Source organism: Ovis canadensis, chromosome 26, assembly GCF_042477335.2.
Source record: "Ovis canadensis isolate MfBH-ARS-UI-01 breed Bighorn chromosome 26, ARS-UI_OviCan_v2, whole genome shotgun sequence".
In the NCBI taxonomy this organism is placed as follows: domain Eukaryota; kingdom Metazoa; phylum Chordata; class Mammalia; order Artiodactyla; family Bovidae; genus Ovis; species Ovis canadensis.
The window spans coordinates 47,983,578-48,055,666 of NC_091270.1; the positions used below are offsets into that span (position 1 = coordinate 47,983,578).

Sequence of the window (72,089 nt, forward strand, 5' to 3'; positions counted from 1 at the left end):
ACCTGCTCTCTTGTTGAGACTCTGCCCAAGACAGACACCACCACAATGACATTGAACCTCCCTTCCCCCAAATCAAAATGTGTATGAATCCTGATGTCAACACTTCTTTCTTAAGCCATCAAACTGAATTCGTGCTGGTGTGGATTAGATAAATACTCCCACTAAATCACAATAGTTCAGTCCCTCTACCCATATTCCCACCTGTATTGCTAATGATTTGCTTATAGGATAATGTGAAATTTTTATTTGCAGCCAAGCAAGATAATAGCATCAATTACAGATCATGTTTGAGCTGCACATAGGTTTGCTGTATCAAGCAAATAAGTTAATATATGTAAAGAGCCAAAAAGAATGTCTGGCACATAGTAAGGGCTCAATAAATATTAGCAGTTATTTCTGTTGGCTATAATGCAATGCCGGATACTAAAAGTGATAAAAATCAGTCAACAATTTTTTGTACACAACCATAAGAGAAATAATAAGTCTAATAAAGAAAATGAAACCAATATAATGTAACTTTTCAGTAACTTTCTGCATGGTGAACAATGTACTATGGGGGTATATTCTACGTATATGTATCAACGATATGATATAATAGATAATTTATATGAGAGGGTATATTTGATCAATCACATCATCCTTGCCTCCTTTTTTTTTAAAGAATATTTTATCTATTTATTTGGCTGCACTCGGTCTTAGTTGCAGCATGTGGGATCTAGTTCCCTGACCAGGGATTCAACCGGGGTCTCCTGAATTGGGAGTGCACAGTCCTAGCCACTGGACCACCTGAGCAGTCCCTCCTCCCTGCCTCTGACAGTGGCAGAATGTCAGGAATAGATCTTCAGTGTGGCATACTGCAATGCAGGAGACCCTAGTTTGATTCCTGGGTTGGGAAGATCTCCTGGAAAAGGGCTAGGCTACCCACTCCAGTATTCTTGGGCTTCCCTGGTGGCTCAGATGGTAAAGAATCCGTCAGCAATGAGGGAGACCTAGGTTGGAAAAATCCCCTGCAGGAGGGCATGGCAACCCACTCCAGTATTCTTGCCTGGAGAATTCCATGGACAGAGGAGCCTGGTTGGTTAGTCCATGGAGCTGCAAAAAGTTGAACACAACTGAACGACTAACACTTTCACTTTTCATAAATACACACACACACACACACACACACACACACACACGCGTGCATGCTCAGTTGCTTCAGTTCTGTCTGACTCTTTGTGACCCTATGGACTGTAGCCCACTAGGCTCCTCTGTCCATGGGATTCTCCAGGCAAGAATACTGGAGTGGGTTGCCCTGCCCTCCTGCAGGGGATCTTCCTGAACCTGCCTTTCCTGCGTCTCCTGCATTGCCAGTGGATTCTTTACCACTGAGCCAGCAAGGAAGCCTATACTCACAAACCAGTGGTCATGTATGGATGTGGGAGTTGCACTGTGAAGAAGGCTGAGCACCGAAGAATTGATGCTTTTGAAGTGTGGTGTTGGAGAAGACTCTTGAGAGTCCCTTGGACTGCAAGGAGATCCAACCAGTCCATTCTGAAGGAGATCAGCCCTGGGATTTCATTGGAAGGAATGATGCTAAAGCTGAAACTCCAGTCCTTTGGCCACCTCATGCGAAGAGTTGACTCACTGGAAAAGACTTTGATGCTGGGAGGGATTGGGGGCAGGAGGAGAAGGGGACAACCGAGGATGAGATGGCTGGATGGCATCACTGACTTGATGGACTCGAGTCTGAGTGAATTCCGGGAGTTGGTGATGGACAGGGAGGCCTGGCGTGCTGTGATTCATGGGGTCGCAAAGAGTCGGACACGACTGAGCGACTGAACTGAACTGAACACACACAGTGGACTATTACTCAGCCATAAAACAGAATAAAATATTGCCATTTGCAGCAACACAGATGGACCTAGAGATGGTCATAGCAAGTGAAGTAAGCCCAACAGAGTAAGACGAACATTGTGTGATCCCAGGTTCAGTCCCCAGTCAGGGAACTAAGATCCCACGTGCCAGGGAGCAACTGGGCCCACACACTGTAACTGCTGAGCCCAAGTGCCAAAATTAGAGGCCGGGCACCTCAACAGAAGACGCTGAGTGACACAGCTAAGACCTGACGTAGCGAATGAGTAAATGTTGCTGTTGTTGTTTAGTCGATTAATTGTGTTCGAATTTTTTTGCGAGACCATGGACTGGAGCCTGCTCCTCAGTTCATGGGATTTCCCAGGCAAGAATACTGGAGTGGATTGCCATTTGCTCATCCAGGGTATCTTCCCAACACAAGAATCGAACCGACACTTTCCTGCTTGGGCAGGCAAGTTCTTTACCACTAAGCCACCAGGGAAGCCCAAATAAATAAATTTAATTAAATAGATAAACAATAAGGACCTACTGTACAGCACAGGGAACTGTATTTAATATCATGTAATAAGCTATAATAGAAAATACTCTGAGAAGAATATATATATATATAAACACACACACATATATATGTATAACTAAATCACTTTACTATATACCTGAAACTAATACAATATTGTAAATCAACTATATTTCAACTTTAATTATTATTTTTTTTAAAAGAAAACAAGATTTAGTCCATGAGCAAGAACCACTTGTCTCCACCAAGACGCCAAAAACCTGCCACAGTTTGTCTCTGATTCTTTTCATTCCTTTGCTCTGAGTTCAGTTCCTTTCAACATCCAGGGGTTAGGAAGTGCTAAGCAGTGGAAATGCAAAGAAAGAAGGATAGCATTTGTGCCTTGAAGCAGCTGGCAGATCAGGGCAGACAGTCACGTAAAGAGCTAAACGTAATACAATGTGCTAAGTGCTACGTCCTCAAGATCGGGAATGAAGGATGGAAGGGAAGGGGAGGGAGGGGGAACAAGCCCAGCAGAGGAGCAATTGCTTTCAACCAGCAAGAGGAGAACCCTTCCCGAGGAGTAATATATGACCTGAACCTAGAACTAGTACCTAGAACCTAGTACCGATACATGGACTAAACCTTCGTTTAAGCAACAAGCAAAGCAGAAATATAGAAGGAGAGAGGGAGGGAGCAGGCAAAGAAGGGGTCAGGAAAGAGAACAGTTCAGCCTTGGTGAACTTACTGCAAAGTTTAATTAGAAATCAAGAGGGGCATTCATTTCAGCATGCATGTATTTAATGTCATATTAAAGTTTTCTTCGACTTCTATGAACCTGTAAGGGGAGGGCTGGGTAGTTAGTACTTAGGACCTAGAAAGGAATTCGCGTGGCCCTTGCTGGGTCTTCAAGAACTGAGGTGGGAGTTTTCACGGCACAGAAGAAGATGAGTTAACTGAGGAAACTCCATGGGAACATGTGGAATATTAGGGCCTGAAAAGGTGTAGAGATGGCTATTCCCCTGCTTTGGTCAAAAGGATGACCAGCTCATGCCTTAACTCCCAAGAGTCTCCCCAATATTTAGGGAAGGACTCTCATCTCATCTGGAAGCACTTTATAACTGAGAGTCCTTCCAAAAAAAAAAGGGGGGGGGGGAATTCCAGAAGCTGAGCTCAGGCAACCATCGAGTTTGTCGCTAGAAGAGAACAGTGGTTTCTTCCCGTCACTCCTTTCCTTTGCTGGCTCCCGAAATTTCACAGAGCTGCTACCCAGCCTTGCTATCTGTGGGTCTCCCAGGAGGGCCGTCACCTCCATGGGGCAATTTCCCTTCCATTTACAGAGTTGTTTTTTTCCTTGGTGGGGAAGGGGTTCTTTGGGAAGGGGTGAAGGAGGAGTTGTATCAAGTGAGACAATTGCATTATTACCTTTCTATTGATTCTTCTTTAATTTCTAAATTTTGATTGTCCTTATTTTTCTTCTCTGTTTTTCTAGCTCTGTTGGTTCCTCTAGTCCTGTCCACAGCCAGTGGCGACAGGGACCCGTGTTGTTTTTTTCTTTCCCAAGCCAGCAGCTGGATTCATATTGTCAGTCACTCACAATGGGGTGGGGATGTCGCTTGCATCGGGGTGTATATTCTGCATGACAAGGGTGACCCCACAAGCAGCCTCAGATCTTCTCTGATGTTCCTCTGTTCTCAGCTCTTTCCCCTGAGTCATCTGGTTAAAGAAGGTGGGGGTCAGAGGTCAGAACACAATTCCCATCCAGCCAGTTTGACAGGTACATAGCATGGAGCGAGACTAAAAGCCCTGATTCCACTCCTTAATTAAAAACATTTTTCATTCCAAACCTATAAAAGGCAGCTGTGCCACTCCCCCACCCCTGCCCCCACCGGAGATGGTGGTTCTGCACTGAGCTGCAGCTCAACCCCTCTTTCTCGGGCCTCGAAAGCACAAGGCCATCAAAGCCCAGTGCAGTCATCTTCCTCCTCCTTGCCCCTCCAATTCTCCTTTTGCTCAGAAACCATCATCTCCGCCTTGGCAGCGGCTTTGCACTAGAAATTTCTCGTGACACCCCCATGCTGTGGGCAGGGAGCCCATCTTCCAGGATAGACAGGAGGCAGCGCTTAGATTTTATTATTCTCAAACACCTTTTCACCTGGATTTTTAAAAAGAAGCCCAGGCAGCACACCCTGGCTTCATCAGTCATCCTGAGGTTGTGAATTCACTTGCATCCCCCTCCGCTCAGACATCTAGAAGACTTTGGTCGGGGCTGAGGCGGGAGGTGGGGGTGTGGAATGAGTGAACCGCTTGCCAAGAGGTGATTGGGAAAAATGAAATAAATGTTTGCTTATCCCAGGTGGCATTCATGGTAAAGAACCCACCTGCCAATGCAGGAGACATGAGATGAGGGTTTGATCCCTGGGTCGGGAAGATTCTCTGGAGGAGGGCGTGGCAACCCACTCCAGTATTCTTGCCTGGAGAATCCCATGGACAGAGGAGCCTGGTGGCATACAGTCCACGGGATCGCAAAGAGTCGGACACGTGACTGAGCGAGCACTCGTAGCACGCACGGTGGTTTTTTACCTTCAGCGGCTCCTTTACACCTGAATTATGTGCCATCAAGTCACTTAGCTGGATTACCTGGTACAGAAAGTTACAAGTACGATGTAACCTGCTTGGGGAAGAGAAGAGAAGATCCTTATGTTCATTTTCTTTTGCGCATCTGTCTCCTTACAAGGTCCTTAAACCTTTATTCATTTATAATTTTTTGGCCTGAAGTATTTATTTTTGGCTTCATCTCCAAGGACATTCTACATACCCACAGGCAGGAACACCCAGCCTTCATTCAGACCTGGTCCCAGTCAAGACCCTGATCAAAGACAACCCGAGGAAGGCTGTGGATACAATGAAGTGAGCTTTCCCACTTGTGAGCTGAGCCAGCTGCTGTAGTTTAGATGCTTTCCCACTTGGTGGACTTGCTCTTCTTTGGATTCCAACCAAACCATCTTATTAAATGTTTTAAAAAAAAAATTCTTGCTCTTGTGAGTGATATCAAATACAATCAATAAAACCGAAGGAGAAGGGAGCCCAAGGCATTCATGAGACACTTTCAAGATTTAATTGTTCCGCAGAATTTTAAGCAAGTAGTAGAAAGAAACTAAATTGCATGAAGCCAAATATTTTGCTCTAGGCTCCCAATTCATCTCACTTGCTGGTTCCCGGGGGCTCGTGCCAGCGTGAGGAGCTCAGGACTTTCCAGCCTAGACAGGGGTTGTGCTTCCTGCAAGTTAAAGAACCTCCCTGTCTCTTGGAAATGGGGCCGTTGATCAAAGTCTTCTTTACCATGGAAATGCCTGGGCTCAAGGACTTTTTGGCTGAGTAGGGCAGAAAGATATGTTTTACTAAACACAGGGCGCATCCTCTTGCTTCTTTCTCCAAAAGTCCTGGGAGAAAGAAACTTGGTACCCAAATAAGTGCCACATCCAGGTATCAACTTCCCAGGTGGCACAGTGGTAAAGAACCCGCCTGCTAACATAAGAGATGCAGGTTTGATTCCTAGGTGGGGAAGATCCCCTGGAGGAGGGCACAGCAACCGGCTCCAGTATTCTTGCCTAGAAAATCCCATGGACAGAGGAACCTGGTGGGCTACAGTCCATGGGGTCAGAAGAGTCAGACATGACTTCAAGTTTGAGCATAGAAAGTACAGGTTTCAACAGGCACCCAGAGACAGCACCAGTGTGAGAGGGGGTGCAGGGTCTGGAAGCTTCCAAGGATTTCACTGCTTCTTACAGGCTGAGAGAACCTGGCACTGAGACCCATCTGCTTCCTCTAGACTTGACCACTTGGAACAGAAGGAACCCCTTGGTTCGCTAGGAAAAGCCTGCCGCAGACACACAGGCAAAACACAGACTAGAGTCCTTCCCATCCCATCACACTGCAAAGAATCTGTTGCCTCTTCTGACCAGACACCAGGTCAGGAAAGAAGAAGACACCAGGGGGAAAGCAGCCATGGGGCTGTGTCTCAGGGTCCTGCCACTTTGGAAAATGGATTATGTCAAGGAGGTTTCCCTGGTGGCTCAGGGTCCTACCACTTTGGAAAACGGATTATGTCAAGGAGGTTTCCCTGGTGGCTCAGACAGTAAAGAATCTGCCTGCAATGCAAGAGACCTGGGTTCGATCCCTGGGTTGGGAAGATATCCTGGAGAAGGGAATGGCAACCCATTCCAGTGTTCTTGCCTGGAGAATCCCATGGACAGAGGAGCCTAGCAGGCTACAGTCCATGGGGTTGCAAAGAGTTGGACACAACTAAGCAACTTAACACACACACACACACACACACACACACAGCAGGTTTAGATAAGAGAACTGAGAGTCTGGGAAGCTGCCTGCCTGAGAACAAGACTCCAGAGGCAAGCAGACCTCTTCCTCCCTGCCCTAGGGAAGGTATTGGGTTGGCTAAAAAGTTAATTTGGGTTTTTAAATAATATCTTAAGGGAAAAAAAAAAACAAATGAACATTTTGGCCAACCCAGTATTAATACTTTCTAAGCCTCAGTTTATCTGCAAACAGAGATAACAAGAATTCCTCCCAGGAGAGTTATTGTGACGATCACAGAAAGAGCGCTTGTAAAGTAGCTTGGGCTGTCCCTGGCACTTTGTTGTTACTGTTCAGTTGCTCAGTCCTGTCCGACTCGTAGTGACCCCAGGGACTGCAGCCGGACTCCTCTGTCCTCCACTATCTCCCAGAGTTTGCTCAAACTCCTGTCCATAGCATCAGTGATGCCATCTAACCATCTCATCTTCTGTCGTCCCCTTTTCCTCCTGCCTTCAATCTTTCCCAGCATCAGGATCTTTTCCAATGAGTCAGCTCTTCACATCAGGTGGCCAAAGTATTGGAGTTTCAGCTTCAGTATCAGTCCTTCCAATGAGTATTCAGGACTGATTTCCTTTAGGATGGACTGGCACTTAATAGGTGCTTAATAAGTAAGAGAGATCATTTTAATAACAATAATTAATAATTACAGGCTGGAATGCAATAGCATTTGAAGGGAGGGTGTCCAGTTCTGGGTTCAATGGCCTTGACCGCAGTAAAGGAAAGGGAGGGTCTGGTTCCTGCCAAGAGGCAGCTCCATGACAGATGGGCTCCCAGGCCCTCCTCCACAACTCTTTCCAACAGGGCTTTTGCTGGGGTCCAAACTTGATCCTGGCGGCTTTCCAGAGGCTCAATTCAAGAGAATATTAGTGCCATAATATAGCTCCTATTATACACCAGCACTTAGATAAGGAAGAAAAATGGTTCTGCGGGTCCATACTTAAAACTCTTGTCAGATCGTCCCTGCCACTAGGTGCTCAGAGATCCTGCCACAAAAACAAACATCCAGATTTCTGACCAAGGTGCCGGATGTGTTGCAGTTCCTTGAGATTACCGTGGCAGTGGACTCTCCGGGGAGTCATCGAGAAGCCTAGCCCCTGGAGGCTGCGGGCTGGCCAGGCTCCAGCTCCCCGTCCCCTGTGAGGCCAGGGATGGGATTGTGGTTTTGTCACAGAATCACAGGCCTGGTCAGGGAGTACAAGGTAAGTGCTCAAAAAGGTACAGCTCTGCCACTGTTATCATTGCTGTTGCTGCTGGACCCGCTTTGAGAACATTCAAATGCAAGCCAGCCTATACACATGAACCACACTGCAGGTCCAGAAAAAGAAGAACTCAGAGAGTGTCAAAGCATGGTTAGGCATCCCTCCTGACCCCCTGCCTGCAGACTTAGAGCCTCCCGAGTTTGGTGTCTGGAGAAGGAGACAACAACCCACTCCAGTATTCTTGCCTGGAGAATCCCATGGACAGAAGAGCCTGCCAGGCTACAGTCCATGGGGTCGCAAAGAATCGGACATGACTGAGCGACTGTCACTCAAGTTTGGTGTCACTGCAGAAAGTTGTAGTTTGGTGTGTATTTCCAGACATAGCATATCTCCAGACCACTAATCATGTACTATGATAGGAAACGCCAGGAGGGCCTGTCATTTGTAAGGGATGACCACACACGCACACACACACTCACACACACACACACACACACACACACACACCTATTTGAAAAGTGCTGCTGGGGCAAGCCTGTCAGTCTCCACCTGTCAGTTTCCAGAGATCATTGCCCCACACCCTAACTCTCCTAGCACTGAGGGTCTCAGGGGTGAAGGTCCTGGAGCCCCAGGACAGAGGCCTCGAGAGCTGACGAGGTCCAGCCCTGCACGTGTGCACTCCAGGCCCGTCTGACCTAGGGCAGGGGCTCTGTGCTCAGGCTCTCTTCCAGATGTCATAGGAGACACGCAGGCATGAGATACAGAGGCCCCTGCCCTCGGGTGGTCCATGGCCAGGCCAGGAAGGAAAGTCCACCATACGAAACCAAGTATACGTTAACCCTGAAGAGGACAGAACGTGTTCAAGGCCAAATTCCATCACTGCGCTGGTGAAAACAGCCCACAGCCAGGTCCTGAAAAACCTCTCTGCCGTAATCTTCGTGATTACAACCCTCATGGCTCCTAGTGGATTTTGAACCGTATTTTCAATTATCCAAAATGCCCACTTGTCTCGTATCTGTATTTCCTCGGCATGTGGGGAGCGTGGCCGTGCTTGGCTGATTTAACACGGAGCATTAACCAAGCCTCTTAGAAATGGGCTCCCCACAGGACCACCCATTAGGCTGCGGGCTGCAGCTGGTTCCCTACCGGCCCTCCACTTGCTCTGAGTGGGCCACTCCCCTGTGCCCACCTCCCCTCCAACCTGTCTCCCGAGTGCCACCAGCCATTTTCCAGATCACTGAGGAGCTGATGGCTTGTTTGTGTCACACGACTGGGCCTTTCAGTATTCTTCTCCTTTCGTCTCTTTAAAAAAAAAATTTTTTTTTTTTATGCAGACCATTTTTAAAGTCTTTATTGAATTTGTTAAAATATTGCTTCTGTTTAATGTTTTGGTTTCTTTTGGCCTTTTGTGGGCTCTTGGCTCCCCAACCAGGGATCTAACCCACAATTTCAGCATTGGAAGGCGAAGTCTTAATCACTGAACCATCCAAGAAATCTCCCGTTTTCCTTTGGTCTTGATCTTCCAGGAGAAACGGAGAGAAAAAGAGGATTTGTTTTCCCAGAGCCCAGCTTGGCGGGGACGGGTTGGGGGCGGGGGGACGGTCTTCCCAACTCTGGGAAGTCCCTTGGGATTCCTAGCTGAATCAGTGAATCACCCCAGGGACAAGCCTTGCAGAGGTGGGAACAGCAGCCGCGAGGTCGCCATCGCTTCGTGCCTCTGAGGCTGAGAGAGTGAGAACCAGGCTGTGGTTGTTATCTCAGCTGTAAAAAGAAAAAGCCCAGGGCCTTGGAGGCACCTGGACACGCTGGCCTGACCATTTCACAGCAGCCCCCGCGGGTCACTGGGGACCTGCCCTCTCTTTTCCACCTACATGTTATTCCAGCCATAAATCCAAGTGACAAGCTTGAACTTTCCCCAATTGACATGTTTACAGGGGAAGTCCGCATTTGACAGGAAAATTAAGCCTATCAATCACTTAACGAGCTCGTTAATGAATGGTTCTCTGATGTCCTCTGGTAGCTGGCTGCATTGATCATGGACGGGCAGCCCAGCCCCCAGCCCGGTCCCCCCACGCCCTCGCCCACCCTTCTTTCTGCCAGATGTTGCTGCCCCCTGACCTCCCCCAGCCCTCTCTTCTCCCCGCTGAAACTCGGCAGAGGGCTCCGCTGGAGGGTTTATCTCGAGGTCAGACCCCCTCCTGGCTCTGCTCTCCGACAGAACAAAGGGAACAGATGCAGGTTTGGTCTATGAGCGCCCACCCGGCATATGGAAGCTATCTCCTCCGGCCCAGTAATTACCCGGGAGCTGGCTTGTTCAATGGCTTTGGGTTTTATTGGACAGAAACCCACCTCTCCCCCACCAGCATAAAACACTTTAATGGTATCTCCCTCCGGGGTTTCTCGGAGAGGTCCTGTCAGGTATGAAATGAGCAAAGCCCCCCTGACAGCCCCCAGAAGCAAGGCCTTCACAATTAAACAAGGGAGACCTGGCGGGAGGGGGGAATGCCTGGTGAAAGAGGAAAGCTTGATGGTGCAAAAAAAAAAAACAAAAAGAAAGTCAGGGTCGCATTGCCTTTGGAGAAACGGGCAGAACTTCCTAGAGCATCTCCCACTGCTGTTCAGAAGGGCATGAGGAAGAGCTGGGGGTGGTCGAAACACAGCCCATCACCTCCTGTTTCCAACACACAGGGAGGAGGGCTCTAAAGTCAGGATCAAACATTAGTGGAGGGACTGTTTTGTATAAGAATAAATGATCTAGGTCGTGAAGAGGCCTGGAACTTAGAATATGTTCAATTCACACACACACAGCACAGTTCTTCTCCCAATGATCTATCTCGAGGATGTCATGTCTGCAACTTTGAATGAGGGAGTCAACTTGGACTCAAGGATTGACCAGAATGAAGAAAGAAATGAGCCCCTGGCTGGAAATGGATGGATACTAAAACCAACCAATCCCTAAGCTCCTGCCCTGAGGGATGGGAGATAACAGAGACTCAAGTAATAGAGCCCTAAGTCCCCAGAGAGGGTGTGTCAACAGCGAATGACCTCAAACTAGGTGGCTTACAACAGCAGAAATGTATTCTCTCCCAGCTCCAGAGGCCAGAAGCCCCAAATCAAGGTATTCACATATCGGTGCTCCTTCTGAAAGCTCTATGGAAACATCCATCCTTATCTTTCCCAACTCCTGGTGGCTCCCAGCACATCTTAGCTTGCGGCTGCGTCATCCCATCACTGTCTCCATCATCACATGGTCACGTCCCCAGTGTGTCTCTGTGTTCTTGCCTCTTCTTCTGAGGATACAGTCATTGGAATCGGGGACCACCCTAACCCAGTATGTTGCTTAGTTATTAAACCATGTCCAACGTTTTGGGGCTGCATGGACTGTAGCCCACCAGGCTCCCCCGTCCATGGGATTTCCTAGGCAAGAATACTGGAGCGGGTTACCATTTCTTTCCCTAAGGAATCTTTCTGACTCAGGGATTGAACCCACATCTCCTGTATCACAAGCAAATTCTTTACCACTGAGCCACCAAGGAAATCATTAACCCAGCATGACCTCATCCTAATTGTTCATACCTGCAAAGACCCTATTTTCCAAAAAAAAAAACCAAGTCAGATTCTGAGGTTCCAGGGAGACATAAATTTTCAAGGGAACACTATTCAACCCAGAACAAAAAGAAGGAAAAAAAAAAACCACAGCAGAGCAGAGGGCATAGCTCGAGGCATCAGGTAAATGCTGAAGTCCAAAGCCTTTCCAAAGAGCAAGAGGAAAAACCGAGACATGAGGGAAGTGCTGAGAAAGAGAAAAGGATGGTACGGAGGTAAGCTGCAAATAGTAAAAAATATGAAGATGGCAACCGAAGTGTCGAAAATGTGCTCTGGGTAATTCCAAGCACATTTGAAAGCCATTTGCAGACCATAAAATTCTCGGTCCAAATCACTTATGCCCAGGCAAGCCCAGGTGCCCAGGCTGCTAAACCTCACCCAGATGGAGGCTGGAGGCGGGTCTGGGAGGGTCTCATTATTCTCGTAAGTGAGGGGCGATGATTCCCAATGACTCGAGGGGCCCCACCCCATTCCTTAGGCACCTGCTCTCCTTAGAGTCACTGATACCTTTCCCCCTTTCTCTGGGGCTTTTTCAAAGGATGGCTCAGTCCTGGACTGTAAGGCTACCACACTCGCCAAGGACATGTCAACCATGTGGGCCAAAGTCTACCTCTCTGGGTCTATACTTTCCAATCTCCTTCCAGACTCAGTGAAAACTCTTCACGACTATATTTAACATGGGTAACCAACAAGGACCCACTGTACAGCGCAAGGAACTCTGCTCAATGTTATGTGGCAGCCTGGATGGGAGGGGCATTTGGGGGAGAATGGATACATGTATGTACATGGCTGAGTCCCTTCTCTGTTCACCTGAAACTCACAACATTGTTAATTGACTGTACCCCAATACAAAGTAAAAAGCTTAGAGTTTTGGGGAAAAAAAGCCCATGGCTGGAACAGTGGAACTCCTTCAACACACCAACATGAAGCACCTAGAACACGGTGAGTTACAAAACTCATGCGTTCAAGCGTCCAAGCCCCTCTTTGGACAGCATATACCTGCTGTGATGAAGGATTCAAGATGGGATAAGAGGAAAGACAGGCTCATGCCAGAGCCAGAGCATAAACTGAGTCTAGGCTTAAGAAATTTACTAAGATCCCATGTAACAGAAAGAATTCCTGGGACTTTGCTGATGGTCCAGTGGTTAAGAATCCACCTGCCGATGCAGGAGGCAAGGCTTCATTTCCTGGTCCAGGAAGATGCCACAGGGCAACTAAAGCCCACGTACCATAACTATTGAGTCTGTGCTCTAGACACCATGCTCCGCAACTAGAAAGTAGTCCCCACTCTTAGCAAAGAGGGAAAGTTCATGTGCAGCAACAAAGACCCAGCACAGCCAATAAATAAATAACAATTCTCAAGAGAAAGAGCCCAGTTTTTATATCAGACAGATCCAGTTCTTACACCTGGCCCTGCCTGCCCCTTGCTAGTGATGCAAACTTAGACTGCTATTGTACATCTCTGAGTTCCAGTGTCCTCATTCATAAGGTAAGAATTATAACAAATAAAGTAAGGTCCTGGCCATGGTAGGCCTTCAGTAAACAGAATGTCCTTCTTACCCTGCTGCTACCTGTGTTGGACTATGTAAAAGAAAAAAGTGAAATGTTAGTCACTCAATCGTGTCTGACTCTTTGCGATCTCATGGACTGTAGCCTGCCAGGCTTCCCTGTCCATGGGATTCTCCGGGCAAGAATACTGGAGTTAGGGAATTCATGTATATATTGGGTTAGCCAGAAAGTCTGTTTAGATTTTTCTGAAGATCTCATGTAAAAACCAAATGAACTTTTTGGCCAACCCCCAAACTCATATCTTTTTTAGTGGGATTGGGGGGAAAGTGATGATGGGCAGGTGGGGAGAACAGATGACCTAAGGACATAAAGAATACCAGACCACTGGATAGATGCCCTCCCAGGGCACCCAGTGGAGTTCCTGGACTGTCATCCACAAACTGGGCTTCTGTGGACAGAATGGAGTTCAACAACTTAGCGAGCTTTCTGCTGCCGCATTTCTTAAACACAGAAGCAGATACGAGCTCCTGTGTCTACAGTGTAAACCCTTCTTTTCATGTATCAGAAGAGACTCGTCACCAGAGGCAAGTTCAACTGTGATAGTTAGCCTACTCTGCTCAGAAATTGCCCCCAGGAATTTTCTTACCCCGGCTCTGAGCTCAAAACAAGCCTAGAAGGGCGGCTGCTCTAAGAGGGTAGCCCTACCACCCTGAGAAGATCCACCTGGGTTCACGATCACAGCCCTTGTTTCCAGGTCCAGCCCAGGCTCTCTGGACACCAGGATGGCTTCCTCCCTGACCCCTGCTTTCTCCCCACACCTCTCCACCCAACTGCCATCCTACACCACGCTCCTGCTCCCCAAAGCATCTCTCTTAAGCGCGGCTCTGATTCTGACATTCTGGACTCCAAAAATATCCAATAATGCCCCATGACTTGCAGAATAAACTTGAACTCCTCAGGGACATTGAAGACGCTTTGCCACTTGTCCCCAGATGACTGTCCAGCTCCGTCTCCCATTTCTCCCCAAACACACCCCGTCACCCAGTCACATCAGTTTGCTCCTGCTGTTTTCCCTACCTGCCACGCCCTTTCCAACACAGCCTGGGCTCACAGCCTCCTTTTCTATCAAGCGTCCCCTGTGCCCGGACAGAAGTCGTCTCGTTCCTTCTGAATCCCCACAGGTTCGTCATCTGTTCTGCTCTTGTCACACTCATCAGTGCGATTTAGAAAATCTTTGCGATAGAGAAAATCTCCTCTACTCGTCCAGAAGCTCCCGAAAGGCAGGACCCAGCCCACGCAAGATTCATTTTTGTTTCGTCCTCATACCCAGCACAGTGCTTCACATCTATTAGGTACTCCATAAATATTATTGGTTGGGAGGAATAAAAAAGATAAACGATGACTGAAATGAAGCTGATGGTACGCTAGAGCAGAGAGATTCCAGGGGCCCCTTCCAAGCTGGTTAGGAAGAGATCAAGTATTTGTAAGTCCACACACCATGCAGAACCCCAGAGGGTAACCAGGAATCTCAGTCCCTTGAGACCTAAATGGCTGAGAGAGACAAAAGGATGGTGGAGAGGCTCGGGAGCCAGCAGAGCTGAGGACACCCCGCCCAGTGCAAAGAAGGGAGCCTGGATTTGGCTCTGAGCGGCAAACCCAGAAGCAGAAATCCATTTGGAGAGAGAAAGTCAGTTGAAAAGCTAACAAAATAGCCTTGGGCATTTGAGTCACCCTAGTTGGGGGCAGGAGGAGAAGGGGACGACAGAGGATGAGATGGCTGGATGGCATCACTGACTAGATGGATGTGAGTCTGAGTGAACTCTGGGAGTTGGTGATGCACAGGGAGGCCTGGCGTGCTGCGATTCATGAGGTCGCAAAGAGTCAGACAAGACTGAGCGACTGAACTGAACTGAGACCGACATATAGACCAGCTTCTCGGGAAAGAGGCAAGGGCCACACAACCTTCCTGGGACCACCCGCCCCTCTCCAGGTGCTGTCACAGGTGAGAGGGTTCAGGGCAGGTGTGCCCTGCTTTCTCCCTTCACCTCTCCCTCTCCTTCCCCGAATCCCTTTCTGTTTCTAGGGAACTGAGCTACGGCTGGTCCTCTTGCAGAAAGTCCATAACACAAGGGCTAGACTGGGTGTGTCACATACTGCCAGCCCCTTGTCACTCAAGGACAGTCCATAGCACCCACAGAAGCCCAGGAGGTCTGTGTCTCTGGCTTCGGAGTCCAGCACCCCGAGCCCTGCTCTCCGGAGAGCACCCTTCCCAGATTCTTTTCTGTTCCCCCTTGAGCCCCACTTTCTTCTCCCCACCCTTTCACCAAACAGATGTAACTATTTATTCCTTATGTCCTAGTTTTCCTGTAATTTCATAAAGTGCAAATTTGCTGTCCTGCTCCCAAATGCCGAGTCGGTGGTTTGTCATAACAGTCATCAGTAACTGTCGCTTTCTGCCGCGGGCTTAATTAACCCACTCTCTCATTAGCATGTCCGTGCACTTGTAAGGAATGAAAGCCTGATTATTTTCTACAACAGTCGCAGCCAATTACTGCATCCAAATGGAACCACATTAATCAAATCTTTAGTACGGTGGCAAATTCAGAGATATCAGATTGCAAAAGGCAGCAAAACTAATATGTCACTGTCAGCGGGGCTGCGCAGGCATTTAGCGAATTGCATTAAATAGATGGCTTCGCTGAAGCCGCATGAATTTAATATGTGATGGGATCTGGAAGCTATTAGTGTGACATGGCAAAGTAGTGGGAGCTTTGGCAGCTCTGGACTTTATCCATGAACTCAGGAAACTAATATGAAAACTTGCGTGCGTGTGTGTGTGTGTGTGTGTGTGTGTGCGCGCGTGCGTGCATGTGTGTGAGTGTGTGTGTGGTGCGCATGCGCGTGAGCTGCAATTGGCGCATGCGCCTCATGGCGTATACTCAACAAGGAAGAAGTCCTGCAGGATGTGGAAGAGCAACCATTGTTTATTTGCAGTCTCCCGCCCTCCCTGCACCCCAGGATGTGGAAGAGCAACCATTGTTTATTTGAAGTCCCCCCACCGCCCCCTGCACCCGGTTAAAATAGAAGAAATGTATAAATAAGCAGACTAAGATAACAGCAAACACTGCCTTCCTGATACTTCCACCTGCAGGGGCACAGACCCCAGGCTGCTGAATCCAGGGGCCAGCGCACAGACTGGAAACAGAACTCCTGGTTCCGTCCTCTGCCAATCTGGTCACAGGGCTTTCTGTCCCCCTGGGACCCCAAGAACCAGGCCTCAGTCTGTGCACCTGAAAAGCTGAGGAAGGTAATTGTACACTCCAGTGTTCACTGCCACACAATAGCCAAGACATGGAAGCAACTTAAGCATGCATCAACAGACGAATGAAGATGTGGTACATGTGCACAAAGGAATATTACTCAGCCGTGAAAAAGAATAAAATCATGCCATTTGCAACAACAGGGATGGGTCTCAGTTCAGTTCAGTTCAGTTGCTCAGTCGTGTCCGACTCTTTGCAACTCCATGAATCGCAGCACGCCAGGCCTCCCTGTCCATCAACAACTCCTGGAGTTCACCCAGAGTCAGGTCCATCAAGTCAGTGATGCCATCCAGCCATCTCATCCTCTGTCGTCCCCTTCTCCTCCTGCCCCCAATCCCTCCCAGCATCAAAGTCTTTTCCAATGAGTCAACTCTTTGCATGAGGTGGCCAAAGTACTGGAGTTTCAGCTTTAGCATCATTCCTTCCAAAGAACACCCAGGACTGATCTCCTTCAGAATGGACTGGTTGGATCTCTTTACAGTCCAAGGGAATCTCAAGAGTCTTCTCCAACACCACAGTTCAAAACCATCAATTCTTTGGCACTCAGCTTTCTTCACAGTTCAACTCTCACATCCATACATGACCGCTGGAAAAACCATAGCCTTGACTAGCCGGACCTTTGTTGGCAAAGGAATATCTCTGCTTTTCAATATGCTATCTTGGTTGGTCATAACTTTCCTTCCAAGGAGTAAGCATCTTTTAATTTCATGGCTGCAGGCACCATCTACAGTGATTTTGGAGCCCCCAAACATAAAGTCTGTCACTATTTCCACTGTTTCCCCATCTATTTCCCATGAAGTGATGGGACCAGATGCCATGATCTTTGTTTTATGAATGTTGAGCTTTAAGCCAACTTTTCCACTCTCCTCTTTCACTTTCATCAAGAGGCTTTTTAGTTCCTCTTCACTTTCTGCCACAAGGGTGGTGTCATCTGCATATCTGAGGTTATTGATATTTCTCCCGGCAATCTTGATTCCAGCTTGTGCTTCTTCCAGCCCAGCGTTTCTCATGATGTACTCTGCATAGAAGTTAAATAAGCAGGGTGACAATATACAGCCTTGACGTACTCCTTTTCCTATTTGGAACCAGGATAGGTCTAGAAATGATCATACTAAGTGAAATAAATGAAAGAAAAAGACAAATGCCATATGATATCACTTATATGTGGGATCTAAAAGGATCCCACAATGAATTTATTTACAAAACAGAAATGGACTCACAGACTTAGAAAACAATCTTGGGGTTACCCAAGGGGACATGTGGGGGAGGGGCAAACTAGGAGGTTGGGATTAAATATATATACTACTACATATAAAATTGATAATCAACAAGGACCTACTGTATAGCATAGGAAACTCTACTCAATATTCTGTAATAACCTATATGGGTAGAGAATCTGAAAAAGAATTGCTATTTGTATATGTATAACCAAATCACTTTGCTTTACACCTGAAACTAACACAACATTGTAAATTGACTATCCTCCATATAAAATAATTTTTTAAAATAAAAGAAAGCAAGAAAGGTCATTGTGTCCAGTATAGAGCTGTTGAGTGAAGGCAGTGTTCTGAGAGGGCATGGACTTTCTGAAGTACAATCAACATGAACCCATTCATGCCCTGCTCCTGACACCTTGGTCCTGCCCCAGACTTCTTGGCCACTGAGCTAACTGAAGTGTTCACTCAGCAACACAATTTTCCAAGTAGCTTTGGAGGCCCTTCATGCCATGATGTCTTACTACAGAGAAGGGGACCCAGCAAAACTAGAAACAGCAGACAAAGATCAGCCTTGGGCAGATCCTTCCCAGAAAGCACACAGCAAAATAGCGGGGAGCCTCTTCATAAAAGACTGAACTTAGAGGAGCAAATAAGGACAGTGATTCTCCTGTAAAAATAAATTCACTATTTAGCCAGTATCCCTGATCATCAGAAAGGTGACATGCAACTCAGAGCGAACTGTGAAAACCCTAACCATAGGACTTCACCTCACATCTGTAAAGTACCCACGTACTTCCCAGTGTTTCCACTTCCTAGCTAAGACCGGAGAAGGCAATGGCACCCCACTCCAGTATTCTTGCCTGGAAAATCCCATGGATGGAGGAGCCTGGTGGGCTGCAGTCCATGGGGTCTCGAAGAGTCGGACACGACTGAGCGACTTCACTTTCACTTTTCACTTTCATGCATTGGAGAAGGAAATGGCAACCCACTCCAGTGTTCTTGCCTGGAGAATCCCAGGGACAGGGGAGCCTGGTGGGCTGCCATCTATAGGGTTGCACAGAGTCAAACATGACTGAAGTGACTTAGCAGCAGCTGAGAAGACAAGAGGCAGATTCCACACTCTACTCAGCACTGGCGCAACTTCATCATAATTTGTTCTTCTTACCATTGGAATTTATACTTCTGACAGAATGTGGTCCACTGGAGAAGGGAATGGCAAACCACTTCAGTTTTCTTGCCTTGAGAACCCCATGAACAATATGAAAAAAGCAAAATGATAGGATACTGAAAGGTCAGTAGGTGCCCAATATGCTACTGGAGATCAGTGGAGAAATAACTCCAGAAAGAATGAAGGGATGGACCCAAAGCAAAAACAATACCCAGCTGTGGATGTGACTGGTGATAGAAGCAAGGTCTGATGCTGTAAAGAGCAATATTGCATAGGAATCTGGAATGTCAGTTCCATGAATCAAGGCAAATTGGAAGTTGTCAAACAAGAGATGGCAAGAGTGAACATTGACATTCTAGGAGTCAGCGAACTAAAGTGGACTGGAATGGGTGAATTTAACTCAGATGACCATTATATCTACTACTGTGGGCAGGAATCCCTTAGAAGAAATGGAGTAGCCATCATAGTCAACAAAAGAGTCCGAAATGCAGTACTTGGATGCAGTCTCAAAAATGACAGAATGATCTCTGTTTGTTTTCAAGGCAAACCATTCAATATCATGGTAATCCAAGCCTATGCCCCAACCAGTAATGCTGAAGAGACAGAATTTGAACAATTCTATGAAGACTTACAAGACCTTTTAGAAATAACACCCCCCAAAAATGTCCTTTTCATTATAGGGGACTGGAATGCAAAAGTAGGAAGTCAAGAAACACCTGGAGTAACAGGCAATTTGGCCTTGGAGTATGGAATGAAGCAGGGCAAAGAGTTTTGCCAAGAGAATACACTGGTCATAGCAAACACCCTCTTCCAACAACACATGAGAAGACTCTACACATGGACATCACCAGATAGTCAACAACAAAATCAGATTGATTATATTCTTTGCAGCCAAAGATGGAGAAGCTCTATACAGTCAGCAAAAACAAGACTGGGAGCTGACTGTGGCTTACATCATGAACTCCTTATTGCCAAATTCAGACTTAAATTGAAGAAAGTGGGGAAAACCACTAGATCATTCAGGTATGACCTAAATCAAATCCCTTATGATTATACAGTGGAAGTGAGAAATAGATTTAAGGGACTAGATCTGATAGACAGAGTGCCTAATGAACTAGGGACAGAGGTTCATTACATTACACAGGAGACAGGGATCAAGACCATCCCCATGGAAAAGAAATGCAAAAAAGCAAAATGGCTGTCTGGGGAGGCCTTACAAATAGCTGTGAAAAGAAGAGAAGTGAAAAGCAAAGGAAAAAAGGAAAATACGAGCATCTGAATGCAGAGTTCCAAAGAATAGCAAGGAGAGATAAGAAAGCCTTCCTCAGCGATCAATGCAAAGAAATACAGGAAAACAACAGAATGGGAAAGACTAGAGATCTCTTCAAGAAAATTAGAGATACCAAGGGAACTTTTCATGCAAAGATGGGCTCAATAAAAGGCAGAAACGGTATGGACCTAACAGAAGCAGAAGATATTAAGAGGTGGCAACAATACACAGAAGAACTGTACAGAAAAGAGCTTCACGACCCAGATAATCATGATGGTGTGATCACTCACCTACAGCCAGACATCCTGGAATGTGAAGTCAAGTGGGCCTTAGAAAGCATCACTACGAACAAAGCTAGTGGAGGTGATGGAATTCCAGTGGAGCTATTTCAAATCCTAAAAGATGACACTGTGAAAGTGCTGTACTCAATATGCCAGCAAATTTGGAAAACTCAGCAGTGGCCACAGGACTGGAAAAGGTCAGTTTTCATTCCAATCCCAAAGAAAGGCAATGCCAAAGAATGCTCAAGATCTCACACGCTAGTAAAGTAATGCTTAAAATTCTCCAAGCCAGGCTTCAGCAATACGTGAACTGTGAACTTCCTGATGTTCAAGCTGGTTTTAGAAAAGGCAGAGGAACCAGAGATCAAATTGCCAACATCCGCTGGATCATGGAAAAAGCAAGAGAGTTCCAGAAAAACATATATTTCTGCTTTAGTGACTATGCCAAAGCCTTTGAGTGTGTGGATCACAATAAACTGTAGAAAATTCTGGAAGAGATGGGAATACCAGACCACCTAACCTGCCTCTTGAGAAACCTATATGCAGGTCAGGAAGCAACAGTTAGAACTGGACATGGAACAACAGACTGGTTCCAAATAGGAAAAGGGGTACGTCAAGGCTGTATACTGTCACCCTGCTTATTTAACTTCTATGCAGAGTACATCATGAGAAACGCTGGGCTGGAAGAAGCACAAGCTGGAATCAAGATTGCCGGGAGAAATATCAATAACCTCAGATATGCAGATGACACCACCCTTGTGGCAGAAAGTGAAGAGGAACTAAAAAGACTCTTGATGAAAGTGAAAGAGGAGAGTGGAAAAGTTGGCTTAAAGCTCAACATTCATAAAACAAAGATCATGGCATCTGGTCCCATCACTTCATGGGAAATAGATGGGGAAACAGTGGAAACAGTGTCAGACTTTATTTGGGGGGGGGCTCCAAAATCACTGCAGATTGTGCCTGCAGCCATGAAATTAAAAGATGCTTACTCCTTGGAAGGAAAGTTATGACCAACCTAGATAGCATATTGAAAAGCAGAGATATTACTTTGCCAACAAAGGTCTGACTAGTCAAGGCTATGGTTTTTCCAGTAGTCATGTATGGATGTGAGAGTTGGACTATAAAGAAAGCTGAGCACAGAAGAATTGATGCTTTTGAACTGTGGTGTTGGAGAAGACTCTTGAGAGTCCCTTGGACTGCAAGGAGATCCAACCAGTCCATCCTAAAGGAGACCATTCCTGTGTGTTCATTGGAGGGACTAATGCTGAAGCTGAAACTCCAATACTTTGGCCACCTCACGCGAAGAGTTGACTCATTAGAAAAGACTCTGATGCTGGGAGGGATTGAGGGCAGGAGGAGAAGGGGACGACAGAGGATGAGATGGCTGGATGGCATCATTGACTCGATGGACATGAGTTTGTGTGGACTCCAGGAGTTGGGATGGACAGGGAAGCCTGGTGTGCTGTGATTCATGGGGTCGCAAAGAGTCAGACCAGACTGAGTGACTGAACTGAACTGAACTGAACTGAATATGGCATGGGTGTTGGACTTGTGTACTTTACCTCGGAGAGGGTTTGGAGTGGTTGGTTGTTGTTTTCAGTGGGAGGCCGACAAGATGGGGAGTGTAGAATGAGAATTTGGTGGGGAGGAGTGTGGATGTGTGTATGCGTGGGTATGTGTAGAGAGAGGGAGAGAGATTTAAGAAGGAGCAAAACCAAAGAACTGAGTAGCACCCCAAGGGGTGGATTCGGGAGGAGCAAAGAATTGCTTCTTAGCTGTCAGGCCCGTGGCTGTATATTTACTAGTATATCATTAACACTACATCGAGATCAGGGAACTGGACTCTACAAAGGGCAAAGGGCTAGACTGTGAGTGGCTCTCAACCCCACCTGCCTCCTGTGTTCACCAGCTCCCAGAGGCATTGGGAAGACCATGATATCCTGGGAGGGGCTTTTGGACATGACGTTTGGCCAAGCAGCAGCCAAGACAGGCTACAGACACAGGACTCTAGGAAGGTAGTACTCACCAACCTTATCAGCTCTTTCCTAATTTCCCTCCACTGGAGCGCATGCGTCTGGGGCCCACTGAGACAAGATTCCTTGGAGGGAGGAGGAAAAAGGACGGAGGCAACAGGAAAGTCCAGGCTCGCTTAGGAACCGCACAGGCAGCCGGAGAGAGAGTGACAGCAGAGACAGATGGGCCCCGGCAGCCAGGGCCCTGCTCTTACACAAACTGCCTTCATCAGCAACTTGCAGCTACCATCAGTTCATCTTCTTGCAAAAGTACATTTGTACATTTCCTTTCCCGGTAACCTAATCTACCATCTCCTCTATGCATACATGCTTGGAGGTTTTTTTAGGGGATAGGACTGAGAGAGGTGTATTCACAAGGAACTAATCTACCCAGCTACGAACTACAACTGAATTTAAATCCAGGAGGAATCATTGCCTGAGAGCCAGCAAAAAAAAAAAATCAGCCCCTCCTACCTCCCCCACCCCCGTGTGTTAAAAAAAAAAGATTGCGGTACAAGTCACTAAACAGACTAAAAATTACATATGGATGGATATGTAGATAAGAGAGCCTACTATCAGAAGTCGTATGTAATTAACTAAGACACAGTTTTCCTATAACTGTAATTGCTAAGTTAATGTATCAAATCCATTTTGGTAGTAGCAGAAATAGAACCGAAGAGCTTGTAGGGTGAAGACATCTCTCTGTGTACACCCTACCCCTGATACAGGGCACACAGCACACTATACACAGCACACTACACACACACACACACACACACACGTACTCTTCTGTTTTTAACTGTATTCAGAAGTCCAATCCTCTTAACTCACATTTAAAAAAAAGAAAAAAAAAACTATTTGGTGATAATATTGTCTAATAATGAAAACCTCTTTCTGTTCCCAGCCTAAGAAGACAGATTTTTGAGCATGACTGAGACAGGCATATTGGCAAAAACATGAACACAAGCGCACGCATACAAACACAGACCTCCACGCTCCCACGCAGCCGCCCACCCATCCTCACGTGTTACATGAGCCCCAACAGAAAACAAAATGAGACAAACATTCTGACATCACAGCGAAGCCGAGGATGTGTTTCCTACAGACTTAACTGCTGTTTTCCTCATCTTTCCAACTCAGGAATTTTCTAGTCACCTGCAATGACGTATGTTTCTTTGAGCAGATGAAGAATTTCTGTGGCTCTCGCCTAACATGGGGATGAGAGCAAGAGTGGGCAGGTGCAAAGGGCTGGAATGTTCAGGAAAGGGGGACTCCGGCCACCCCACCTTATGTGGTCCAACTTCCCTGCAAAATGTCTCTGCCCTGACCCCCACTCCTTCAGAACCCCTGTGTCTGCTAATTGCATAAGGCTGCTGAAAAGTTAAGGTATTAGGCACAAATGTTCTATCTCTCACTAGGGCCTATGTAGACAATATTTTAATGCCAAGGAGTAATTGGAATAGCAAGGATTTAAGCCTCACCAGAGGTATTTGAGGGGAGATATTTTTAATTTAATTTATTTGTGTATAGCTTTGCTGGTCTTTGTTGCTGCACACAGACTTTCTCTGGCTGCAGTGAGCATGGGTCATCTCTAGTGGCACACGGGCTTCTCGTTGCCGTGGCTCCTCTTGAGGAGTGTGGGTTCTAGGGCACACAGGCTCAGTGGTTGTGGTATATGGACTCAGCAGTTTAGGTGCATGGGCTCTAGAGCCCAGGCTCGATAGTTGTAGCACATGGCTTCAGTTGCCCTGCGACATGTGGGATCTGAGTTCCCAGACCAGGGATCGAGCCCATGTCCCCTGCATTGGCAGGAGGATTCTTAACCACTGGCCCACCAGGGAAGTCCCAAGATATTTTGATAGGGGAACTGTGATCAATTCTATGTGGGTCCCTGATTCTGCATCCACCACTGGTGGGTGGTCTTTGCAGTATGCTCTCCCACATTGGGGGAAGGTCCTGCTCTCCCAGACTCTTGACTTTGGGTTTGCCCATGTGATTTGCTTTGGCCAATAAACCTTGAGTATTTCCACCTGTGCCCTTGCCCGCTAGGCTTTGGCATGCGAGGAAATCCAGGCTACTGCACTGGCCCCATGAGGAAGATGAGAGACACACGGATCAGAACCAAGCAGACCCACCAAAGCCCAGCTTAGATCCACCCAGGCCCAGTCAACTCCAGTCAACCTGCAGAATCAGGAGAACCAGTGAGTGTTACTCTATGTCACTGAGTTTTCCGTAGTTGATACACAGTGTTTTCGGTGCATTGACTAACTGATACAGAAGTCTTCTGGCCCCTCTCAAAACATACCCCAAAGGTGCAATTCACTTTTCTACAAATGGGATCAGCCTGAAAGAGCCCCCTCCTGGGTGGAGTCTAGCAGCGGGAAGACAGAGAGACTCGGCAGCCAGAGGCAGGGACAACTGGGGCAGGGGATGTGGCCCAAGGTGACCTTCTCTCCCTCGTTTTCTGCTACAACCATCTCACCCATGACCCACATGTGATCAGGACCTATAAACCCACCTCACCCCCATCAACATGCTTGGCTCTTGAAGCCAGGGGGAGTTAGTCACACCCCTGAGTCTGTCCCAGAGGCTCAAACCTTTCATCGCTCACTCCTGGTGCCTCAGACCCCACCTGCCTGTCCCTCAACACTGCCCACCTTGGGGCATAGACAAGAGTGGGGTCCAGAAGAAAGACAGCCTCCAGTTACAGAATCAGATTCTGACCTGAGATCAATCCCCTGACCACGCCTCCCTTAGTGGGAAGAGGAGAGGCGTTTGCAGAAGGGACTAGGGCAAGTCTTTACCAGGGACACCGGGGACCAAGAAGGCTCGTCCTGTCCCTTCTTTTATGTTAACAAGAAAATAGTGGCAAAAGAGGTGTGGGAGGGGTTGGGGGGTTGTCGATGCTGAGATAATAAAACCATTGCTATGGAATGTAGTCTTCAGTTCACTGAATTCTAGAGAAAATGCCCGCCACTGGGGCACGTTGAAGAACGAGGGGAAGAAGGCATAGCTGGAGGGGCTGCTGTCCAACATACACCCCCAATTCCAGCTTTTGCTCTTTCTTTCACCTGTCTCAAGACTGGGGTCCTTCAGCTGTCAGCATTTCTTCTTTGACAGGACCCCAAGAGCAGCTGCAGCTCCCCTGGGAGCAACGGACTGACTTGCACAGATGGCATCTTTCCAATCTTGATTGAAAAAGATGGAGGAAAACCTTGCAAATGAGTGTGAGGTCCTTAATGAGAAGATGGGGCCTTTGATACCAAGGGGGATATTGTGAATCAATCTAAAGATTGACCAGACAACACTTTATCTGGAGTCATGAACCCTCCAGACGGAATGTTCACCTAGAACAAAGACCTGGAGGCAAGTGGTCAACATCATCCCAGACATCACTGTAAAACTTCAGTCTGTCTTGTGTAGAAAGTGTCAACTTATCCTCAACAGGGTATGATTTTGTCTTTCTGAGTGCTCCAGGGTGCAAGTGTAGTCAAGGGACTCAAAGGTTTTGATTTCCAGGAGAAATATCAATAACCTCAGATATGCAGATGACACCACCCTTATGGCAGAAAGTGAAGAGCTAAAGAGCCTCATGATGAAAGTGAAAGAAGAGAGTGAAAAAGTTGGCTTAAAGCTCAACATTGAGAAAACTAAGATCATGGCATCTGGTCCCATCACTTCATGGCAAATAGATGGGGAAACAGTGAAAACAGTGGCTAACTTTATTTTTCTGGGCTCCAAAATCACTGAAGATGGTGACTGCAGCCATGAAATTGAAAAACGCTTACTCCTTGGAAGGAAAGTTATGACCAACCTAGACAACCTATTAAAAAGCAGAGACATTACTTTGCCGACAAAGGTCCATCTAGTCAAGGCTATGGTTTTTCCAGTAGTCATGTATGGATGTGAGACTTGGACTATGAAGAAAGCTGAGCACTGAAGAATTGCTGCTTTTGAACTGTGGTGTTGGAGAAGACTCTTGAGAGTCCCTTGGACTGCAAGGAGATTCAACCAGTCCATCCTAAAGGAGATCAGTCCTGGGTGTTCATTGGAAGGACTGATGTTGAAGCTGAAACTCCAATACTTTGGCCACCTGATGCAGAGAGCTGACTCATTTGAAGAGACCCTGATGCTGGGAAAGATTGAGGGCAGGAGAAGGGGACAACAGAGGATGAGATGGTTGGATGGCATCACTGACTCGATGGACATGGGTTTGGGTGGACTCCAGGAGTTGGTGATGGACAGGGAGGCCTGGTGTGCTGCGGTTCATGGGGTCGCAAAGAGTCAGACACGACTGAGCGACTGAGATGAACTGAACTGAACTGAATTTAACTTATTGATTTGGCTCCATTGGGTCTCAGTTGCAGCACTTGAGATCTTTTGTTGTGGTGTGCAGGCTTCAGAGCATGCAGTCTTGGTATTTGTGGTGTGTTTTTCATTGCCCCTTGACATGCGGGATCTTAGTTTCCTGATCAGGGATTGAACTTGCATCCCTTGCACTGGAAGGTTGATTCTTAACCACTGGACCACCAGGGAAGTCCCCAAAGGACTCAATGAATGAAGCACTGATTTTCCAAAAACATAAATGAGTATTTAAAGGATTTATAAGAGATGTCTCTTGCATTTTGATTTACACACCAGGTTTTATAAAAAGTACAGAATAAATTTTGTAAACCAAACCAGGCAAACTACAACCAATGGGTCAAATCTAGTCCACAATAAGTTTCCATACTAGCCTGTGAGCAAAAAATAGTTTTCACTTTTTTTTTAGCAGTTGGAAAGTATCAAAAGAAGAAGAATATTTTGTGACACATGAAAATTACATGAAATTCACACACCAGCATCCATAAATAAGGGTTTATTGGATCATCGCCATGCTAATTCATTTACGGATCATCCGTGGCTGCTTTTGCACCGCCATGCAGAATGGAATAGCTGTGGCAGAGACACATGACATTATGTATAAGACACATATATGTCCAGCAAAGACTGAAATATTTGCTATCTGGCCATTTGCAGGAAATGTTTGCTGATCCTTTCTCTAAACTTACTATCGGAGTTGCCTATCTAACAGTTCAGTTCAGTTCAGTCACTCAGTTGTGTCCGACTCTTTGAGACTCCATGGACTGCAGCATGCCAGCCTTCCCTGTCCATCACCAACTCCTACAGTTTATTCAAACTCATGTCCATTTAGTTGGTGATGCCATCCAGCCATCTCATCCTGTCATCCCTATCTCCTCCCGTCTTCAATCTTTCCCAGCATTAGAGTCTTTTCCAATGAATCAGTTCTTCCCATCAGGTGACCAAAGTATTGCAGTTTCAGCTTCAACATCAGTTCTTCCAACGAATATTCAGGACTGATTTCCTTTAGTATGGAATGGTTGGATCTCCTTGTAGTCCAAGGGACTCTCAAGAGTCTTCTCCAACACCACAGTTCAAAAGCATCAATTCTTTGGTGCTCAACTTTCTTTATAGTCCAACTCTGACATCCATACATGACTACTGGAAAAACCAAAACCTTGACTAGACGGACCTTTGTTGGCAGAGTAATGTCTCTGCTTTTTATACCTAACAGTAGCTTAAGAATATTCCTTCTCCACAGGTGAAAAACTCTACTTTGGCTCTTGAGTCCTATTAAAATAAGGTTCCCCATATCTATGACTCACTTCCTGCTCACAGTAACTGCAGTCCAGGTAGGGAGTAAAGAGGGGTTCCCTGGATGGTCATCCCCAGGGGAAGCAGTTGCTCAGTGATATGCCTGACTCCCTGAATGGCAGGAAAAGATGCAGTATCTACTGAGATTATTTTCTTAGAAATGAAGCACACAAGAGTGGAAAAAGGACCTCAGCTTTGCCGTTCCAGCACACCTGAACAGAAACGCCACCTCCGTCACTTACTGACCATTTGACAATCAGTTACTTAGTCTTTCTGAGCCTGTTTCCTTCATTGGTAAAATGATGCCTGTCTCTCATCATGCTGATGACACCATGCGATGATGGACATAAAGGAAGCATCTGGCTATTAAGTATGTCCTGGTGGTTTCACTCTCTCAGGTGGATGTAGGAAGTTGGTTAAGAGTACAGGCTCTGGGCTGGTCAAAGTGGTGATCTGCTGCTCATGAGTTGTGTGTGTTTGGGCAAGGTACCCCACCTGTCAGTGCCAGTTTCTTCCTTGGTAAAATGGTTAAGTAACAATAGACCTACTCTTTTGGTATGCTGTGAGGACTCAGCAGACACTTAGACTGATGGTGGCCCAGCGTGAGTGTTCAATAAATTTCCATTGTGACCATGATGTCTCCTCGAGGACATCTAGGTGAGGCTTCAACAAAGTGCTTTGATCTGATTGGCAGGAATACACTGGCCAAGAGTAGGGACTTACAGTTTCTCCAAGCACATCCAAACCAATGCCTCCTTGCCCAAAGGGACACTTGCCAAGCTTGGCCACTAACCATTAGGGTCTCCTTCTGGAGGTCAGATGGCACTCACAAGAATGTCTAAAACCAGTACTTGTGCAGATGGGCAGAACCCAGCGGAGCTTCTCATTCTCCCGCTCCTTGGACCCTTGGGCTTGAAGAACAAGGCCCAGGCAACTGGACAGCTAGAAACTTACTGGCTCTTTTTTAACTCCTCCCTGCCTGTGAGCTCACATAATAGCACATCACAGACTACAGCAGCCCCTAAGCCATCATGACCAGTTTGGTCCCCCGCTGACCAATCAGTGTCTTAACCTTCGCTTACACTTTGCTCTCCGCCAGAAATGCTGCTCCTCCTACTGCTACCCCAGGACAAATATGGCTCATGCTTCTACCTCCAGCTCCAAAGATACCCTTAGAAACCTTTCCTGGGAGACGTCCCTGGTGGTCCAGTGGCTAAGACTCCTCTCTCCCAGTGCAGAGGGCCCAGGTATGATCCCTGGTCAGGGAACTAGATGCCACAACTGAAGATCCCACAGGCTGCAACCAAGACACGGTGCATCCAAATAAACAAATTTTTTTTAAAAAGAAGAAAGAAAGAAACCTTCTCTGGTGGGTGGAGGGTCTCCACTCCTGCAGAACTTTGCTCAGATTCCAATCATCTCGTGGTTTTTCCATCATGTTGTAGTTAAGGGAGTCTGGGTCAGTGTCCTTTCTTCCACTCAGTGCATCTTGAGGGCAGAGCCAACCTGTCCTTTCCTAGCATCCTCACCACCCACCATAATGCCTGGCACACAATAAGGATGCACTGAGTGTTGGATGCCTAAACGAATAGATGAATGAACAAAACTTACGCACTAACAAGGAACCGTGTTTTAAGATTCCATGTGGCTCAGTTTCTCTCGGTGCCACACCAGGGACCAGTGAGGTCTGAAGGTTTGCTGGAAACCTCCCTCCTTCCTTGCGGGTGCCGGCTCTTTGGGCTTCTCAAGTCCTCACTCTCGGCTGCCCCCAGTCACCTGGGGCTAACGCACTGCCAGCTTCGACCCACAGCGTTCCTGCAGAATCTGTTAATGTAAATGATCTGTCATCTTGACCAGCAAGGTTAAAGCAAGGTACCTGTTAAAAGAAGAATATGAAGAGCCTCAGAGCAGCACAGAGTTCAAGCACAACTGTTTTATCGGAAAGGTCAAGTTCACCTTGTGTCGGGCACTTGGGCTAACAGTTACCGATAAAAGGAGGCAGCGCCATCAATTTTGCTGGCTTTTTACTTCCTGGGATGTTCCTCTCTCCCCACCCACCTTCATCAGAAAGGCTTTCCTGGGTTTCTGAGAACCTGGGCTCCTTTGCAATTTCTTCTTTTGCCGCCGAGCAGGCACAGGGCTTGCACTCTTTATTTCTGCCCTGTGGGTCCTTCATAAGGTTCATTTCCAGAAAACAGCCTAGGTCCACCTGACTTTTTTTTTTTTTTTTAATATTTCCTATTTTAAAGTGTTTTGTTTTTTTTTTTTTTTAAAGTGACATAGCTGCAGTCTGCAGCTGGGCCAGAAGGGGGAGGCTGAATGAAATGGATTCTAGCAGGTCTGTAAAAAAATGTACTTTATAGGGGTGGGGGGAAGGGGAGATGGGAGAGAGGGTGGTTAGAAATGCCAAGAGGAAGAGAAGGAAAGGGGAGGAAAATCAAAATGATAATAATAAAATAATAATTGCAACCATCATTTTAGCTCCCTGGGTGCTTCACCTCCGTAGGCGTGTTTAATCCTCACAATCATCCCAGGAGGTAGGTATTAATAGCCCCATTTTTCAGATGAGGAAATCAAAATGCCAAAAAAGAAACTCTTCAAACTCTCAATTTGTGCACTAATTTTAAGGCTGTTGGATTGTTGGGCTATAACCAAGTCATTTCATAAGTAAATACTGGTGGTTTGATTTTTTTTTTTTTAATTTTTAATGTTCACTCTTCTGGGCCCCAGGTCAGTAACCGAATATGTGGGAAGTCTTTAAAAATACCAATGAGAGCATTTGAAATAGCACAGCTGAAAACCACCACTCTGCACACTGAGCTTCATTCAGAGTTCAAGGTTGGACATTTTTCTCCCACACAAATTCAACAGAACAAGAAACCACAAGAATTGAGCGTTTTCCAAGTTTGAACAGGGGAATGGAAGAACTTCAGAAAAGGGAAAAAAAAGCATGAGGGGAAATTTATTTGAAAGTACTTCTCTGAAAACTTTGCACCTCAGTTTCCTGGCTTCAAGGTCCTTGAATCCATCTAGATATTTAACATATAGCAAAACTCCAGTGACAGTCAATAAATATTCAACAATATGCGTATGTGGCCCATTTCCTGATGGATTTAATACTTGTTAGAATTTTCCAGATGAATCACCTCTGTTTTATCCAAGGTCCACACCACAACCAGCTCTGTATCTGCCCTTGCCGTGGACCTTACCAATATCGCCCACCAGGCTAACCCTTCTCAGAATGTACTAAATGTAGATTTTTTTTCTGTCAACTGTATCTCTGTTGCCAGACTACAAATGTCCCCAAAGTATGTCCTAGAGAGACTTCCATATAGTAAGGATTTATTAAGTGTTGCTGAAGGCATAAAGAAATGAGTTTCAGCAGATTATATATCTTGATATTTTGGGTTTTTTTTCCGTGTGAGAGCTTAGTGGCAGTGGGGGAGGGGGGGAGAGGGTTTTTTCTTATCCTTTTCCCCCCATTATATTTCAATTGAATTTGTCAAGAGACTGAGAGTTTTATTTTCCTAACATGAATCACTTATGATCTAACAAATTAATTACCCATCCATCCTGCCCTACCAGTGAGGTCATGAGAGAATGGATGAGTTCAGTCAACCTCCTCTGGACAGCAGTGTCACAGCCCCCACTTAAGAACTCGGGTTCAATGCCAAAATTGCCAGTTTAGGTTAGAATCACACTTCAATGTATCTTATTATACACAGAGGCACACAAATGCAATATGTCATCTTTAATGGTTCAGAACAAAGCCTAAAAAAATAGTGTCCTAGCACAGATGAATTTTATAACCTTTGATATATGGCTTTCATTATTAACAATAATTTCTGTAACTGCATCCAAATTCGGGAAGACACCCAATGAATATTAATTTTATTTTTGATTTATTTTCCGCTCCCGGTGGCTCCCTCTAGGGCAGACCTGCGTTCCCAGCGTCCCTTTAGCCCTGAGATCTTAACATCCTCCAGAGTAAAATTCTCAGGGTTCCGGGGACCGCCTGGTTCCAGGAATACTGCATTTGGGGTTTGGCTGTTCTGCTGGAAAATGAGGAATTTCTTTTTTCCCATTGCATTTTCTTACCTCTTTATATGTTACAAAGACTTCCCTCTCACACACCCTTTGTCATTATATTAAAATCTAATTGCAAGACAACTCTCCTCACCTAAGTCATCAACAAAGCCCAATTATTTCTAATGCATGCAGAAGGGGGGAAAAAGTGCCGACAATAAAAAGGCAGGCAGTAACCTAAGCCTTTTTCACAGTCAGGCTTCAAGTTCACATGTGAATTTATGCCAGTTTTGACATTAGCCGAAAAAATTAACAGTTCTCAAAAATGAAACTCTCACAAAAGGGGTTTTGTGTTTCAAGCAGAATAAATTATAGTGTGATGTTATTAAAACACTTAGTTGTTAAGTTGCCAAGAAAATCCAGTATATTCACACAGAGTCGAGGACCTGTCTCCATGCAAAGTAATTAAATTAGATTTATGGGCTGCATTACATCAGTGTTTGATAGTTCATTTTTCCTTTCTTCATATTTTGCCCTGCTTTATTAGAGCATGTGACAGATGGTAAAAATAGTGTGAAGTTTCTTGGCCCTGTGCTAAATCCCCTTTCGGTAGTATATCTCTCTTCTGTCAGTTTTCCCCAGTGATGATAAATTAACCTCTCTCTTTGTATCCCAAGTGTGGCAGTAAAGCTCTCTTTGACACAGCACCATCACTTTATCTTAATCTGTGCTGTTTCGGGCAGAGAGGGAGATGATGCAATCACCACCAAGGAGTTTAAGGAGAAGATTTATGGTGTCAGAAAACGGGAGGATGATTAATATAATATGCATCATTATATTTTTCATTTTGTCTCATTTGTCGCCTTCTCCGCATCCAAGGCCCGGAGTTCGCCGGGGTGGGCCGTCCTCGGGACAGACTTTCACCCCGGGCTCTGTTTGGAGGGCTGAACCCCGGAGGGCTGACAGGTGGAGGGTGGCCGATCCCTCCTCCTGGCTCCTCCAGCATCCTCAAAGCCTCCAGGAAGGGGATGAGGCTTTTCTCTCCAGGGACGGGAGCCGGCTTCCTGCCTTTCCCAAAGGGAGGCGGTGGCACCTGGGTCTGCTTGACACAAGCCTCTCCTTTGGGAAGGGGATGTAAAGAAGGTCTCAGGGCCCTGTTTGAGGTGGAGCAAGTGTTCAGTCCCTGACACTGCACAGGAGTTGGGGTTATCCAGCCTCTGAGAGATGCTGCTGGCAAGACCAGAAGAAGCAGTGCCACATACAATGTTTTTGCAGGAAAGGACTTCTTATGTCCCTTACTTACAATAAAGCTGTATTTTCCTTTAGCTACTCCTTGGCTAGGAATTGCTTATATCTGGAAACTGGCTTTATTCATTCGGCTCCATGAGCATGTGTCAGCCTGGCCGGGTGACCAGCACTGAGTCAGACTCTGGATGGGGACAAAGGAGCCGAGGGCCTAGCCCTGCCCTGAGGAAGCCCGAGATCTCTCCAGTCAGACAGCTGTTGGCCAAATGCTGTGAGCGTCCCTCCCTCCCAGGTCCTGCCGGCACTGAGAATGCCAGGGGAGGGTTCCTGGATCCCACTGAAGGACAGTCCCTGCATCAAGGAAACCAGACCCATTACCGAGAAGATGGGCATAATGAGAGGCATAATGGAAAAAAAATATCCCTCGAAGTGGAAAGGAATCCTGGTATATTTCCCCCAAAGTGAATAATCCTTTGCGTAAATGAGTGATCATATCCGCTGCTTTAAAACTCTGCATTTTGGGGAACTTCCCTGGTGGTCTAGTGGCTAAGACTTTGTGCTCCCAATGCAGAGGGCCCAGGTTCAATCCCTGGTCAGGGAACTAAAGCTCCCATGCGGCAACCAGAGAAATGACCCCACGTGCCACACCTAAGACCACTGCAGCCAAGTAAATAACTTAAAAAAAAAAAATCTGCATTGTTCACTATTCACAGAAAGTGAGGTAACCCTCTATAACCCCAGCCAACTGAAATAATTCAACATGGTTTTCCTCCAAGATGGGAAGCACTCAGTGGCAGGAGGCCTGTCTTGGGACACGTTATTCATTTGCCAGATCTTCTTTTCTAGGGCTGCCCTACTCCCCAGCCCTAGGGAGAAGCACCAGCATCCCTGGTTTCTGTTGCACGAGGTAACCCCTCAACCCCATCATAACTGATTGGACTAGATCTAGACCACTTGGATTCTCCATCTCTCCCAGGAATTTGGAACTGAGGCAGAATAACGGCCAGGTGGGCTTCCATGCTGACTCAGCAGGTAAAGAACCCACCTGCCAATGAAGGAGACACAAGAGACGCAGGTTTGATCCCTGGATCAGGAATATCCCCTGGAGAAGGAAATGGCAACCCACTCCACTATTCTAGCCTAGAACTTCCTGTGGATAGAGGCACTTGGTGGACTACAGTCCTTGGGGTCACAAAGAGTCAGACACGACTGACCGCACACAACACAATAGCCAGAAGACTGGGAGAGAATTAGAGTGTGGTAGCCACGCGTTCTGGGAAACAGACTCACTCACAAGGACAATGCAGATGGTGGGGTGCAGTTCATTACACTGGCGGGCCCAAGGCAGAGTCTCCTCCTAGCCAAGGACCCCGACCAACTTTTGTGAAAACTTTATATACCTTAAGTGTACTGCTCAAGCTCACATCCCCAAATTCCTTAAACCTAGCCTGGAAAGTGTTAAAGGGAGATACACTCAGGTTACAGCCATGATTCATAATCAGAAGGGTCAGCTGGTTATACACTGTAGCCTATACCAATGGGCGCCATAAAGATTACAAAGGTGATTGACTACATAGGGAATTATTGCATTCTTTTTGGTGATGGGAAATCTTGGTATGGAATCTGGTGTTTATCAGTCCAAGAGGCCAGTTCGGCTGTAGGTATGTTATCCCCATGGCTAACAGGCACATAGTCCAAAGCTCACTGACAGTGCAAGATGGGGTTTCCTTCTTTTTCAAGATAGAGTCAGCTCAGCCTGTTCCTTTCCTCCTTCAAAAGGAGATGCTGAGGGCAAGGATTATAATCTGCCCCAAGAAAAGAAAAATAGATTCAGAGAAGTGGAGACAAGAGGCACAGTAAGGGCCTCCGGGGTCCTGGAAAGATTTTCCATGCACTCCATGAATCCTTCAGTCCAATGAGGCCCCCTCAAATACTTAAATTCGCCGTTCCTCTTCTTTTTCTTTGTCCTCTAAATTTATAAGGTGATCAGGCATCATTTGGGGAGTTTGAGGAGAAGAGTGATACACTCAAAGCTCTCTTTTGATGTAAAGTATAAACAAGTGGCGATCCTACAATTAAATCATTATAATTTTAGAGTCAACTTGCTAACAAGCTTAGCTAACAATGAAGTGGGAGGCATTACAAAGCATTGAACTCTCCTTTATTCACACAAAGGCTGAATTTCAACACCATGGAAAGGAAGTCTTGTGTTGGTTACAAGAGAAGATGCTTGGGGTACTTTCCTAATATGTTAAAAGAACAAGAAATACCCGCTGATAGTCAACAGAAGGAGGAACAAAGAAAATATAAACATACAAAATGTGTTATCCAAATGAGTCTCTTTTTTAAGGAGGACAAAATATAAGGAAATATAAAAAAAATGTGTTAGGGAAGATGGAGCAGTAAAATTATAAGAATAAAAATTCACCATAAATGATATTAATACGTCCAAGTTCAAATGTGATGAACTGGACTCTTCTTGTTTCAGATCCCATAAAACTTTGTAGCCTTAAAATGGGGCTTCACAGGTGGCACAATGGTAAAGAATCTGCCTGCTGATGCAAGAGACGCAGGTTCGTTCCATCCCTGGGTTGGGCAGATCCCCTGAAGAAGGAAATGGCAACCCACTCCTTTATTCTTGCCTAGAGAACCTCATGGACAGAGGAGCCTGGCAGGTTATCTACAGTCCATGAGGTCACAGAGTCAGACACAGTTCAGAGCACACACACACATACGCAGGCACGCACACAGCCTTAAAGTAAATTCCCCTTTTTTTCTTAAAGTAGATCAGATTGTTTTCTGTTGCTTGCAACCCAGAGTCTTAGCACACCTGCATTTCCATCAGGTCCCTTCCGCAGTGCTGCTATTCCAGCCAGGTTGACTTCTCTTGTTCACACCAGGCCTTGCTCAACAAGGCCTGGATTCTTTCACTGGAAATGCTCCCCTCTTTTCCCATGGTCCAGCCTGTTCCTGACTCAGGTGCCTCCTCCCTCATGAAAATGAACCCAGTCCTTACTGATGACTACACCCTGGAGTTTCTCCTTGGAGTCTATGGGCCCCATTCTACAATTAACTCCTGTAATGTGTGTCATGCTACCAAGGCTAATCTGGTCTTTCCTAAGAGACTCAGCTCCTTGAAGCCAGCAGCATATCTTTGAGGCCTTGATTGTATCTCTTTTGCTGCCATTGGGCTTCCAGGTGGTGCTAGTGGTAAAGAACCCACCTATCGGTGCAAGAGATATACGAGATACGGGTTCAATCCCTGGGTTGGAAGATCCCCCGGAGAAGGAAATGGCAACCCACTCCAGTATTCTTTCATGGAGAATCCCGTGGACAGAGGAGACTGGCAGGCTATGGTCCACAGGGTTGCAAAGAATCACCGGAAGTGACCTAGCACACAGCATCTGGCTTCACTGGGGCCCCTCTCCCCAGCTGGACTGCTCACTGTCTGGCCAGACTTGGTAGAAAGGCTGAAGAATGGGGGAGCCTTGGTTGAGATAGAGCAGATATGTCTGTTGCTTCCCTCTCCCCAACACAGAGGATTTTCTTCTCCATCATCTTCATCAGGGTCTGTGACCTTACTTCAGCAGGATGAGAGAGTAAAAATACCATCCTGGGTTATGGAAGAGGTGATGCCATTTACAAGAGAACCTCATTTATCACTGGCAGAAAGAAGTTGGGTCAGTTAGCAGAGACTGGGGGCCATGCATAGAAAACCCAAACTTTGGATGAACTAAGCATCATTGCAACTTAATTTTGGAAATCTAAATATATGAAGTGCATTAGCTGATTTTATTTTTGGCAGCAGACTTAGCCATTCTAATCATGTTTTGCTCCAGCGAATTTTAAAATTAGTTTGCATTTCCTAAGCACACATCAGCTGGGTGAAGGCTGAAGGAGGGAGGGTAAGGAGAGGAGGTGCTAGGAGAGAGCTGGGTTGGAATTAAAACTTCCCTGGCAGATGCTTCACTAGGTGGCTAATCCACACGCAGGTATGTGAAAGTTGCCTGGAATTGAGTCCTTAGCCTTGGAGAATCTGGATGGTGGAGTGCAAATAGGCACCTGCTCAAGATAATTGTAAACAAGAGGCCAAGCAGAGAGGGGTGGGGGAAACTATTTATTTACTTTTTGAATGCCTTCTGGCCAAAGAGGAAATTTTGCAAAATCAAAAATTCTGGGTGATGGTAAATCATCTCTACTTATTTGTGGATTTGATTATTATCTCTACTAACAAGATAGTGACATTAAATGACAAATAAATAAATAAATAAATAAATAAAATGTCAAGTTAAATAGTAGGTTAGAACTCTTGGGAAGATTCACTGCTTACACTTGTTATTGTATTAGGATATCCTAAATTCCTGAAAGCCCACAGGAAAAAATTTTAATTAATAAGACACTTCCACAGAATTTAACATGTTCTCCTACATACAGTAGATGCTTTCTCAACCCATTCTGAGTCAGCACCTAGATCCCATTATCCTTTAGGGTTTTAAATATCAAACTCAAACTCTTTAATCCCAGGGTTTCCTGATAAAATAGAAGGCACGGAGTTAAATTTGAATTTCAGAGAAACATTTAGTGGAAATACACCTCAATTGTCCAGGACACTTGTTGTTCAGTCACTAAGTCATGTCCAACTCTTTGTGATGCCATGGACATACCAGGCTCCCCTGTCCTTCACTATCCCTCAATTGCCCAGGACATACTCATACTGAAAAGTATTCATCTGAAATTCTAATTTAATTTAGTATCTTGTATTTTTATTTACAAAATCTGACAACACAATAGCCCTGAACTATGGGAATTATTTCCAATGGCTCATTTTCATATGATCAGTTGCAATTCAGTATCATCCTGGGCTCATAACATCCATGAATTCAGATGAGGTATGGCATAGCTTGTTGCTTCCTTATTGCTCTGTAAGCATCCATAGATTTTTGGATGTGTGAGTTCTAACCTTATAACCAGACTGGAATAAAGGTTTTATTTTCCTGAAAAAAAAAAAAATTAAATGACAAAAAAAAAAAAAAATCCATGTTTCCTTTGAGGGTTTGGTGTGCTTTGCCAGTGATCTCTTTACCCTCAGACAGATCTGGAAAGTGAGAATGGACCAGAGTCTCTACTTCGTGGGTGGCTGACATGCATCACAAATCTTTCCCAAGTCTGCCACCACACTCAGAGATATAGTCATAGTGACTACCGGTTATGGGACCCCCTGCTACGAGGTAGAAAATTCACATTCTATTTGAACACCTTCACCACAGCCCTGGAGGCTGGGCTGAATAAGCATCCCCATTTCACTGGGGAGAGGTTAAGTCACCTGGGGAAAGTCACACAGCCAGGAAGTATTGGGACTGAAATTCAGTGTTCTGCCCCCAGCACCTGTCCCCTTTTGACAGTGTTCATACCTCTCAAGAGATACAGACTATGCTTTGTGCTGACCAGTTAGAGGTCACTTTTTTTTCTTTTTGGCTGTTTTAGGGCTTTTTGTAGCATCCACGGACTTTAGTTACAGCATGCAGGCTCTTAGTTGAGGCATGTAAGATCTAGCTTCCTGACCAGAAATCAAACCTGGACCCTCTGCATTGGGAGCACAGAGTCTTACCCACTGGACCACCAAGCGGTTACACTTCCATCTCCATTTAGGCAGGATGGAAACGAAAGACTGGCCAGGCTGGCACACTCACCAGTGCTCCCAGGACGTCTGTGCTGGTCTCAGCCAGGCAGCCCCATGTCATCTACAGCAGGGGTCCCCAACCCCCAGGTTAGGGACCAGTAGTGTTTCACGGCCCATTAGGAGCCAGGCTGCACAGCAGGAGGTGAGCAGTGGGTGAAACCAAAACCATCCCTGACCGCTGGTTCAGGGAAAAACTGTCTTCCGCAAAACCGGTCCCTGGTGGCAAACAGGCTGGGGACCGCTGATCTAGAGGACTATCCTTGATGAACAACCATTCCTTGCTGGGAGCACAGCTCTCTGGGATCTAACGGAGGGTCTGACGGAGCAGTTCACGGGGCTGCTCTGGCCTTGAGACTGAGAGCAGCCAGTGGCTTTGATCGGTAGCCAGTTCAAAGGGAAAAGAAGACAGCACGCAAACTCACACAGTCCGGCCTTCGTCTCCATTATAGCCTGCCCCTACCGCCTTTGGGAATCTATGGAACAAATGTAGGCAGCAGTTCTGGGAGGAGTGAATAAAGATAACCACAAAGGGGTCTAGTTACAGTAAGGATAGAAGAGTTTATAAAGAAATGATGTATGAGGAAACCAACATTAAATTAAAGACTGTTTAAAAGAAAAAAGGATCAGTCCAGGTTCTCCAAAGAAACAGATCCGATGGGAGATATTTATATGTGTGTGTGCATTTCTTACAGGTGTATCTATGAAATAATATATACAATATAGGGCTTTCCTGGTGGGTCCGATGGTAAAGTGTCTGCCCGCAATGTGGGAGACCTGGGTTCAATCCCTGGGTCGGGAAGATCCCCCAGAGAAGGAAATGGCAACCCACTCCAGTACTCTTGCCTGGAAAATTCCATGGACAGAGGAACCTTGTAAACTACAGTCCATGGGGTTGCAAAGAGTCGGGCACAACTGAGTGACATCACTTCATATACAATATATGAAATATAATATATAATATATGAATATATATTAAATAGCACATGCATATGTTAAAATATAATAATATATCATATGTGAATATATATTAAATAATATAAATGATAATAATCTATATGAAATCAGGAGGTATATTTTAAGAAATTGGTTCACACGACTGCGGGGGCTGGCAAGTCTGGAATCTACAGGGCCAGCCTGCAGGCTGGAAAGCCAGGCAGGACTTAATGCTAAACTCCAACTTCAAAGGAGTTGAAGCAAAGCTTCTCTGGAAAGCCTGTTTTTGCTCTTAAGGCCTTTAACTGATTGGATAAGGCCCATCCACATTATCAAGGCTCATCTCCTTTACATAAGGTCAACTGATCAGAGATGTTAACCATAGCTATTGCAAAATACCTCCATGGCAACCCTTCCCCTGGTGTTTGATGAAATTACTGGATGTGGGAACTTAACCAAGTTAATGCATTAAAAACTAAGCATCACAGTAGGATTACCCTAATCCAACTATTTTCACCATTTTGTGCTCCCTTCCCGTAATTACATACAAATATATTTTACATAGTTGTAAAAAACTGTATTATAAGAATTTACTCCACTTATTTTATGGATATAATACATGTTCATTAAAGAAAATGTGGATACATAAAAATTTGCCATTCTAATTTCTTATGTAATTTGTAAACAGTGTATCATGTTTATAAGGCCATCTCTTCCATGGAATCACAGGCACCATAAGAACAAGGAAACAGGTGCCATTTGTCTTTTTATGCCAATCATTAATTATGGTGCCCCGCACATACTAGGTGCTCAGTAGACATCGGTTGAAAGAATGGATTTTGTTCCATAATGCCAACACTTATTATTTGTCATAGCTACATAATAGCCAAAATAATATACTAAAATTCTCTTAGCTCATCACCTAGTATTAAACATTCAGATTGATTTCAGGTGTTTTTATTTTCCAATAGTAAGGTTTACTGCCAAAAAGTTCTCTGTACACAGGCATTTTTCTTTCATTGGAATAACTCAAGAAAACTTATCTGTATGTGCCCTCCTTTAGAGTACCGTGGCCTTAAATAATCACACTGATTAGTCAAACTCTTGATTAAATTAGAGGAAAGTATGAGTTGAAGTGACTATTTGAAAGATCCATTGAGACTAGAATAATAGCCTCATAATAATAACGAGTCATTGTGAAGCTCTTCAGAAAACTGAACCCAAACAAAACTGAGCTTGTGGACACTGAGTCCCACACCTGCCTTCTAAGATAATGGGACTGGAAGCCTGCAAGCCACATTTCCCAGGTCCCTTTGGTGGTGGTCTTCCTGTTAGGTTTTGCCTAACCAGCAGAGCAATCAAGATGAGAAAAGAGAGGAAGTGTCCTCGCTCTCACTCCCTTTCTCCATCTCTCTCTGTGTCTCTCTTCCTCCTCACTCTCAGCCCTCAGCCACGTCTCTTCCTTCCCTTCCTTCCTCTGAGAGGGTTTCCTCCATGATTTCAGCTTCTGAGGCTGTGGGCCACTCTCTATGATCCTAGGTTCTGGAAATCAAATCTCTGACTTACCTTCAGTTCTCCTTTTCCGCCCTTTGACTTTCTAAGATCTTTGTAATACATGCCCTGTATTAAATATCCTCTGTTGAAATGTCTAGGTTTGTTTTCCTGATCAGAACCTGATTGATACAATAAAGACAGAATTCTTTAGGAGGAACTGGTCACCTGGTTTTGCCCACCTTTGGTCTCCAAAATCTTAACTTTAGGAGTCAATCTGGATACACACTTCAGAAATATTTCTACATAACTACATTAATCATATTTTTTTTTTTAGTTTCTGTACTTCATGTTATGACATCTTTAAAAGCTTGATGCCTGGAACAAAACTGCCATTCCCAGAGCAACCATTTCCTTAGATATAGCAAAGGGCTCACCAAGATCACATTTCTCATATACTAACCAGCCTGTGTCATTGCCAGCACTTTTTACATTCCAGGCCTCATTCTGATTTCCTCCCTATGTAGATATATAGACATGCTTATCTATATCAACACTTTAAGAAGTTCTTCCAGTGTATGCCTCAAGAAGATGTTAGAAGACAGTTTATAAGGACTGAAATTATACCTTGTATTAAAAAACAAACACTACAAGGAACAGCAGACATATTGATATGCAACTGATTATAAAGGTTTAGGATCATCTGATTTCAGTTCTTCTCTTTCCCTAAAGATCACCCTTAAGCATCTAAGGGGAGGGGTATGGTCCAGGCAGTATTTTTTTCTGCACTTACTCCTGCTGTCCGGGGAAAACATCAAGCCTCATCTTTGACAACTACTGTTACAAATCTCAGTCTTGACTGATTCACTTTTAGTAGGAAATATCTTTATTTTCCTTTCTTTCCTCAGGAGATTAAATAGGGATTCGTGGTATGAATACAAGCAGAGCCTTAAAAGGAAGTTCATGCAGACTCAAGGAGCTGGGCAATCTTCACAGGAACAGAGTATGAAAAAGGCATCATAAACCAAGTGGACGCTGTCTCTCTTTCTCTCTCCCTCTCCCTCTTTCGATCACTCCCTCCCTCCCGCTTTTTTTTAAATTTTTAAATTTATTTTGTTTTCATTACTGTTGGTTGTACTGGGTCTTCACTGAGGTGACGGGCTTTCTCTAGTTCTGGAGAGAAAGGGCTTCTCTCTAGCTGTGGTGTGTGGGTGCCTCATTGCACTGGCTTCTCTTGTTGCAGAGCATGGCACCTAGGGCGTGGCCTCAGTAGTTATGGCACACGGGCTTACTTGCCCCGCGGCATGTGGGATATTCTTGGACTAGAGATCGGACCAATGTCCCTTGCATTGGCAGGCAGATTCTTAATCACCGGGGAAGTCCCCTCCCTTCTTTTTATTCCATATCCACTTCTTTCTGAGGCTGTGCTCACCCCATACCTGGCTCTGTCTAGCTCCAACACGCAAGAGACCCACGTGACCCTCCAGCCACAGGGGGTTCAACTCCCACCCGCCACTCTTAGCTGCCCCATCTCCTGATGCCACTGGAGTTCTGTGGGTGGTTTCACTTCTCCGTGTGTCCAGCCAAATGCTTACTGGGAGGCCTGGTGATAGTACAACTCCCTTCAAACCTGAAAGCTGCTATTTTCTCTCTAAGCAAAAATATTCTGGACACTGGACTGTGGGAGAAGAGTTTTCCAGCCCTTTTAACCATGGGAGATTTTTTTTTCCTACCTTCTCGCCTCAAGTTTGCTTCAAGTCCAAACCTGCGTCTTGTTGGCATGATCCGTTATCTCCTCCTCAGCCAGAGAACAGCCTCCCGACACCCGGACCTTAACGAAAAAACAGTGCATTTGTCCCGGCAGCCAGATCATTGCTCCTGACTGCCACCGAAGACGGCATCCCCAGCCCTGTGCCACTCAGCATGCAAGGCAATAAGGGTAGAGCGGCAATACATGCTGTTACTGCGCTTGTTACTTCCCTCTGTGCAAAGATGTGAGCTCCTACAGATGGAGGGGAGCTTATAACTGCAAGAAGAGGAACTAATTCAAGAGGGTGGCTGGGAAGCACAGCTGACAGTGGCCATGGGGACAGAGCTGGACTTTCTTCATTCATCCTGCAAAGAAGACATATCAAGTCTCTACTCCACACCGGGCCCACACCATTCCAACGCTGTGGACATGGCAGTTAACAAAACATATGCCTTGCCTTCTTGGAGTTCATATTCTTAAACATCTAAGGGAAGGAGAAAGGGGTGACAGAGGATGAAATGGTTGGATGGCATCACTAACTCAATGGACATGAGTTTGAGCCAACTCTGGGAGATACTGGAAGACAGGAAAGCCTGGTGTGCTGCAGTCCATGGGGTCGCAAAGAGTCAGACAACTTAGCAACTGAACAACAAGAAGAAAGTTTCATGCAGAGGTAACTGCTATGAAGTCAGTAAAGCAGAGCATTGGACAGGGAGAAGCTGGAGAGGTGCTGGGTGCTATTTTATTGATGTAGGCAATCAATGAACTGGAGAGGGCTGGAGGAAAGAGGGCTGCAGTGCAAATGCCCTGGGGTAGAAGAGCGAGCTGTGTTACCCTGGATGTGGGAGAACTAGGAGGGACTGTGGTTACTGTGACTATAGTTTAATAAAGGAAGAAGAAGGTCAAATGCAACACGATCCAATGTCCACTTAGAGATGGCATCAGAGGACTTTTGGCAAATTAGTTATTTTGAAAAATAAGAGAAAATAGTATCCCCAGTCCTAAAGCTGTGGAGTAGAGTAGCGAGAACTCCAAACTGGGAGTTAGAAGACCTCGAGCTACCTGGTCAGATGAGTGCATCTACTTAAGCCTTTCTTTTTTCAGCCAAGTTGAAATGACACCTACTTTAAGGGTTTTGATGAGAATTAAATGTGACAGTGTATATAAAAGTACTCGCTTGTTGTCTGGCATATTAGATTCTCAGACACTGGGAGCTAAAGCAATGAGACACACTACACCCTGATTAGTACAGCCCTAACCCAGAGGACTGACACCACCAAATGCTGGTGAGAATATGAAGCAATAGGAACGCCCATTCACTGGGAATGCAAAATGGGACAGCCACTTCAGAAGAGAGATGGGTAGTTTCATAAAATACTAAACATCTCTGACCACACAATCCAACAATCCTGCTCCTTGGTATTCACCCGAAGGGGTTGAAAAGCTATGTCCACACACAAACCAGGATGTTTACAGCAGCTTTATTCATGACTGCCAAAACCTAAAAGCAAACAAGATGTCCTTCATTATGTGAATATTCAATTAACTCTGGGCATCCAGACAATGGAATATGACTCGGCACTAAGAAGAAATGAGGAATAGATAACAAATAGATGGAGGAACAGTGGAAATTTTTCTTGGGCTCCAAAATCACTGCAGATGGTGACCATGAAATTAAAAGACACTTGCTCCTTGGAAGAATATGACCAACCTAGACAGCATATTAAAAAGCGAAGACATTACTTTGCTGACAAAGGTCCGTCTAGTCAAAGCTATTCTTTTTTCAGTAGTCATGTGTGGATGTGAGAGTTGGACTATAAAGAAAGCTGAGGGCTGAAGAATTGATGCTTTTGAACTGTGGTGTTGGAGAAGACTCTTGAGAGTCCCTTGGACTACAAGGAGATCAAACCAGTCAATCCTAAAGGAAATCAGTCCTAAATAATCACTGAAAGGACTGATGCTGAGGCTGAAGCTCCAATACTTTGGCCACATGATGCAAAGAGCCAACTCATTGGAAAAGCCCCTGATGCTGGGAAAGATCGAAGGCAGGAGGAGACAGGGAGGACAGAGCTTGGCCTGCTACAGTCCAGGAGGTCACAGAGTCGGATGCACGTGAACTGACCTGAAGAAGAAATGAGCTATCAAACCACGACAAGACACACAGGAGCCTTAGAGGTATGTTACTAAGTGAGAGAAAATCTGAAAAGGCAACGCACTGTATGATTCCAACCATATGACATTCTAAGACAGGAAAAACTATGGCGACAGTAAAATGGTCAGTGGTTGCCAGGGGTTAGGGGCAGGGAAGGATGAGTAGGAAAGATCCAGAGGACTTTTAGGGCAGTGAAACTACTCTATGTTACTATAATGATGGATACATGCCATTATACATTGTCCAAACCCACAGAATGTACCACACCAAGCATGAACCCTAACTTAAAGGATGGACTTTGGGTGATAATAACGTGTCAATGGAGGTATCAGTTGTAACGCATGTACCACCCTGTCCCGGGTGTTGATAATGGGGGAGGCTATGTGTGTGTGGGGGCAGAGCACATGGGGAAATCTCTGTACCTCCTCTCAGTTTTGCTGTGAACCTAAAACTGCTATAAAGATATAAAGTCTTTTGAAAAATAGTGAAAAAACAAGCCCATAGTATTTCCAGCCTGGCACTATGGGACCTTGGACAAGCTACTTATATAAAAGGGACAACTACCATTTATTGAGTGCCTGCCTGTGGCAGACCCTGCACTGGGCATTGTTCATGGGTTTCATCTGCTTCCCGATTTGTGCAGCAAGGGGTTGGGACCAGATCACACCCAAGCTTGGATCATTAAAAGGGGCCCTGCTGAGACCCGCCCCCCAACCCCCAGGCCCAGGAGATGAAGGTCATTCCAAAGGAACTCTGGACAAGAGTAGCAGCACAGATGAGCTGAGACACAGAGCCTTGCAAGCAATCCCCAGAAAGTCTTCAGGGCCTCTCAGAGATTCCTGGAACACAGTGCAACGTCATGGTGCACGGTGCCACGTCCTGAGCTGAGATCTGCTTCGTCTAATGATATGACGCTGCAGGAATTTACTTTTCCATCCTTCTCCAGGAAGGCATTAAGACCAGATGGCAAAGACCCGGGGGAATTAGCACCACGAATGCTCTTCCCTGGCTGCAGTGTCACCCCCATTCCACACTCGTGTCCTTTCTCACCCCAGATGAAGCAGCTACCCCGAACAGACGTGGGGAGCTTGTTGATGAGGGCAGCAGGCGGCCTGAGAGTTGAGTGTGCAAGAAGCCTCCCTCAGATGCAGGGTCCACCTGTTTCATCCTCCTGACATTAACAATGCATCTTTCATGGACTTTCTATGTGTACGGAATCTAGGGAGACCATGCCTTGGCCAGGAGATGGCACCGTCACAGACTCGAGGACTCAGAGACCTTGGAACGATCTGTTAAATTCTTAGGAAGCTATTTCTTTGATTTCCCCATGGGCTTGTGTGCACGTGCTAATTTGCAGGCCTTGCCCAGGATAAGAAGCTTCTCTCATCCTTCCAACAGGAGAAGTAGCAATGGTCACGGTTCTCATTCTCCAAGCATCTAACAGGTCTCCAGCCCTATGCATATTTAATTCTCATATACATTATTCTCCTTGAAGCTTCAGATAAGAACCAATCACAGATGAGGCCCTGAGATGGAGAAGTACTCTGTCCAAGGTCATCAGGCAAATAAATATCAGAGCAAAAACTGGAAGCCAGGCCTTTCCTATTCCAAAGCCCAAACTCTTTCTGCTGTGCCCCCGCTGCCTCTCAGAATGCAATGGAAAGACTTCACAGAGCTGGAGCCCACACAGGTGGGCTTATTTCCCAAGATGCTGCAGGGCAAGGAGGGGCAGGTACAGGTCAAGCTGGCCCTGCAGGAATACTTTGTGTCAAATCCCTATTGGGAACGCATATCAAGCCCAGGAGAACTTAGCCCCCTAAGAAACAGACACCTTGACCTTACTCCCAGAGCAAAATATGTCCTGGGTGTCAGAACCTGTTATCAGCCCAGCCAACTCCAATTAGCTTTGATTCTGTCTTTGTCTCTCTTGTTTAAGACAAGGCAGGGCTGGGGGGTCCCAAGAGCTTTGTCACCAGGAGAAAATCACCTCCCTTCCTCTGGTCCTGTCCCTTTCTCCCAACGGGAAGTCTCCCAGCTTAGTTTCCATGGGAAATCAGTGGGGGTGGGGGCAGACAGAAAGGAAATTCCTTCACTCCATCTGCTCTCCCCAAACCTGGGGAAAGCAATGTTTCTCCTCCACCCCAGGCCCCAGGGCTTCTCCCCTGCTCTCTGCTCCCCCAAACACACATCCCGCCTCCGCAAAAGAGGCTGCGGGTGAAGGTTTTTCCATTTCATTTCATTTTTCATCATTTTTACCCCTTTTGGATGGTTCATATCTGAGGGTCTCAGTGGATTAACTGGCCAATCAGATTTCATTATGAGCCCAAGTAGTTCTTATCATTAAACCTGTAATTTATTTCTTCTGTGTTTCATAAAATGTGAAATATTACCATTCTCCAGGAGCTTGAAGAGAGCAGGGATGCTCCATTAAGTCCAACACTGCTCCTCCAGAAGAGGCCGTAATTATATGCGGATTTTTTTTTTCCTTACAGCTAAGTTTCTACTTGCAGATGCTAACAAAAGAAATCAGCTTTTAATCCAAACATAATTAATATGAATTACCTCCCCAGTACACCCTGGCTTTGCACCATTAAACTTAATTTTTGTTTTGCATGATAATTGTGTTATCATTACCGTTTATAGGAGAACCCAGGGACCCTCACTTTATTTTCAGTCAAGACTAAAGGGACTGGAAAGGACTTTCCTTCTTTCTGCCGGTCAGGAGCCTGTGGGCCAGCTTTCCAGATCTGTCCTTGTGGCTTGGGGAGCCTGGGGTCATGACCACAGAGGGAGCAGGGGGACCTCCCTCCAACAGTAAAAGGAAACAGATTCCTACGTACCCCGTGGACGATTTGTCACCCAGGAGACGGGCTCATTCAGAGCTGCTAATTATTAGAACGTCATCACAGTCACCACCATCACCGTCACCATTATTATCACCACTGTTATTACTGCTCCTAACTGTAATTTCTTGGCAGCATGCTCCAGCTACTCCGCTATTGCTTATTTCTCCCAATGATCTGGGGGTCCTGAGCTGAATTCTTTAAGTGAAGCCCCAGAAAATAGATTGAGCATCAAAGGCCTGGGTTTCACACAAGTTTCCATTCAAGACATTGTACAAGGCCATCTTTCTCTCTCTCTCCCCTCCACGTGCCTCAGTCTCCCTCCCTCTCTCCCACTCTGCTTCCTAAGGAAGATTCATATTTTTATGAGGCTAAAGAAGGAAGCTAAAGCCTTGGGAACCAAGCGCTTCATTTATATATTGGCACCCCTTCACTGATTAAAGAATCATTGCATATCTCTTATGGACTAGATACTGTGAGAAATAATATGTATACACACAGAGCTCACACACACCAACCCTTGTCATCAAAGAATTTACAGTCTAGTTGAGGCAGGAAGATAGATACCCAAATGTTTTTTAAAAGGAGAGGAAATGAATATTAGCACAAAGCAACAGTATCAGGATGGCTAATGGAGCACCTACCAGTGTGAGCACCATCAGTGATGCAAAGGTGAAGACTGAGTGAAGAGTGAAGAGCTGGGGGGCAGGATCTGGAGAGGTGACATCATGGAGCAGAAGCAGGTAGAGGAGGGTGGGTGCAGTCCCGGGGGGAGGACCACATGGAGTGTGGTCTAGGAAATAAGGGAATCACATTCGCCATGGCAGACTATCCACGTGAAAGGGCAACAGGAGACAGGCTGGAAAGGTCATTTGGAGTCAGAATATGGAGAACCCTGAACACCAGATAAGGTCGTGGGGAGACTCGGAATCATTTTAAAATGGGAAGTGGAGGTGGTTTCAAGGAAGTGGCATGGAATTCCCATGTCACTTAGCCATCTTGATACTGTAGCTTTGTGCTGTTATTCATTTCCTCCCCTTTTGAAAATATCTGGGTGTCTATATTCCCCCCTCAACTAGATGGTAAGTCCCTCTCACTGGACCACTGTCCAGTGGTTAAGAATCTGCCAGCTAATGCAAGGCACACACGTTTGATCCAAGATCTGGAATGATCCCACATTCTTTGGAGCCACGAAACCCATGTGCCATCACTATTGAGTCTGTGCTCGAGAGCTTGGGAGCCACAACTACCGATGCCTGCATGCCCTAGAGTCCATTCTCAACAACAGAGAGGGTACCACAGTGAGAAACCCACACACTGCAACTAGAGAAAGCCCAAGGGCAATGGCAAAGACCCAGTGCAGCCAAAAATAAATAAAGGCAGTGGCATCTTCAGCTGGTCAGTCTGGGGGCACCTGCAGGAGGCTTAGCCGAGGGAGGGGCTGAGGCCAAAGAGGCCAGAGAAACGTGGCCACAGTGAGCAGAAGTGAGGACCTCCACTTGGATGGGGCAGAACAACTGGGAAGAGTAAATACCTTAAAGAGAATCCATGGGACTTGGTAAGAGAGGGAGAAAAGAGAGAGACTGGTGGATGGAATTCATGGAAACGCACGAGATTTAACAGAAATAATCACCATCCAAAACGTGGTGCACGGCGCCTGGCACCAGGCAAGCGCTTCTGACTACTGACGTTTGTTAACTGCGGTTAGTGTTTAGTCCTGTTTGATCATCCCAGAGTCCCTGTGGAATTGTCCAGGGTAGTTTGGTTACACATATTACGTAGCTGGGCAAGCAAACTCCCTAGAGATGAAGGAACTATCAAAACAGAATCTTTCTTTCCAGGGACCAAAGCAACAACCGTTGCTCTTCAGACTCTTTCCTCAACCATATTACTATTTTTAAAATCACAGTGATGATAAAAAAAAAAAAAAACAAAAACTTGCCCAGACCAGGCCCCCCAGGCAGTGACAAAAACAAGAATATTAGCACATTCAGTGGCCTCACCAGGAAGTGGCAGGCCTTCACCGGTAACATGCTTTTCTTTCTCGGGGGCAAGGGAGGGGAGGGGAGTGGGGTGTTGAGATACTGTTCTTCAAGGACACTGGATCGCCATGACATGGGCCCTATTTTTCTTGTCAGTCCAACCATCTTAATACAGTATTGCTTGCAGAGAAGTTTTGCTCAAAGGAAGACCCTTCTACAAATGGTTTCTATCAAACTCATCTTTGATCAGGGAGGTAAAACTAGAGGACAGATTTTAAATTCATACAAATTTTAATTTGACAAACTGGGTATTTGGTTCAAAACAGATCAAATGATATTCAGGAGTAATCAGTGCAAAGTTTTAAGCCTACAAGAAGGGGGGAAATGATACCATTAAATAAGTGAGGAATTAAAAACTGGTGAAAGAGTGAAAGAATAAAACTTCATAGGAAATGACCAGTCCAAGCAGAGTGAATAACAAGGTGAAAGTGATTTGCAGAAAAGTTCTAATGCTTTGCTGTACACCGCGACTAGGAAATCAACTCTGAATATACACTGGAAGGACGGATGCTGAAGCTCCAATACTTCGGCCACCTGATGCAAGGAGCCAACTCATTGGAAGAGACCCTCATGCTGGGAAAGATTGAGGACAGGAGAAGGGGGTGATAGAGGGTGAGATGGTCGGATGGCATCACCGACTCAATGGACATGAGTTTGAGCAAACTCCGGGAGATGGTGAAGGACAGGAAAGCTTGGCGTGCTGCAGTCCATGGGGTGCAAAGAGTCAGACATGACTTGGCGACTGAACAACAACGAGCTAAAGGGAAGAGTGATAGAAAGGGCTAGAGAGCAGGGCCTGTGAAAAGACGTCAGACTCCAGAGTTATTTCATCCAGAGTGGAAAAATCTAAAAGGAAGAGGATGAGAGGGCCTGGGTTGATTTAAAAATGCGTTTTAAGCCCATGAAAGGCTCTTACTCTCAGAGAATGGTGCCCAGCTGGTCCTCCCCGTGTCCTCAGAGGAGTAAAGGGCAAGGAACCAGTCTGACTTACTGTGGCAAGGACATGCCAGCCCCAAACACATCACCTTGGAATGATTACCTTTAAAACCCATGTAGAACAGATTTTTTTTTTTCCTGTTTCCTCACCTCTGTCTCCCTGATCCGGGACAACATGAGATTCCAGATGGTGACTCCTGTCAACCAGATTCCCCTGAGACCTGATATTCAAAATACCCCAGAATACAGAGAATTGGAGGTGACCCTGAGGGGTCCTCCAACCCATCCCTCTGACCCTGGGCATCGCGGCCATTTGAAACAGGTCTCTAAACTTAGTCAATGTGGGCTTCCTGACCCATCTATGGTGGAATCTTCCTAACCCATCTACGGTGGCATCCAAAAATATCAGCACACAGAGACGTATGATCACATCCTAACACCTTGTTAAAGAAAAATTAAAAACTAAAGTCAGCGGGGTGGATGAAAAGGAAGAAGCAGGATCCTTCCCAGCGGCCATAAGAAGAGCTACAGAAGCCAGAGTTGCTCCTGGCGCATGGGGACCAGACCTGGAGACCCACTCTCCCCGTCTTCCTCCTGTTTGTACCTGCGCACAGCTGTGGATATGACCGAGGAAGCGAAGGGCCTACACGATCCCAGCTTACGAACCCAAGAAGAAAGGGTCCCGTTGCTCTCCTGGCAGGAATGGCTTTGTGTCTTAAGTCAGCCGCTGTGAAATCCTGTCTAATGATGCAATATCATCACTGGTCCCTCAGCATGAGGCAGCTCTGGGTGTTGATAAAGAATCTGCTCCCTGGAGACAAGGGGCTTGGAACCACAGCAGGTTACCTAACCTCTCTGTGGCTTTGTTTACTTATCTGTCTGTAAAGTGGGGACAAGCACTGTATCTACCTTGTGGAGTTGCTGTGAGGCTTAAATGAGTTAATATGTGGAAAGGGCTCTGATGGTGCCTAGTACATCTTTAACTATTAGGGAAGTATTCACCAATTTTTTTTTGTTTGAAGACTCTGCTGTGATGAACTACATTGATCCCAAATCCACATTCGCACTCTGAGTGGCTTCCTGCTACATCAAATTCCAGCCATCAGACTCCTTACCTGTCAAATATCCCCCTGGATTGTATGAGTGTTTTATCCATTATGCAGAAAGTACAAATTCTGAATCTTACATGTCATCAACCAGAGAAAAAGACAAACCTGCCTGAAGAGAGGCTTTTATATAATTCTTTAATAAAAAGTGCGCATTTTAAAGGATTTCTGGCAAAGATACTCCCAAAAAAAGAAGACTTAAAAACAAATCTTTCACAGTCATTGCTACTCCGGTCCCTACTCACCTATTGTCATTGTTTTCTCCCTGTATTCTGATGGGCGCTTTAATGTAACTAAATATTCCGTGTGTCACTACTTCCCAAAACTGTTCTGCTGAGCCTTAATGCTGGAGGATGGTAATCGATGTTGGTTGGATGAAGGACTCTGGGGTGAGATAAGTTCAAGAAGCGATAGGTTAAACCACAGAACTTCTCAGAACCCTTGGCGTTGATGTGCATGCAGTCTTGAGAGGGGCATAGGACACCAAGCACTTCCCGAATATATTTGACACGGGAGTTGTATTCCAAAAGCCACGACGGAAAACTGCTACTCTACAACTTTGTATTCTGCTTATCATAAGCACTTCTGTGCTTTCCCCGAGCTTTTTCCCCATCCTTTTAAATCACTGCATAATAATCTACAAAGAAAGTATGCCTTAGATTCCTCAAGCATTCTGTTACAGTGAAACATTTAGGTTAATTTCAACTTTTCACTAGCCTAAATAAAGTTGCAGTTAAGATCTTTTTTGTCGTGTGGGATTCCCAAAACAATGGAAGTGTTTAGGATTTCTTTCTTAGAGTAGATTCCCAGGAGGAGAATTATTGTGTCAAAGGGTATTCACGGTTCAAGTTCACGGCACAAGGTGCCAATTTGTTTTTCAACAAGCCTGTATCCATTTTCACTACCCAGCAGCGTGTGACAGTGCCCACACACCACACCCAGAGCAAGGCTATCGGCCAAGATGCTAAAAGCGGGGCTGCGGACGGTTGCTTTCATCGGCCTTCATTAGCACACCTCTGGTGGCAACCTCTGCAGCTGTCAGATCCGGTGCCAGCCCCTTCCCTCTCTCGCCTTCTCTCTCTCTCCCCAAACAGACTCAGACGTGCCTCTGGCTAGGCCATTTCTAAGCTAACTGCATGGGACAAAGTCCACACCAACACCCCACTCCCTGACATTAGGGAGACTTCAAAGAGGCTCTCCTTCCTCTCAGCAGCTAAATGTTTAACAACCGGCTCTCCAGGGAGAAACAAGCCCTGGTTTGTAGCATTTGGTGCTTACTGCAGAGTAGTTCTCTCTGCTGTCGCTGCTGTTTAGTCATTAAGTCGTGACTCTTTGCAACCCCACGCACTGTGGCCCACCAGGCTCCTCAGTCCATGGGATTCTCCAGGCAAGAATACTGGAGTGCGTTGCCATTTCCTTCTCCAGAGGATCTTCCCCACCCAGGGATTGAACCCCGGTCCCCTGCTCGGCAGGAAAATTCTTTACCACTGAGCCACCTGGGCTGGCTCTCATCAAGGCTGATTTCAAGCAAACAACCTCCCAGCACAACGTCACTGGACTTGGAGGTGGGAAGAGGTGAACCCGGTAGGCCCTTGTGAGTCAGGAGCGCGGCTCCAGACACTCTTGCCCAGCTGCAGTTACGGAGTTTCTCTCTTTTCTCCCCACGAAGGACTCTGCACCCCTATCTGGGTGCTCCTCCAGGTCCAACCACGTCCAGGGTCCCATAAGCCCTGTGCTCACAGCTCCTGAGCTGTAATACTGTCTATGCGCATCCTATACCAGGGCTTCGGCCTTAGTCACTGCAGAGGTCCACGGGATTCAGCTTCAAGGACCCTAGCCTATAGATGCTTACCCCTAAGCCATCAACTCAGGCGGACTCCACTGCATAGCTTCCCGCCCCTCCCACCCACACCCTCTGGGCTCTGGACACAGAGTCTTGGACTATCTTGCCTCAAGCTGCACCCACCACCAGCTCCTTACCTCTGATTCCACTTTCAGACTAATCAAGCTTCTGACCTCCTTCTCTGCCTCCAGTTTGCAAGACTGGATTTACCTCCTGGATCTGGTGGCAAATTCAGTTTCACATTCATGAACCGAATTGGATGAGATTTTAAAATCATTCTCTCTTTCTCTGCCTGTTGCAGAAACCCTCTCTCCCTGCCCCCGCCACCACCCATGAACATGCACACACCCACTGAGGATTGAATGGTCCCTGAACCCCATGAGAATGCCCTGGTACTCTGCCAGCCCTCCACCCCCAGGACCTGACCCTATCCACTGTGTTCTCGACTGAGTACGGTCAGAGAGTCTTAACTTCTGGGCTGGAGGCCAGCAGACTTCCAAACTGAACTCTGAGCTGGAACACCTTGCCGTGTGCTCTGTCCATCTGACTGGATAACCCATGACTGTCTATTCCAAAATTACAACTGGAAATACCTTCATCCCCAGTTGCCGCCCAAGCCATGCCAAGAGGGACAAGTGGGGCTGCCAATCCTAAGGTCTCTACAAGTAAACACGTTCCCCATTACATCAGGCATGCCATCCTCCTGGTGAGAGCCCCCTCTGGCCCGGCTGCCCACTCTCCCTCCCATGGTCCTCCACAGGAACCAGCTGACCATTCTCATGTCAGCCTCAGCTAGGACAAGTGAGCTAGTGCTGCAGGAGAAGAGAGCAAAAGTGAAAAACGCAAGGGGGAAAGGAAAAGGGAAAAAAAAAATGATACAGCAAAATGGAAAGGAACTGTAGAAGATACCAGATGATGACAGGAGGCATTATGCGCTCCAACATTCCACGAGGTTTCTAGACCCTAGAAAACACAAACCATGGCTTCCACCTAAAAACAGAGAAATGGCTGGATTCCTTCGAAGATTCCCACCAGGATGCACATCTCAGCCAAGTGCACTGTTACCCCATCCGAACACATGTACGAAATAGTTAACAGTAATCCTCCTGAGATGAAAGAGGGCGGGAGGCTGACAGTGTTACAAAGAAGCATATGGATCCCCATATTTTTTCCAAAGGCGATCTATTCTAAGCTTGGGCACAATCTGGAAGTTACTCTTCCCCCAAAATGAGTCGAGCTCAAACCCCTTCACCCTATCACAAAGCAGAGCACTCTGCTGCATACAGGAGCAGAAGGCGGGGAGCAGGCAGTGAGAAACAGAGCTACGATCATTCAAATAGAAATCCCAGATAAAGTACAGCCAGCAGTTGGCATTTGACTGATCATATTGGAAGGAGCACCCTTCCTAGGGCGTATTGCTGATAGGGATTCTTAAGTGAACCTGGAGGAATAGCATGACCAGATAAAGGTGACTTTCTTTGGTTAGTAATAAGGACCTTAACGTATGAAACAGAGTATCCCAGCTCAAATCACTGGGGGAACAAGCATAGCACAAAGCACAGAAGGAGAGAGGAAACAGCATAACCTAGAAAAAGAAAAATGGTGAATAAATCATTAAGAAAACTGTTCCCTCCTCCCCATCCCCAGCCACACATGGTTTGGTTAATTCCTTAATGAGGATGGACTGTAATTAATATCAGAACTACACCGTATAATTATTGGGTATAATTATGCTTGAGTTAACTGTAGAGCAAATCATATATAGTTCAAATTCTATAGTGTGAATTTTCTATTAATCTTTTGGGGAGTGGGGGAGAGTGCTTCATAAGGTCTTTTGATAAAGAGCATCTCCAGGAATAGGCCTGTATCAGGTGGATATTACATTCAAGACAATGATGTTCAGAATTGCCAGATCCAGCAGCTGCATCCCTTACAGACCTCTGCCTTAAACAGATTGATTCATACCCAGTGGCCCAGGCCAGAGAAGGGGCAACTACTGGCTGATCCAAACCCTGCCTGAGCCAAGGTCATCTCTTGCCCTCTGGTTGCTGGGCCCTCGTGTGGACTTTCTGAGCTATTTCTGTGGGTCCCTGGTCCCTCACTTCTAGAGGCTGCATGTTCTTAACCTGTATCTGTCTCTCATCCCACTTTTTCCATCACATCCCCAGGGACCTAAAAGCTCTTTTCACTCCCTTCTTGGCTCTCAAAGTGCCAGTGATGATGCTAAGAATGGTCATAAAGTTCAACAGAGGAAGAATTATAGGTCTCCAACTGCTCCCACATGCCAGTCACACATAGTTCATGGAACCTGGACTTCTACATGTTATAGTTTTTGTTGGAGGCAGGGGTCAGAGAGACTGGGGTCTGGCGAGATGTTCTGCAGTGAATGGAGAAGGTTTGGCCTTTGGGGAGCGCTGGCCACAAGCAGGAGCCCTTCCCAGCCTCCCACTCCTGTAGGGCTGCTGTCTTGGAACCAAGGCTCGTCTCTCCAGGCACCATTTTCATTTCTGCCATCCCTCTCCCCTCATCTCCTCACCTTATTCCCCAGAGGGGCCAGCAGAATCCTTTCCAGGGCCTTAGAGCTTTATCAAAGGTAAGGAGACTCCTTTAAAGCCAAATTAATTAATTAATTAGGAGAGATCTCTAACTTTCCCTTCTTAACTCAACTTCCCAGACTCTTTCCCTCTTTGCTCTCTAAACTCCTCCTCCCTTCTCCCCATCCAGGCTTCCCTGGTGACTCAGACATTGAAGAATCTGCCTGTCAATGCAGGAGATCCGGGTTCAACCCCTGGGTTGGGAAGATCCCCTGGAGAAGGGAATGGCAACGCACTCCAGTATTCTTGCCTGGAGAATTCCACGGACTGAGGAGACTGGTGGGCTACAGTCCCTGGGCTCACCAAGAGTCAGACACGACTGAGCAACTAACACTTGCTTTCACTTTCCTCATCCATCAGGCTCCTCATCTATTGATCTCTTTGCTGCAAATTCCTCCCTCTCCTTCTGGGCTCCCTGCAACATACGGTATGGGTGGCTGAGGTTCAGAGCTCAGATTCCTAGAAGCTGTTCATCAGTGTCTAAAAGGCGAACTCCAGTTTCATCACCCTTGGGAACAGTCTGAAGTTTAAACCTTTCACCTCCTTCAGGTGCCACCAGGCAAGCAGCGACCCACCAGCTCCGGAGGGAATCAAGAGGCTTAAAGAACAAGCAAGAGGCATGGCTCACACAGCAGCCATGCGTCCACCAGCCTGTCACCCCTCCAAGCATCCCCCAGCACTCTCAGGAGGAATCAGCCATAAAGAGACAGGAACACCCCTTCGGCCCCATCCCCAGCCTCCTGTCCCCTCTGCCAGCTTTCAAAGGCCACCCTTCGACTGAGTAAGTGACACTAAAAACAGCAATTCTCCCCCTACCTCCACCCCCCCCCACTGCCTGCCCACTGATAATAATGGGCCGAGACACTTTTATTATCATTATTAATTAGCACTTTCAAGCAATGGAATTAAATCAATATGGTGGACTGAAACTAATTTTAACAAGCCATTGAGATCAATCATTGGGACTTTTATCTACATAAATGCCACTAAACTCAGCTCGTTAGTGTAACATTAGCTGGAAAGAAAAAGAAGGGAGACTGGTGGGGTTTTAATTAGGAAGACATAAACCGAGCCACAATTTTTCTTCTTTGATTTGCTTTTAATCTCGTCTGCAAAGCTCTTCTGGTGTTGCCCAGGCTGATTTTTAGTCCCAGGCCACCTCCATGGGAAGGGGAGGGGCGAGCGAGGAGAAGCCAAGGGCAAGCAGTGAGAGATGCTTGAAGGGGATGGTCCCTCACTTTGGCTCACCCCAGGAGGACCCTGGGCATCCCCCTGAAGCCCCTAAACTTAAAGTCTCAGATTCCCAGTATCAGTGCTGACCACCTCTCTCTCTGTATTCACCTCTGCTTAGCATTTATTCATATCTGTGTTATAGGAAAATTATTTATGCCCATTGATTCACTCAACGAACAGTAGATGAGCACTTAAGGGGGCCAAGCACCCTGCCTACTCCTCTAAAAGGATTTTTAAAAATGAGAAAGAAAGAAGTAATCTTACTCCCTCTGGAGCAGGCAGTCTGGTCTTTCTGTCCCTCCTAGATTGATGGTTGCTAGAGGGCAAGGGCTATACCTTATTTAGCTTTTGCCCCCTCCCCATTCAGTTCTGTTCTCCACGCCTATAAGGTAAGTGTTGGGGTGAATGGGTCAGAACTCCACTTCTCTACCCACATGTCACTCCTGTCTGTGCCCAGGCACCTGCCACTCCACCCCTTTCATGTCCCATGGGCACCAAGACCATCTCAAGACTCTATACCTCTGAGCTGGCTGTCACTCACTCTCATAACAGCCTACCAGCCTGGCTCCTGACAGGCCGTGGTTTCTTACTCTTCAAGACCTAGCTGTAAGATCACCATGTGAGCAGAGCTGCTTACCTGGGCTTCTCTGACTTGAGAACTTCCACAGCGCACAAGAACAAACAGGCAAAGGGAGGCATCCCTAAGGTTGCCTTTGGTGTCTGCTCCTCCTGTTCTTTAGGAGATGCTGGAGCGGTGGAAGGTCCCAGGATAAGTCTACAATGGCACTGTTGCTTCTGACAATATAGCATTCTAAAAATATCATCTGACCCTAACACTAAGGTACTGGATAAATTACAGCAAACACACTTTTAAATGTGTTTATGTGTTTTCAAGAAAGGGAAGTCTCCAGTGGCCATGCATTACTTACACAAAAACAGAGTAAGCTGAGACAAGAAGGGTAAGTGATGCCCTGGGGCTAAACACCGAAACCTAGAGTTTTAGAGATTAATGCGGCTTTGATGTGAGTGGGAAATGGGAGGCCAGGCCTTGGCCTCATGCAAGGTTGAGTAGCTAAACTCCATATAAAGCTACATCCTCATTTAAAGGATAAATGAAAAAAAACAAACTACATCCTTCTAGCAAAGGAAAACTGCCTCTGTGGTGGCTGTATATATTTTCTATATATAAAAATTAATCTTCCTTTAGAATTCATAACCTAGATCTGTTCTCACTGGGGGTCAGGAGTTTTAATTCATATTACCACATATAAGGAAAACCTCAAGTTGAGAAGTTGAATTAAAGTGATCCTAGTTTGGTAGTGCACTCAATCCAAATAAAAGCAAATATAAACATCTCTGGAATAAAATTCCTCAATCCAGGCCCCACAGATTATGTCAAAGCAAAAAAGAGCTCAAGTAAAAAGTTATCAAACACCAGGAGAAAAAAACTTCTATAAGGCAGAATTAGCAGATATGACAGATAACAAATGCATGATCCCCAACAAATTGAAATATTGACTTATCAGAAAGTGAATATAGTAAAACTGTATTCATGATGCAATTTTTGAAGAAAAGAGGGAAAATAAAGAACAAAAGAGTATCAAAAAACAACAAGGAAAAAATTGTAATTGAAATTTAAGATGCAATCATTGAAATGAAAAACTCAAAGGAAACAGTTTTTTATATTAAATACCCCTGAAGAATAAATTAATGAAAGAGAACTGATGAATTACACAGAACCTAGCACAGAGAGATAGGAGATGGAAAATATGAATGAAAGAGAGGTCAGGAAACGTGAAGGATGGAATTAGAAGGCATAATACATGTGTAATTGACATTATAGAAACAGAAAATGAGAGACAATACTTAGAGATAATGTCTAAGAGTTCTCCAGAATTTGCAGAGGATATAAAGGAAATACAACTTCACAAGGCAGTATAAATAAAATAAAATGCATACCCATACACTTTGTAGTGAAACTGAAGGACAGCAAATACAATGAAAACATCTTTTTAAACATCCACAAGAAAAGACAGATCATCAAAATGAAAATACAAAGAGAAATCAATAATTAGACTAACAACAGACTCCTCACTTGTGACGATGAAAGTCAGCATATAATGGAATAATAGCTTCACCAGGGGTCCACAACCTCCAAAACTGAATGCCTGATGATCTGAGATGGGTCTGACATAATAATAATAATAGAAATATAGAATAAATATAACGCGCAAAAATCATCCCAAAACCATCCCCCGTGCTGGTCTGTAGAAAAATTGTCTTCCACAAAACCAGTTCCTGATGCCAAAAATGTTGGGGACTGCTGATTATGCTGGAAAAAAATAAGTATGAACTTTGGACACTATATCCAGAAAATCTGTATTTCAAGTTGCTTTCAGATTAAAAAAAAAAAAAAAGTATTCTTACTTCCAAGATATCCTCACTAATCAATTTACTTTAGGAAGTAAAATAATTCTAGGAGGAAAAAAAGCCTACAATGTGAGAAGGAATTGTGAGTAATGAAAATGATAGCATGTATATAAATCTATACAAATAAAAACAAAAGTGATCATTTGTGTGCTTAAAAACAAGAACTAAAATATGTGGGCAATGCTGGAGAGGCTAAGGTTGATAGAAGATAAAGCATTTCAAGGTTCTCATTCTTGAGGGAAGTGGGGTTAGGATGCTATATGTGTGTGTGCGTATGTACATATGTGTATATGTGTGTACATATATAGAGAGAGTAAATATATATGGCTTCTCAGGTGGTGCTAGTGGTAAAAACCCTTCCTGCCAGTATAGGAGACATAAGAGATAAGGGTTCAATCCCTGAGTAAGGGAAGATGCCCTGGAGAAGGGCACAGCAACTCACATCAGTACTCTTGCCTGAAGAACCCCATGAACAGGGGAGCCTGGTGGGCTACAGTCCACAGGGTTGCACAGAGTTGGACACGACTGAATTGATTCAGCATGCACGCATGCATATATACGTATATATATGGCTGCGAAGCATGGCTTGAAGGATCTCAGTTCCCCGATCTGAGACTGAACCCAGGCCATGGCAGTGAAAGCCCAGAATCCTAGTCACTAGGCCACCAGGGAACTCCAGAGATGTTAATACATTTTTTATTGTTAAGTGCACAGAACAAAATTGAAAGGGTAAATCTTTAAATGAATATAGAGTAATTTCCAAAACTAGTAGCAAGAAACAAAATTAAGAACAAACGGTCCAAAACAAGGCAAGAAACAAAAAAGGTGGTGGGGGAGGATCATAGAAAAAGCAAGATTAAAAATGCAAAATGACAAAGTAGGAGCTTAGGTAATTTTAAAGTCACATGGAGCTGAATATATATGTCATAAAATCAAACCCAAACGCAAGGAGAACAATTAATAGAAAAATTTAGAATAATGATCACTTTGGAGAATAGCACTTTCCTGGTGGCTCAGACAGTAAAGCGTCTGTCTACAATGCGGGAGACCTGGGTTCGATCCCTAGGTCGGGAAGATCCCCTGGAGAAGGAAATGGCAATCTACTCCAGTACTATTGCCTGGAAAATCCCATGGACAGAGGAGCCTGGTAGGCTACAGTCCATGGGGTCGCAAAGAGTCGGACACAACTGTGCGACTTCACTCACTCACTCACTGACTCAAACATAACTACAGGGAAAGAGAACACAGGAGGGACTCAAGGGTATTGATTGTGTTCTAATTCATATGTGGAATAAAGGGCACACAGATGTCACTTCATTCTTTATACCTTATTGTTGTTGCTCAGCCGCTAAGTCGTGTCCAACTCTTTGCAGCCCCATGGACTGCAGCATGCCAGGCTTCACCAACTCCCAGGAACCTACTCAGACTCATGTCCTTAGAGTTGGTGATGCCATCCAAACCTCTCATCCTCTTTTGTCCCCTTCTCTTCCTGCCCTCAGTCTTTCTCAGCATCAGGATCTTTTCCAGCGAGTCAGCACTTCGCATCAGGAGGCCAAAGTATTGGAGCTTCAGCTTCAGCATCAGTCCTTCCAATGAATATTCAGGGTTGGTTTCCTTTAGGATGGACTGGTTTGATCTCCTTGCAGTCCAAGAGATGCTCAAGAGTCTTCTCCAGCATCACAGTTTGAAAGCATCAATTCTTCAGTGCTCAGCCTTCTTTATACATTATATAAATACTTTTATACCATGTGTTGGGCTTCCCTGGTGGCTCAGACAGTAAAGAATCTGCCTGCAATGCCAGAGACCTGGATTGGGAAGATCCCTTGGAGGAGGACATGGCAACCCACTCCAGTATTCTTGCCTGGAGAATCTGCGTGAACAGAGAAGCCTGGTGGGCTACAGTCCATGGCATCACAGAAGAGTCGGACATGACTGAGCGACTAAGCATAGCACACAGCATACCATGTGTGTATTTATATAAATGAAATATTTCATAAAAAGTTTTTTAAAAATTTAAAGGACCTATGGTGGCTCTGTATTGCTCCATTAAGATAACTCTGATCAGCCTGGCATTTTTAGGCCCTTCCTCAGCTTAGCACAATTTCTCTCTCACTCCTGCCCAATGTGGGTTTCTTTCTCTACTGAGATTTCCTCATTGCCCTCCTTCTAGTCTTTACCGCCACTGCCAGATAATTTACATCTCTAAGACTTTGTTCACGCTGTCCTCCTCATCTTTCCTTCTATCTATGATGCCAACTCTACAGTTCCCGGAAAAAAAATAAAGCACTTTCCCCTACATGAAGCCTTCTTGAGTCTACCTAGGACACGGAGACCTCTCAATCATGTGAAACACTTCCAGGACTAGTGAACTCCATCTGCCGCACATCCTTGGTGTTCAGAGAGAGGGGAAGTCTTGTCTCTTCACTAGCTGTTGAACTTCTTGGGAGCAAAGAGAGTCTGATGTTTCCTTTTATGTCTCATTATCTCTTAACCCACACTGAACTCAAAATGCACTCAAAGATCATCCACTGAGGAAAGAACAGCATGGACCAAGTCTTAATTCTCATGGAACAGATTCTGTTTGAGACTCTGGAGAAGTCTTATGGTCTTGCTTTCCAGTCTTCCTGGGATCCAGTTAGATCCTGTTATACTCCCCTTTCCTCTTTAAATCACTTTTCTATCTAAACCTGTTACAATTGTTTTTCTGTTCCTTTTTAGTCTAACAGTCCTCATTAATAATGTGGGTCCAAGAGAAAGATAAGTATCATATGATATAGCTTATAAGCAGAATATTTAAAAATGGTACAAATGAGCTTATTCATAAAACAGAGATAGAGTCACAGATGTAGAAAACAAACGTACAGTTACCGAGTGGGAAATGGAGAGGATAAAATGGGAGACTGGGACTGACCTATACGCATTACTATTTATAAGACAGATAACTGATAAAGATCTACTGTATAGCACAGGGAATTCTACTCAATACTCTTAGTGGCCTATGGGAAAAAAATCTAGAAAAAGAGTGAATATATGTGTATATATAACTGATTCACTTTGCTGTATAGAAAAAAGTAACACAACATTGTAAGCCAACTATATTCACATTAAAATTAATTTAAAAGAAAAAATAAATGTGGTCCAAGACTCAGGGCAACTCAAGTTCATCCCTCAACAAAAATTACAAATTATCACACACCATTGACCTTCGAGATTGCACGTGAGCAGTAAATCTGTGAATGCCAAAGGAGTATTGAATTAAATTAGGCTGTTAAGGTCCTCAACTAGTTCTCTACATAGTCAGAACACAAACCTAAGTCTCTTGACATTCATTCCAGGCTCTTCTCACCCCCAGCATACTCATTGATGTCCCTTTAAGAGTCGTAAGTTCTTTTCTCTTCTGAAGCCTCATGATGAGGTGTCTGATAAAAGAGCAATTAAGCAATATCTGCCAATAGACAGCTTAGAACTATGATATGCTCATTCATTCATCCATATGTTCATTCTGCAAATGTTTATTGAGTACTTACTATGTTAACAAGCATTGTTCTAGGCCATAGGGACATTAGAATTAAGGCAGTCTTGACAATTAATTAAGTAGATTCAGTATGTTTAGGTCAAATGTTCACACATGTTACAAAGAAGAAAACAGAGGGAAGTGTCAGGAGGTAAAGGTGGACAAAGGGAGTTTCTCTAAGAAGAGGACATTTAAACGCAAGCACCCTGCAAATGGAAGCAGGAATAAGGAAGGAGTGAATGCAATGTGAGTTGCCAGTAACTCTTGCATAGCCTTCCAGATCTGATTCCTTGGCCTTTTCCTTGAACCAGGAAGATAACAAGGACATAATGCTGACCAGGCTCTCCTCCAAGGCAAAGAAAGACACAGGGTTGGCAGGACCTGGCATTAGCAAGCTGAGGTCAACCAAACCCTGCCTCTCAAAAAGGAAACAACAGATTAGGGCCCCCCATTTTCATAGCAGACCTTTAAATCCCTTTGATTCTGTCTCTCTTGTAAAGATATCACACTTTGACACACACTCACAATATGGGAGCATGCATACACATCAGTTCCTAACAGTTCTAACAAGTCACTTCCCTACTGCTTTTGGAAGCTTTGAGGCCAACTCTTAGAACTTCTATGATTTCACCAGATTACTTATTGGGTCAATCTACCAAGGCCAATTGTGCATTAGTTTTAGCATTCTTTGGCATTGCCTTTCTTTGGGATTGGAATGAAAACTAACTTTCTCCAGTCCTGTGGCCACTGCTGAGTTTTCCAAATTTGCTGACATATTGAGTGCAGCACTTTCACAGCATCATCTTTCAGCATTTGAAATAGCTCAACTGGAATTCCATCACCTCCACTAGCTTTGTTCATAGTGATGCTTCCTAAGGCCCACCTGACTTCACATTCCAGGATGTTCAGCTCTAGGTGAGTGTGAGTGATCACACCTTCATGATTATCTGGGTTGTGAAGATATTTTTTGTACAGTTCTTCTGTGTATTCTTGCCACCTCTTCTTAATATCTTCTGCTTCTGTTAGGTCCATACCATTTCTGTCGTTATTGAGCCCATCTTTGCATGAAATGTCCCCTTGGTATTTCTAATTTTTCTTGAAGAGATCTCTAGTATTTCCCATTCTATTGTTTTCCTCTATTTCTTTGCATTGATTGCTGAGGAAGGCTTGCTTATCTCTCCTTGCTATTCTTTGGAACTCTGCATTCAAATGGGTATATCTTTCCTTTTTTTCCTTTGCTTTTTGCTTCTCTTCTTTTCACAGCTATTTGTAAGGCCTCCTCAGACAGCCATTTTGCTTTTTTGCGTTTCTTTTTTCTTGGGGATGGTCTTGCTCCAGGTCTCCTGTGCAATGTCACGAACCTCCATCCATAGTTCATCAGGCGCTCTATCAGATCTAACCCCTTAAATCTATTTCTCACTTGCACGGTATAGTGATAAGAAGAAGAACTAAAGAGCCTCTTGATGAAAGTGAAAGAGGAGAGTGAAAAGGTTGGCTTAAAGCTCAATATTCAGAAAACTAAAATCATGGCATCCAGTCCCATCACTTCATGGCAAATAGACAGGGAAAGTGGCTGACTTTATTTTTCAGAGTTCCAAAATCACTGCGGATGGTGATTGCAGCCATGAAATTAAAAGACGCTTCCTTCATGGAAGGAAAGTTATGACCAACCTAGACAGCATATTAAAAAGCAGAGACATTACTTTGCTAACAAAGGTCCATCTAGTCAAGGCTATGGTTTTTCCAGGAGTCATGTGTGGATGTGAGAGTTGGACTATAAGGAAAGCTGAGCACCGAAGAATTGATGCTTTTGAGCTGTGGTGTTGGAGAAGACTCTTGAGATTCCCTTGGACTGCAAGGAGATCAAACCAGTCAATCCTAAAGGAGATCAGTCCTGGGTGCTTATTGGAGGGACTGATGTTGAAGCTGAAACTCCAATACTTTGGCCACCTGATGCAGAGAGCTGACTCATTTGAAAAGACCCTAATGCTAGGGAAGATTGAAGGCAAGAGGAAAAGGGGACAACAGAGGATGAGATGGTTGGATGGCATCACCAAGACAATGGACATGGGTTTGGGTGGACTCCTAGAGTTGGTGATGGACAGGGAGGCCTGGCGTGCTGCAGTTCATGGGGTCGCAAAGAGTCAGACACAACTAAGTGACTGAACTAAACTCAACTCAACCAAGGCCAAAGAACTTGGTTGAGAGGATGAGGCAAAAGCTATTTGAACATAAATAGTGTGAAATCCTACCACTAAAACACTAAACAAATCCCATGCCAAATAACTCTATCCAGTTCAGTTCAGTTCAGTTCAGTTGCTCAGTCGTGTCCAACTCTTTGTGACCCCATGGACTGCAGCATGCCGGGCCTCCCTGTTCATCACCAACACTTGGAGTTTACTCAAACTCATGTCCATTGAGTAGGTGTTGCCATCCAACCATCTCATCCTCTGTTGTCCCCTTCTTCTCCTGCCTTCAATCCTTTCCAGCATCAGGGGCTTTTCCAATGAGTCAGTTCCTCACATCAGGTGGCCAAAGAATGGAGCTTCAGCTTCAGTATCAGTCCTTCCAATGAATATTCAGAACTGATTTCCTTTAGGATTGACTGGTTTGATCTCCTTGCAGTCCAAGGGACTCTCGAGAGTCTTCTCCAACACCACAGTTCAAAAGCATCATTTCTTCGGCACTCAGAATGAGCTAACAATTTCCAGACACTAACCTGTTTCTGAAACTTAGCTAGGTCCCTCTGATGCCATTTAAGACAATCTGAGACACAGAGGTGACTGTGATACTCCACCCCTCACCCATCCTCTGAAGCAATGTGGGCCTCCCCTGCATTTTCATGGAAAGCATTGGTTCTTGAGTCAGACTGGGTGCAAACCTCACCTCTCTGTTTTATAGGAACTTTGGAGGGGGGGTTAATTTTATTAACCTTTTTTTTCCCCTCACTGCACAATCTTCTCCACCTACTCCATATTTCCAGGGAAAGATCAGGTTTCCTTGAGTATTTTATTCTATTAATCACTTCATGAGACCTCCTAGAGGAATTCTGGAGTAACAGTGATAGTGAAAGTCGTTCAGTCGTGTCCAACTCTTTGAGACCCCATGGACTATACAGTCCACGGAATTCTCCAGGCCAGAATACTGGAGTGGGTGGCCTTCCCCTTCTCCAGGGAATCTTCCCAACACAGGGATCAAACCCAGGTCTCCCACATTGCAGGCAAATTCTTTATCAGCTGGGCCACAAAGGAAGCCCAAGGATACTGAAGTGGATAGCCTAGTCCTTCTCCAGGGATCTTCCCAACCCAGGAATCAAACCAGGGTCTCCTGCATTGCAGGCGGATTCTTTACTAACTGAGCAATCAAGAGGAGCCCCATGGAGTAACCATGGATGGTTCCAAACTGTTTTCTAAGGGTTTTCTGTTTCTCTGTCTCATAGACTTTTAAAATCCTGTCATCCCAAGAAATTCAGTTCTAGCTCAATCTGCATACCATGTTCATAAAAATGGAAGTTTGGATCTTTCTGCTTGACTATTCTAGCTGATGACTTCCATCGTTTCCATCGTTAAGGCCACCCCCAGGGTCTGAGATGACTTTGCCATGCTACCCATCACTTTTATGTTACAGGTCAGAAGGAAGAAGGCAGAAGGGCAAAGCGAGACCCTCCAAGCTGAGTCAGCTCTTTTCAAAATGCCTTCCCAGAATCCCACAAATCCCTCCACTTACATCTCACTGACCAAGTAACAGTTAGAAGCCCACCCACCACTTCAGGAGATACAGCAATGTGCCTGGTTCAATATAAGAGCCTGTTATTAAGGAGGAAGCAGAGAAGAGATGCTTGGATCACCAGTGTTCTCTGCCGCTGGGCTGGATGCTACCGTACTAGGGATGCGGATGTGGGAGGTAACCAACACATAGGTCCCACATTAAATGAGGATCTCACAGCCTCTGAGTCTGGTTCCTGGCACCTTTGCACCTGATTTAAGGCTCTTCTGCCCTTTTTCAAAACTCTCTCCTTCTTCGAGACCCAATTGATATGATATGACACCTTAAGAAAATCTTCTTTACCCACCACCCTCTGCCCCACCTCTCACTCTCTGTTTTTCCTACTGGTGTGCTTTTCACATCCATTGTAATTCTGTCTTTACTGAGCTTGCCAGAGCAAGAGCCAGAATAAGAGTACATCCCTGTGCTAAAGTAAGTGCTAGTCATTTATTTATTCCTATTATGTCTCTTTTTTCCCTCTTGTCTTTCTCAAAAAAGAAAGTCCAGTTTCTGTATTTTTCTCTTTCCTATTCCCTTGCCTGTTCCTTGGGCCTGCCAGGGATATTGGAGGTAGGTCACCACTGAATTATTCTGACTTTGAATCTATTATATTAAAGCTTCAAAGGCAGAAATGGATTGCTAATGGGCCTGAAGTCAATACAGCTCCCAAAATGTCTTAGGAAATAGTTTACACCCTAAGAGAATCTGATCTAAACTATGCCATTTCAATGCCCTTGATCCTAAGAAATGAGAGTTCCCTTTATACAAAACCAGGATGAAGAATGTGGCAAAGTACAAAAAAAAAAAAAAAACACAAAAACCTGATCCTTTGCTGAATGAATGTAGATTTCAGATGAGTTGTGGGAGTTCTCATGTTATATTCAGGCAGCTTTTTAAAACTGAATCTTCAAGGTCACACCATCATGTTTAACACAGGTCACCAAGGAACAGGGAAGACTTTAGTTAGGAAAGAACAGCTGGGACACAGACCTTCTGGGCCTCCATAAGCCCTTCTGGACCCAAGACTTCCTGCTTGTTTTATTTGTTTAATATATTCTTCTTGGAATATAATTGCTCTACAATGTTGTGCCAGTGTCTGCTATACAATGAAATAAACGAGCTGTATGTATTCACATATTTCCTCCCTCTTGGACCTCCCTCCCACCTCCCCTCCCACCCCTCTAGGTCATCACAGACCACCGAGCGGAGCTCCCAATATTCTACAGCAGCTTCCCGCTAGCTACCTATTTCACACATGCTGGTGTATATATGTCAATGCTAATCTCCCAGTTTGTCCCACCCTCTCCTTCCCCACCCACTGGGTCCACTGCCCATTCTCTGCATCTCTATTCCTGCCCTGGAAATAGGCTCATCTGTACCAATTTTCTAGATTCCACAAACATGTGTTAATATATACCTGTTTCTCTCTTTCTGACTTATTTTACTCTGTATGATAGACGCTAGATCCATCCTCACCTCTACAAATGACCCTATTTCATTCCTTTCAGTGGCTGAGTAATATTTCATCGTGTCCTGCTTGTTTTCTTGGTTTTATGTCTTGGAGGTGGTGTAGGGCGGGGGTGGGGACAGGGCAGTAAATGTGTGGATGAGCTCTCCAGGTGATGTGAGCTGACCGCAAGCCTCCTATGAAAAAAGGCCAGAAGGCGTAAGAGCAAAGCCTGAAGTGACAAAGGGCAAACCACTTCTTGCAAGGCAGATTATCAAATTTCCTATCAATTTCCACATTTATCTCCCTTTTATTACACTTGATCCTTTCGTAAGTCCTGCTTAAATGTTCCTTACTTATCTTTGTGGGCTTCACTGTATAAAGGGAGTGGTCTCAGGTCAATACTTGGCTCAGGGGGTAAAGTAACAACAGTTTCTTCTTCTGCCTTCCCATCCCCCCAGGTCAAGGTAGTTGCTGAAATTATTATTGTGGAGAAGACAAGAAGTATTTACTTCTCCTGAGAAAGGTGATATTCTATAGTATAAGAAAAATAAGACAAAGTTGTCTCCAAAGAAGCAACTGGGGTACAATGGAAGGAAAACACCTTATATTTTGAGTCAGAAAACCTGGGTTTGGACCCCTGCTTTGTTGCTTCCAGAGTGACCCAGAGCCAGATACTTAACCTTCCTGAGCTTCGGTTTCCTCAACTATAAAAGGGAGATAATAAAATCCACTTCACAGTGATGTCAGAAAGATTAAATGAGATTTTGAACTATAAACACAAACAGCATGTCCTGTATTAGAGTAAGTGATTACAGATCCTGACCCCGGAAGAGCAAATTCCAGAGCAAAGAGCCTAATGTTCTTTTCCTGAAGCTAGTATTACCTCCTCTTTCTAGAACATTCTCCACAAGGTAACCATATACCTCCTAAATACTTCGAGATGTTGACTGGATTTCAGAAAACTATTGTCAATGCATTCATATCGAGTTCCTGACACTAAAGCACTCTCCCAAGAATTTGTGGGATATGGAGTCAACCAAGTGATACTCACTATATTTGGGAGATGACAGTTTATTTGGGGAGACAAGACTAAACCGCTGGGAAAGTGTCAGCAAACAATAATCCTCATTCCAAGGGTCAGGGAGCCAATGTGGGGTTTCAGCCAAATTACTGAGCAAGTCTATTCGATGTACATGTCTGGGAACAGAGAGGAAAGGGTACAGAGAGGGCCTTCCAGTCCACTGAGCCCTCTGTGAGATGGATTTATGCCAAAGCTTCCTCTTTATCACCTGGTCATCAGAAGATCCCACTTTGATAAACAGATCACAGTAGCATTTGGGGACCCAGTTACCAATTCAGAACCATTTCAGTGTCTAGTAAGTTCCTGAAATGTCTGAAGATTTTCTTTCCCTTCAGTGCACAGTAAACACAGTAAGTGGCCAAAGGCCCCTTTGGGGAAAGCTTGGAGGAATATTTACAGGACGTGGTTGTAGCAGGTTGCATGTAGCCGAGTATTCATGCAGCTGTGTTGAACATCCTCTAGGGAGCCAGCCTTCCCATCAACTGAGGGACTTGGACCCTGTGATCTGGCTTAAGCCTCAAAACAAGTAAGAAGCTGAAACTCTATTACGTTCAGTAATTAAGTTTCTGGACCTCAGATCTAGAATATCTTCACTACACTGAGAAAGTAATATTCTAGTGGGCTGCCCATCTACTTTATTCCTAGAGACAGGGTGATCAATTAGGCATGGCCAGAGTCCAGAGGGCTTCCCTTGTGGCTCGGCGGTAAAGAACCTTGCTGACAATGCAGGAGACTCAGGTTCGATCCCTGGGTCAGGAAGATTCCCTGGAGAAGGAAATGGCAACCCACTCCAGTATTCTTGCCTGGGAAATTCCATGGACAGAGGAGCCTGGCGGGCTACAGCCCATGGTGTTGCAAACAATCAGATACCACTTAGCGACTAAACAATAAAAACAAAGAACCCAGAAGGTCATTCTGTTGACTTCTTTGTCCTTCATGCCCATTTCAGTAGTTGTGACTACCTTGTATCTGGCAGTTAAAAGCTACTCCTTGGCCATTCATTCTCTAGGATCTCCATGGAAACCAGAGACAACATTTAGCAGCTGCTCTCCACATCAGTCACCATAATACTTCTCAAACATGCTGGTGCTCAAACCAATAATATGTTCCCCAACTTTTCTCTTTAATAAAGGGAAGAAATAAAGGCACTGTCCAGGGTCTCTTGGGGGTTTGGTGGGAGTGGGGAGGAAGGGTCTGTAGTCAGCCTCTGATCAATCCATTCCCAATTTCCCAACCCGTCAGACATTTGGAGAGAATCTTCCACAGGGTGCTCCAACATCTCTTTATATAGCCCACTATTGATTCAAGATTCCAGCCACCACTCATGTAAACTGATTTTCAAAGCCAGTTGTAACATTAGACCTATTAACTCTGGTAGGTACACCCAGATAATGAATTTGTTTTGATCCAGTTTTATTTTATTTTATTTACCCTTTGGCATGCCACACCACTTGTGGGCCTCAGTGCCTTGACAAGGGATCAAACCCTTGCCCCCTGCATTGGCAGTGTGAAGTCTTAGTGTCTGTTCCAACAGGGAAGTCCCATGATCCAGCTTTATATTCTGTTCTTTTTGTCCCTTCCTTACAGTACTCTTGCCTGGAAAATCCCATGGACAGAGGAGCCTGGTAGGCTGCAGTCCTTGGGGTCTCGAAGAGTCGGACACTTACTGAGCGACTTCACTTTCGCTTTTCACTTTCATGCATTGGAGAAGGAAATGGCAACCCACTCCAGTGTTCTTGCCTGGAGAATCCCAGGGACGGGGGAGCCTGGTGGGTGGCCGTCTCTGGGGTCACACAGAGTCGGACACGACTGAAGAGACTTAGCAGCAGCAGCATACATGTTTCACCCAGATTTATGCTGATATTAATTAGTAACATCTTGCATTTATTTGGAGTATAAACGATTTTTTTTCAGGTCAGACAGAGGCAAAAGAGATGGGGGCTGGGAGACTTGAGGAGAATAAATATCCTTTGAAAGATGCCGGCTTTAGGTGAGGTTATGACCGGTCTTAAAA

General features: G+C 45.4%; 1 long non-coding RNA gene and 1 other non-coding gene across 3 annotated transcripts; one reads left to right on the forward strand and one right to left on the reverse strand.

Annotated features, from left to right (window-relative positions):
* Positions 1 to 2,482: 2,482 nt before the first annotated feature.
* Positions 2,483 to 54,376, reverse strand: LOC138430820 (uncharacterized). 2 transcript variants are annotated; one of them, XR_011253392.1, is made up of 5 exons: positions 54,146 to 54,342; positions 43,070 to 43,167; positions 29,573 to 29,837; positions 4,732 to 5,021; positions 2,483 to 4,066 (listed from the first exon to the last, which is right to left on the reverse strand). It is a non-coding gene; the product is annotated as an uncharacterized lncRNA (long non-coding RNA). The 2 variants fall into 2 exon arrangements; XR_011253391.1 differs by lacking the exons at positions 2,483 to 4,066; positions 4,732 to 5,021 and having other exon boundaries at positions 26,893 to 29,837; positions 54,146 to 54,376.
* On the forward strand, positions 33,761 to 33,833 carry TRNAG-CCC (transfer RNA glycine (anticodon CCC)). Its single transcript has one exon. It is a non-coding gene; the product is annotated as a tRNA-Gly (tRNA).
* Positions 54,377 to 72,089: the final 17,713 nt, after the last annotated feature.